Source organism: Octodon degus, unplaced genomic scaffold, assembly GCF_000260255.1.
Source record: "Octodon degus isolate 3935 unplaced genomic scaffold, OctDeg1.0 scaffold00135, whole genome shotgun sequence".
Lineage (NCBI taxonomy): Eukaryota > Metazoa > Chordata > Mammalia > Rodentia > Octodontidae > Octodon > Octodon degus.
In genome coordinates, this window is record NW_004524711.1 from 3,032,917 (window position 1) to 3,101,535 (window position 68,619).

At 38.2% G+C, this 68,619-nt stretch overlaps 1 protein-coding gene across 1 annotated transcript; it reads left to right on the forward strand.

The window, feature by feature from the left end:
• The first annotated feature begins 1,068 nt into the window (after nt 1-1,068).
• Tmem106b (transmembrane protein 106B) lies at nt 1,069-22,691 on the forward strand. The gene is made up of 7 exons (XM_004641330.2): nt 1,069-1,293; nt 4,900-4,963; nt 9,851-10,010; nt 19,799-19,939; nt 20,174-20,223; nt 20,740-20,793; nt 21,515-22,691. Exons 1-7 carry the CDS (start codon nt 1,074-1,076, stop codon nt 21,651-21,653), a joined length of 828 nt encoding a protein of 275 aa, XP_004641387.1. The 5' UTR covers nt 1,069-1,073; the 3' UTR covers nt 21,654-22,691.
• The last annotated feature ends 45,928 nt before the right edge of the window (nt 22,692-68,619 follow it).

A 68,619-nucleotide genomic window follows, 5' to 3' on the forward strand; every position in this document is an offset into this window, starting at 1 on the left:
CCGGCGCCGCGGAGCCCCCGGGGCCCGGGCTGCCTCGGGCCGGCCGAGAAGGGTGCCGTTTAGGAATCACCTGTTACCTGGTTTTGAGCTCGTGCTGACAGTATGTGGACGAATTTCTAAAACGGGACATTGTGAAAAAATGCTAATTCCTTTTTCTAAAGTTTTCAAGTTTGAACGTGAGCCTAGCTGTTCAGTCTTGCAGTTTGCACTGCGTTTGCGTGCATTTCCAGTATTTATTTTTTTCTCAGACTATTAGCAGGTTGGATACAGTGACTTTTAAGTTCTTTTCAATCTTGAAATTGCACCTACCTGCGGAGGTTTGGTTTTGTTTTTAAATAGAAAATAATACAAATTACTTATTCTTACTTGGCTTTTAAGTTTATGTTTAACTGCCTCAGTGTTTTATACTGTTTACCTAGCGTTGTGAAGTTAATGTTCTAAATTTACTCCTTTGCATTGGTAAATTGTATTTAATATTTGGCTTATAATTTTAACTGCCAACCGTTGAGCAAAAGACAAATCTCCAGGATTTGGCGTTTTTGAGGTTTTTGTTGCAAATGTTGAAATGTTTGAAGCAGGCCATCAGGAGATGGAAGTGATGAACTTTTTCCAACGAGTGTGCACTCATTTAAATGACTGGAGAATGCCAGTTTGAACTTACCTACTATTACATATATAGTTGTAATCCACCCAAAGCACATTTTCTTCTGGTGCCAACTGGTTGAAAGATATAATGTGTCTTTGTTCTGTTGCAACAAAAATGAAGCCTGTATGTTTCTTGGTAGGGAATCTGAAGTCAGAGTAGGCTTTTGTCAGTGTTAGCATATGAAGGCCTATCCTTACTAGTCTGCTTACATATTCTGTGTTACTTTGTTAGACATACACTTCTGGACTCTTAACACATTGCTTCTTCGTTGCAGTCAGTATGTGGTGGAATTTAATTTTAATCCCAAAAGTAGTTTGCATGTACTCCGGAAGTTTAGTCTAAATAAATTAGATTGATACAGATATCTCATAGGGCTTTTGAGTGTGCTTTTTTCTTGAAGTTTCCTGACTTTCCTTTTTCAGTAGACATGGGAAAGTCTCTCTCTCACTTGCCTTTGCATCCGAGTAAAGAAGACGCCTACGATGGAGGTACGTCCACTGAAAATATGCGGACTGGATTGGTGAATAATGAGGTCCAGCACGACGATGGGAGAAATGGAGACGTCTCGCAGTTCCCCTATGTGGAGTTTACAGGAAGAGATAGTGTCACTTGTCCCACTTGCCAAGGGACAGGAAGAATTCCTAGGGGTATGTGTTACACTTTGCTTTTTCGTTAGAGAATCACTCCACACATTTCTAAAATGCTGATAGTGTAAAACCTGTGGGTCTAAGCAACTGTTTTAAATGTTTTAAAATAAAAAAAAAAGGTCTCGTATTAATTACCTTCAGATAGATAAAAGAACACAAACATGTTAAGGTTCCCAAAGCAGTAGTGAAGACGACTTCCCTCCATCCAGTGTGTTTCTCCTTTCCTGCTTGCTATTGTAGGTAATGCACACTGTCATTGGGAAACTTGGTCCTGTGACTTGGAAACTTGGTCTTGTGACTTGGAAACTTGGTAGAGAGTATGTCACAGTTGCTTCTCCTGGTGGCTGTTAAAAGCAACTTAAGCAATTAGGTCATTTTAACATTAGTAAATCATTATTTAAAGAAGAAAATATAGTATTTAAAGCAGAATACCCCTGTACTATGATGAAGGATAAAGAGACATTCATTGGTAAATGGAGGAACATCCAGATTATAATGTTAAGAGAAGTCAGACACACAAGCTTAAATACCACATGGTTTCTCTTACATGAAAAACATAAAGTCAAGAGCAAAATAGAACATAATAGGAAGCAGGGAGATGTTTGGGAGAACAAGAGATTGAAAATGAAGGAGGGAAGAAGGATGGGAAAAAAGAGATGGAAAGGAACTTACAGGACATTAGACCTTTTGTAAGTGGACAGCGTGACCAAGAATTGGGAGGAGCAGGGGGAGATGAGAGGAATAGGGGACAAAAAAGAAAATTAAGTGGTAGTATGTACATGTGCCAACTTCCCACAATAAATGTGATCATTATGAGCTGCAGACATGAAGAAAAAAGAACAAGCTGTTCATGCCCTAACTGGTTATTTCTGAGAGGAACTCCATGGTGTATGAAGATGACCCAAACAGGAAGAGAAAATGAAGATGTGTTCAGCCACTAGGGACATGAGAAGGAAATAATCTCCTTTGTGGTGTCTGTGGGCTTCTGTAGAGGTCAGATGTGAGGTGCCTCATGCTGCTTGTATTCTCTACCTGGTAAAAGTTGTCTCGTGACTATGGAGAGCTCATGAAGGAAGGCCAGAAGGCAGTGCATCAGAACCTCTGAGAAATGTCTTGGGTTAGAGGTGCGAAAGGTTACGTTTCCATTGGCTGTTGAATGTGATGTTTTCTTCTTGGTAGAGAAAGTATGTGTTTGAGAATAAACTGTTTCTTATAGTTTAAGAAATCAATGCACGCAGCTGAGGGGGAAGGGAGGTCAATGGTAGCAGTATAATTACATTTTAGTGGTGTGAGCAGCAGACTTCCGGAGGCTGAAGATAGGCTGTGAAAAGTAGAAATAAAGGATGACTCAGTGGCTTTTTATCTGAGCAACTGAAAGAATGGAATAGCAGTATTTATTTTAAATTAAGATGTATGAGAATATCAAGCTCTCAGTGTAGATGGAGAAAAAAGAGCCTCTGGCACTAACCCTGGTGTACTATAGCATTTCAGGGTCAGTGGCATGAGAAAACATTCATGAAGAACACGCAAAAGAGCAGCTAGAGTAAGAGGAGGAAATCCCCGCATGTGTAGTGCCCTGGAAGATAAAGAAAGCATAACTAGGAGAAAAATTGGTTAACTTTTAATGCTACTGAGTGATCAGGTAATGTGAGAAGTGACCATCAGATTTGATGTCATGTAGGCCATTGCAGTTTTTGTAGTTTGCAAAAATGCATGTGTAGCACATACGTAATACATGGAGGGTAGGATCAAGGAGATGGAAATAAAAACTTTGTTGTGTTTGAGATATTTTGGAGTATAGAGAAAGAGAGTGGAGTGGTACAGGAGGGGATTATGCGATCTGAACCAGGATTTTTTTAATGGAATGATTAATGACTGTATATTGACAAAACTGATCTGTAGAGAAAATATTGGGAATGCAGGAGGTGGGAGAAGTATTGGAGAATTGTCCTGGAAAGATGAAAGGGGTAAGATTTAGTGGTCAAGTGTGGAAGGCTATTCTTATAGAAGAATATAGAAAGTTTCAGTAATAAAGGAAAAGGTAGAGTGGTTGGCCATGGAAGCAGTTAGGCAGATAGATAACATTAATCAAAATTTAGACGAGGTAGACAGTGGAATAAAGGGTTTACTGAGCTGTCACATTCTAACCAAAGATAAAAGGACCAAATTTCCAAAGCTACAAGTGGCATGGGCAAATAAGTGATTAAAAAAAAATGTTCACTGGGCTACAAGGGCCAAGATTTTTCATAATGAAATTTGGGGCAGAAGGCTTCAGTCATTTACATTAAACTTATGTTGGTTATAGATAAAGGGGTAAGACAGTGTAAAGGGACAACATCCTAGGATAGGAGATTAATCCATAAAGAGTAGTTTTTGCTACTTTTTGATTGGTTAGTTCAAAAGCAGAATGCAGTGTGGGCTTGATGAATAATCTTCAGATTACAAGAAAGGAATATGCAGGTTTTTCTTTTTCTTTGAAGATTTACCTTGATGTTCTGAAGGAAAATAAACTTCTTACCTCTTTTCTCCATTCTGACTTGCGATGTAGTCTAGGACATACCAGAGTCCTCTTACCATGTGGTAGGGGCTTTTGGAAGATCTCTTCTTTTTACTACCATGTGAACTAAGAATGAGTATCAAAGAGATAGTGAAGGTAGAATGGAAACCCCACTACTATTACAGACCACTAGACCACACTGGAATGTTATGCTGAAGTCACGCACCTATAATAAAATGACAGTGAAATACCTTTCTGACAAAACGGAACAGAAAAGGGGATACAAGTGAATGACCATTTGGTGTCTGTATATTCAAAATAGGATAGATATACAGCTACATTCTCTGAATTCAATAAATAGATTTGTTCTAGTAGTGTTTGTGGACAGAATGTCATATCTGCATCTTTTACATTGAATAACCACTAAGACAACAGTATGCAATGTATTAAGTATTGAAACTGTCCTGATTGGTTTTGAAACTGTCTCATTGCTATTTGTTTCTCAATAAAATTATAAAAAAGGTTAGAAGAGAGTTGAAGTTATCAAATATGGCTCTTATGCAGAGTTATATTGTGCATAAGAAATAGGAAAGTGTACTACAATTTTTAGCCACTTGAATTGGGATCTCAGATGAGGTCACTGAGCTCTTAAAGCTTGACATGTAGAAGATACTTGTTTTGGTTTTCAGAAGAAATAGTGTTAGAATTTCAGAAGTTTTGGGACGAAGAGGCAGCAATGTATTTCTTCTGTTGTCTGTCATTCAGACAACCAAATCGGTGACTTACTGGAAATAGAGGAGTTGAAGGAAGGTTTGGTAAATTCAGATTTTCTTATAATGGGGACTTGTTAGGTTTTTTAGTAGATTGAAGGGGAATGCAGCCTTCTCTATTATTTCTGATTAGCCAGACACCTAGGAATACAATGATGCAGTGTCTTCGGTAGAACTCAAGTTCTGCTAAGTTTGAAGAGCTAGAAGGAAGTTTACTAAGAGAATGAGATGAGATCTAGATGGATTTCTAGGCTTTCTAACGTATGATATAAGAGGGTGCCACTGTATTTTTATTTAATCATGTTAATAAGTATTTAAACCTACTGCTTTTACTTTTAGGACAAGAAAACCAACTGGTAGCATTGATTCCATATAGTGATCAGAGATTAAGGCCAAGAAGAACGTAAGTGATTTTAAGAAAATATGAGTTTCCTAGTTTGGTTTTTGTATCTTTTCATTTCCAATTATGTATCAATAATTATTCTAATTAGGATCATTAACAGGAAATTTTCTATAAGGTTGTTAAGCTATGACATATGCTTTGTGTCATTAAATGAAAAGGATTTTGGTTGGGGTGGTATTTTGAAAGCAGTATGATGTCTTTGTCCTCTCAAATTTTATTATAACAGATCCGGAGTAGCAGTGGGAAACATGCATGTACCATTTTCATTAAAAATGAGTGAAAAATTACTCCAGTTCCTCCCAGCATAGTAGTGGGCATTCAAACCACGATGGCAGCAGGGACCCAAATGTACCTAATGGTCTCACTGAGGTTGTCAAGGAAACGAAATGAAAGTATTTAAAGGGTTTAAGCATCACACTAAACAGAGCCAATATCTACTGGAAAAGAACCCTATTCAGAGGACTCCAAGCAAATAGTTTTGAGAATTGCTTGTTCCAGTGATTGGAGAAAGTACTACCAGCTACCATAGGCCTTGAGAGGAGCCAAAGGAACGGGACCATCCTAAGTTCTCAAATATTCTAAGTTATATCAACAAAAACTCTTTCAAAAAAAGAGACGTACATCCTGGCGGGGGTGGGGGGAGCTGTTGGGAGTGTAGGGTTTCATATACACAGGACAGGAACTAGGAATAAAACAGAGACAATTCCAGCTACTGGGGAGTCAGTCTCAGACCTGTAGAGATGAATACTCAGAGGCCATTTCTTTTAAGGAAGGATGGAGCCCAAAGGAAGCAGCCCAGGTCCATCCTCATCACCCAGAGTGAACCTTCATTTTGAAATACAAATATACTTCTTATTTAAACACTAGCAACAGGACTGGAACTCACTGAAATGCTAAAAATGAAAACAGTGTAGGAGAAAAGAGTGAAACTTTAATATGAAATGTACCAAGAATTAACTTATAGACAAAAACTATGACAGAACATTGTCAGAAGTTGAAACACTCAGGCATGAGATAACCAAATAACAGGAAGATGTGAACAGAGACTTTGCAGATCCCATAAGAGACTTAGAAAAGTATTTTTGCACAAAACTAGAAGAACAAAAGGGTAAATTCATACCCTAAAGAGCAGTAAAGGAAATAGAAGATAAACAGGAAGAAACAAGGAAAACACATACACGAAATTTATTAAAAATGTTGGAGAAAAAAATGATGCAAGCTATAAAGAAAAGTGAACATGTATTTAATTGGAGCCCCTGAAGAAAATCCAAAAAGTAGAACAGAACAAATACTAAACATTTAATTCAAGAATACAGCCCTAAAATAGAAAGGATGTGATGCTGCATATTAAAAATATATGCCACCATCGTGATAAAAGAACTAAAACAGAAAAACCAATTCTAGAGAGAGTCTTGCTCTTTGAAGGCTCAAAAAAAAAGCCTTGGAACATGCAAACAGAAGGGTCAAAATTTAATTTATAGAGGGTAGACTAACAGGTTGACACTCTACTTCTTGAGCACAGTGCTTCAAAGCGGTAAACTATCGGATAATATGTCTGGTAGTCACTGAGATAAAATGAACGAAAAGTTATGTAAATGTTCTGGCCCTTTATTGTATACTTTTTATGAAAACAACCTGAGCAGATGGTTATATAAAGGTACTGATCCTTTATTTTAAAATGTGTAGAAGAATACCAAGATGAAAAAACAGAGCTAATATTAAAACCATTTTAACCTCAGTGGGAAGATGTTTCTAACTATGATTTAGAAATTACCAATGAGGAAAGAAAAGTGCAATAAAAGTTAAATAGCATAAATAAACTTTTACAGGTTGAAAATAAAACGTTAAGACCATTATTATTTGCAAATCATTGCATCCAGTGGGCCAATATCCTTATTCTACAGTGCTTAAAAATGTAAGGAAAGAGAAACTTCCTAAAGGGGCATGGGGCCCAGAAGCCAGTGCGCACACGCGCGCGCACACACACACACACACCATTGAGCTTAAACACATGAGAAATATTCAGTGGTGTGTATTAAAGAAATACCAAAGAAAATTGCACTGAGATACCATTCCTATCCATGAGATTGGCAAAAACCCAAAATTTGTTAGCAGATTTAGTTGGCACAAAAAGTCCGGATGTGCATGCCTTGCTAGTGAATGGGAATTTGACATTATCTAACAAAATTATGTATGAAGTTACTCTTTGGTTCAGGAACTCTGAAAAATATATTCTAAGGATGGCTGTCTAGTTGAGTAGCATCTGTAGAAATTATTCGTGTGCCAATATTTGTAATAGCAAAAATCTAGACACAATTTAAATAACAAAATAATAGAGGGCTGGTAAGTAATATTATGTGTACCTGACAGTAAAATGGAATGAGAAGGGTTACCATAGTGTAATATTCAGAGCACATTTTTGTTTGAAAACACATCCTACATCTGCACATGTGTGCATAGCGACAAAAGGAATGAAATCATGAGTCATTAACTGATAAAATTAGTTTGCCTGAGAGTTTGAGAGGGGACTGGTAACCAAGTGAGATTGGGCTTTCTCTTTACATAACCTAAAAGATGAAATCAGATGTTAGAACAGTAGCTCCTAAATTTGGAACAGAAAGAAACTAATGTGCTAACCGCATACTGAGTTGATGAATAAATGCAGCGGAAAACGTTCCTGTGATTTAAAATCATTGTATTTTGATGGATTGTCAAATCTAGTGAGAGTTCTAAATGGCAAGTAGAACCATGACAAACTTTAAATTGTACTCAGGTGTTGTGTTGAATACTCAGTAGGAATATTCAGAGAGTAATTTTCCCATTTTTATACATAAAGCAAATAAGTAGGCGAATGTCATTAAGGAACACAATTTTCAGTATAGAAGCAGCAGTACAAGATCAGATACGGTTTCCACTTCAGATAAGGATACAAGTAACCTAAACTAATTAAGAAACTTGACAAATACATTAAGCAACATTTTCAGATAGCAGATCTTAGGCAGCAAAGGAAGACATCTCTGAAAACAAGAAAGAAAATGAGTTAAGCCATACTGTTGTTCCGCTTGCTGTCTGGAAACAGCTCGCAGTTTGTGTAGCACAGGGAACAGAATCTAGGCAGCGTTTAGCTGCCCCCCTGACGTGAAGGCGTGGGCCTGAGGGCCCAGGAGGCTGAAGAGCCTGCAGTTAGCAGGCACAAGGGAGCGAGCTCCAGAGGCTCCTTCGAGCCGGCATGGTATTTGCCAGCAGAGTGTAAGACTAGAGCCAGAGGCTGGGGTAAGACAGTCCACGAGGCTCACACAGGACGCAGACGCTTGTTTCTTAGTTTGTAGCGTCTTTATTTCTTTTAATGAGTTGGATGAGTTATGGTGAAGTATTTACAAAATTATATTTATTAATTGTGTCTTGTATTCTTTAGCTATGTCATTTAATACTAAAACCTATATAACTCTTAAGAGCTAAATTACCTTAAAGAGTGCAGATAGAAATGACGGCAGGGCAATTCTGACTTGACACTACTGCAGAAGCTTTGTGACTCGATCAGTACCATGTGGCTCCCAGGGTTTCTTGCTATCCCTGGGATCATAAAAAAGTCTGCAGTGTTCAGTTTTCCAAGAAAAATGCATGTACCTGGTCAGTGCACTAGCTTTTTTTTTTTTTTTTTCAGTTTGAAATGAAATTCAACATGGAATGTTATTGTCCTCCTGGGTACAATAATACTTGTGATAGCTGTGAATAATGTGGACTCATACATTCACAATTAGGACTGCTCTGTTTGAGCAGGTTAAGAAGTACGGAGAGTGAATGTTCACTCAGTACGATAGCATAAGCCTAACAGTAGCAATTAATGAAGTTTTTCCTTTTTTAATACATCATTTGCTCTTTTTTCTCTTCACTTAGGCAATTTAAAATACTCACAAAAAGTTATGAAACATCCTTGCAAGGTATTTAATCGCTGTTGTGAGGCATGCAATGATTAACTTCATAAAGGCATAGAAAATTGGTTTGGAGAAGCATATGGGAGAAAGAATAAAAAGAAAGATTTTTTTGTCTAAGTGTGCTATCAGGAAGATGACGTGATATATGACTTAGAATAAAAAGGCCTTTTAGCAGAGGGCTGTATGTTGGACAGATCAGGAAATTTTAAAAGCTCTAAGAATATTTTTAAGCAAAAAGAAAATTTTCCTTTATAGAGATTAGAAAGAAAATAGTGAAAATAGGGTAAATATTGCTGGGAAGTTATAAGTGTATCAAAGACATGTTGAGTTCTTTTTTCTTATAACTGGAAATATTATTTCTTTGATTGATTGAAAACTGTAACAATAATTTCAAGCCCAAGTTTATCAATGCAAATAATTTTCTTTTTTTTTATTTGGTAGTAAGGACCTAAGTGTTAGGGGCTGACAAAACTTAAAATTGAATTAATTCTAGTCATTGAGATTGATAAAGCACATGGTTATTCATTATTTTTTAAGACCTTCCAGGGTAATTCTGATGAGCAGTCAGTTTAGGAGAGCATGTCATGGTGAAACTCAGCTGTGAAAACTCTGCTTCAGTAGGTTCAGCAGGAATCTTTGGAATCTGTATCTGTATAGAGCTCCTGGGCTTGAACCTACTGTGAAATCTGGTGTAAGAATTACCTCAGGAAATGTTCATTGTAGGCCTGCACTCCCATTCTCCAAAAGAAGTGAATTCGTCTTCCAAGGAGAACATTTTAATGCTTAGCAGAGTCAAAACATTACCTAGTACTTCAAGAATATGAATGTCTGGTGACATTATGTGTCTTCTTGCTGGAATGATATATAGAAAAATATTCAGGGTAAAAAGATTTTCTCTAACTGTATCGCTGTACAGTTTTAGATACACTTACCTGCTTCCTTTCCTTTTCAGAAAGCTGTACGTGATGGCATCTGTGTTTTTCTGTCTGCTCCTTTCTGGATTGGCTGTGTTTTTCCTTTTCCCTCGATCAATTGATGTGAAATACATTGGTGTAAAATCAGCTTATGTCAGTTACGATGATCAAAAGAGAACGATATATTTAAATATTACAGTAAGTGCAAATTTATGTTGAAAACCTTTTATCTCATCCTTTATCCTATTAAGCAGCATCTTTATTGTGTTTGAGAGCATGTTTGTTAAATATAACACTCTGGTTTGCTATCTGTATGTCTTTGCTGTGTTGATCCTTCTGTACTGTTTCTGATTTTGCTTGAAAATGGCATATAATAAGTACTGGTAATTCACACACAGAATTATTTAACATCTGAAAATTCCTTTAGTAAAATAAAATCAACATTTTCTGGAAAACAAAAAGTATTACCATCAATTAACTCTACAACAATTGACACTAACCCCTAGCAAGGTTTGCTCATATGTGATTCAATAGAAGTTATTTATAAATGTAACATTTACTGCCTTGCATTTTGTGAAATACAATTTTTTTGCCATGTGTAACAAGCCAGTCCTTTATTCTGTTTAAATATGAAGTACAATGATGGCTTGATTTTTTTTCTTGCAAATTAATGGTTATGAAAATGTCCTCTATGTTTCCCAGGACAGCATTTTTAAAAAACATTGTGCAAAGACCAAACTCCTAAAAACAGTAAACAAAGACTCAAAGATCATTTTCTACTATTGTGTACACACATATGTATGTGTATAATGTATATATAGATTAAGTATGGCTTTTGTCCAGATGTTCTCCCAAAGTCTCATGCACTGATACATAGAGAGTTTGGGCTAGATTTAGGTGTGATACTGAGATTAAGGGCATAATGCTGGGATTGGATAAAAGAAGGCCCATGCTGGATGTGGTTGGCACCACCCAAAAGTCTATAGCCTGGATGGGATGAAAGAGAGAGACAGGCTTTCTGCTACTTGCTGCCTTCCACGTCATGGAGTCTTTCTCCTCTTCAGTGCCACTCTGCCGTCCTGCCCTGCTCAGGAACTAGCCAACTGTGGACTAAAACCTCTGAATTGTGAGCAGAAATAAACCTTTTCCTCCTTTAGCTTGTGGGTGTCAGATATTTTGTCTCAGTAATGAGAAATGGGTCATGCTAGGGTCATGCTAGGCATAGCCATGTGTGGCTTCAGGCACAGGGTCTCCTGTGGGACTGATCTGTTTGGAAGAACGTGGACTTAGTTGCTGTTCCTGGCATAGATGAATGCCAGAGTGGACATAGGGATTCCTGCAGTGGTGGTTGAGAACAGATGGTCCTGAGGGGATGGACAGTGAAGTGGAAGGCTAGGTCAGAGTGGGACCACTGCTTTATTACGGAGAAAAGAGTGTTCATAGATCCACTTATTCTCATTGTATGCCTCCAGAGCTGATAGCATAAGGACTTAACAAAAAAACTAGAAACATATCATTCCCAATAAAATTGTGAATGCAGCATGCCAATGTTAATTGTGAATAAAACAACATAATACTGTGCTAATTTTAAACGTTTTTATATAATCGTGGAATTATTCATATTTTCCCACTTTAACAGCTCCATAGGACAAGGAAGATAGTTTCTTTTGGCCTGCTATATATTTTTTTTTTGGTTTGCCATAGTGTCCAATAGAGTAAATATGCAATAATAACTCTTAAATGTGAAGTTTCCTCTGAAATCCAGTGTGTGTCGGTATGAATTTCAAAGCTTAGTTTAAACAATTTTGTAGGAATTCTCATGTCTTAGTCACCTTCTCATCCTTAGACACTTAATACCTAGCACATGCAAGTTAAGGGAGGAGAGATTTATGTTGCCTCACATTGACAGTCTCTGGTTGGCAGGCTCCCAGGCAGGACAGCAGGGCAAAGGAACACAGCAGAGTAGAGCTGCTTATGGCATGCTGGATGGGAAGCAGTGCCGGGAGGAGCCCCGAAGGGAGACAGAACCGTCCAGGGTCCCACACACACATAACCCGCTCTTCTAGTCAGTCTCTCCTCCACAGTGTCCCACTTAGCTATAAATTCATCTCTAGACTAATCCGCAGATGAGTACCACACCTGCTCCATTCGCCTCCCCAAGCCCCTACCTCTGAACATGTGAGGCTTTGAGGGGACATCTCAATGTAAAACCTAACTTTCTGTCCCTGCCTGCCTGCCCAAGGCTTGGGAGTATCCCTTTATGTAAAATTAATGTAGTTCATCTCTAATAGTTGCCGAATTCCTAACAGTCCCATGTCCAAAGTTTTCTTTGAGACTTAAGGCAGACTCTTAGCAAAATACATTTGCTTCATTTCTAGGGAGTCAACAAAGTTCTCACCGGTTTAGCATTGATACAAAGTACAGTCTTCTCTGAGACTTAAGGCAAGTTCTTAGCTGTGAGCCTCTGTAAAACTACAGAAAGTTAAACACTGCTGCCATACAGTGGCAAAAGGTGAACCCATTCTGAAAGGAGGAATCTGGGGATAGAAACCAGCAGAACCACAGTAATACCAAAGCACAGTGGGCACACATTAAATCCCACAGTCTCACATCTCACATGCAGGGCAAGCTGAGACAATGGGATATGAACTCTGACACGTAGCTTCACAACAGCATTGCCTGCGGTTGTAGCCCTTATGACTTCTCTTTTAGACTAGATTTGCTTTTTCTTTGTAGCTTTCCTAGGTTTCTGGGGTCTCCACTATACTTCTAGCTGTACTCTCACAGTGATGTGCACGGCCCGCTCAGGTACGCAGCCTGGCTTCCCAGGCGTTCTTCTGAAATCTGGGTAGAAGCCTCCATGACCTCATAAGCCTTACATTTTGCATGCACTTGAAGCTAGCGCCTAGTGAATGACTCCAAGGTCTGTTGACCTTCAGAGCAACCGCCAGCCCCTTTTGCATCATGCCAGTGGTTGGAGAGGCCTCCATGTGCCTAGATGGCAGAGCGAAATGAACTGAATCCTGGAAAGTCAATTTCCTAGGCCGCCTTTCTTCAACAGAGCACCCTCAGGCTTTCTTCTCAAAGCAAAGTGTTTTACTTTTGCAGGCAGAAGACTGGGGTCCTGCTCTTTGCAGATGCCCTCAAGCCATTTTCCCATTGCCTTGATCCAAAGTTTGTGGCTTTTATATTTATTTATTTGTTTCGTAATGTTAATCTTTCTAACCACCAGTTTATCCTGTGTTCTAGGTGTGTAGGCTCCAACTTTATTGGAGCTTTCTTTCTGGCCAAACTTGAAGCTTTTAAAATGACTCAGATGTGTCATTTGCCCTTGATGCTCAATGTAGATCTGTCTGAAAGTCCAGAACAAATCCAAGCCACGTCGCTAACATTAGGCTGCGTTGAAATTTCCTCAGTTTGTCGCTCTTTATCTCAAACTCCCGCAAAGTCTCAGAACATGGGCAAACTATAGACAGACACGGGTTCTGCTAAAGCACAACGTACGTAGTCTGGAGTTCAAGTGCCAGGGGGGTCTTTGTTCCCAGAGGAAGTCTCCGAGACCTGATCTTACCATCTGCGTTTCTGTTAGCATTTCTCGTCTTCTGAGCTCTGACCAGAATGTCCCATCAAGACTGACTTCACAGCATTCTCGCGTTTTCCTGGTCAGCATCTCCAGGCCTTCCCAGAGGCCTCCTGTGGACCAGTTCCAAAGCCTTCTGACGTCATAGCAATGATCCTGTGCTGGGTAACAGAGCTGGCTTTGGTCACTTTCTTGGCATTTTGACACAATACCTGACACTCGCCACTTAAGAAATGAGGTTTATCTTGGCTTAGTTTATAGAGATTTCCATCCGCAGTCAGCTGGCTGACTCCAGCGTGACTAGTACAGCGTGACACAGAGGCGTGGCAGAGAACCTGGTCATGATGCAGTGACTACACAGCAGAGACTCAAGGAGGGTGACAGGAAGGAAGAGACTTCTAGGTCCAGTGGCCTTTTGCTCCCAGCCTCCAGTTTGACAGCAAGTCAGCTGTGATGCCACTAGAGTCAGGGCACCTCCATAGGGCCACCTGTGATCCAGCAAGGCTTTAGGGGACATGTAGACAGAAACCATAATACTCGTATTTCCAGATAGTGCTTCATGATAATAACTAAACATTAAATAAGAAATGAGAATTGCTGTTTTGATGAACATTCGCGTTCTCTGGAGGGTGTTAAGAGACTAATAAGATCATAGATTAGATGTTGATAGTCTATTTTTCAACTATTGTTAAGAGAACCTAATGTTGCTCTTGTTTCCTAAAATGAGTAAATTGTAATAGAGAGGAAAAAAATTTCTCCAACTTCATGCAAATAGCACAGATGATTTCTGTGACTAATTAGATTTAATTAGTTTCCTAATGCAGCTCACAGAATTCAGGAAAACAATATGCTTAAATTTACTGACATTTTGTGCAAGATATTTTAAGAGATGTAGACGCCTGAGCATGGTGCCCTGTGCCTTATGGGCCAGCCAGATTGCTCAGGTGACGAAAGCGCCACTGGGGTTCAGTTCCCCGCCCCACATGGCATGCTGGCCCTGCCCCAGGGCGTGCCGAGACAGCACCTGAGACTGGGCGTGGCGGTGCGCGCCTGTAATCCTAGCGCTTGGGAGGCGGAAAACAGGAGGGTCACCACGAGTCCGATCTGTGTAGTGAGACTCAACCCTGTACTAAATACATTTAAAAAAAAAAAAAAAAAAGGCAAGAGAACTGTGAGTTCCAGGCTGATGTAGGCAACTTAGTAAAACCCTGTCTCAAAAACCAACCAACAAATAATAAAGAATATAAATAAGTTGCCAGATGGAGAGAGCCATAAGCTAAGGTCTGGGATGGTCCAGAGCACAGAAACTTCTGTCCCGGTACCGTTGGGGCCCCCCACCTCCTGGGACTTGTGTGACTTCCTGTTTTCCTTGCTGCCTGTGCAGAAACTGGAACTGTGTTCTGTCAGAATTTTATGTCGGCCTCGTTGCTAAAGCATGATGAAAGCGAATGAACGCAAAGGGGATGTTCTCACGTATGGGGGCGCAGGAAGGGCTTCCTGGGTAGACGCTTCTGGAGAACACATTTGTGAAAGTAGTTTCGTCTACTCAAGATCTTAGGCTAGTGCCTTTGACAATAAATCATTATTTTAAAGTTTGTAATTCTCACTTTTTATTTATAATTTAAATGGACTCACTGGTTTCTACAAGAAAAATTGGTCCTTTAGTAATAAATTTACATTTTTTCCTTTTTTTAGACTTTGTTAATATTTATCTTCATGTTTGTTTTTCCTCTCAATACATTTTTTCTAATTCTCCTTATTTTTGTCTCGCTACTTTGTATCAGTGCTCCTTTTAATATGCTAATGAAAATTATGTCAAAAAAACATAAGCCAATATTAATTTGTGTATATAGAGGATTCCAAGATTCTCCTAAACTGCATGACTTGGTCTGCACTGAAAGATCCATTTTTCTCAAATTATTAACCACTTTCCTATTGTCTCTAGAAATGAAATTAGGATGATTAACAACCTAGTAAGTAAAAGTATATTAAATAAAGAATACTGCTCTCCTTTTGCGCTCTTGCTCTTTGCTGCCGCCATGACAGGCTGCCCTCTGCCATGTGCTGCTCTGCCTTGGAGCCCGCTGAGTACGGACTGAAGCCACCAGGAACTGTATCTGCTTACTGCATACGGTGATGGGGTACCTGGCTTGGTGCAGTCAGTTGTCCAGTCTGTAGACAAACGGTGACTTTACTCTTAACGGTATTTGTTGATACCGGTCAATCTCAGGATGTTGTAAGATTGTATGAAGATGTTAATGATGATAACCGAAGATTCTCGGGGCAGCCCAGATCTATTAGGGAAAGAATCATGGCTCTACCCACTTTACTGAGACATGCTGTCAGGGAAATGTTTTCAGTTGGGGGTCTTTTCCGGATGTTTCGCATTAGGATAGTACTTTGTTTGATGGGAGCTTTTTTCTATCTTATATCACCTCTAGATTTTGTACCTGAAGCTTTGTTTGGAATTTTAGGCTTTTTAGATGATTTCTTTGTCATCTTTTTGTTGCTTATCTATATCTCTATTATGTATCGAGAAGTGATAACTCAAAGGCTAACGAGATGAATAAAGAAATGAGTTTAACCAGGGTATCTGAGCTGAGGCATAACACCAAGCAGAAGGACTCATGTCAGTATAAATCATCTGTTTTCTCCTAAGGTTAAAACCCTTATATGACAGATACCAGACTATCATTTGACAGATGCCTAATACATAGCTGGAATTTTTACATGAGAATTACAATAACCTACAGTTGTATCTCAATTCTATATCATCTATAAAGTCTCTGGAGAATATATGGAATTACTAAAAAGATAATTTGACATGTTCTTTTCCCCCAAATTACTTGGAGTAATTGGATATATAATATAGTATTGTTAAATGTAGTTTATCCAATTTGTCTTCCTTAGTGGCTACTTATATAGTAATATATAGCTATGAAACTCATCTAAATATTTTACTATAATAAAATATTGTATTATATTGGAAAAAAATAAAGAATACTTCTGCCATGGCATAGAATTTTTAAGCCTATTTTTTAAAATGTGTTTAGTACAAGATCTCACTACACAGATGGACTCATAGTGATCCGTCTGTGCTCAGCCTCCTAAGCGCTGGCATTACAGGGGTGCACCACCCCCCCAGTCTCAATCGCCTCTCAGTGCGCCCTGGGGGCAGGGCTGGCACAGCACACCAGGGATCGAACCCTGGTCCCTGCATCTGCCTAAGCAGGCGCTTTAATCCACTGAGCTAGCTGGCCAGCCAAGAATTTACTTTATTTTTTTTTATAACATTTATTTGTGTGTGTGTGTGTGTGTGTGTGTGTGTGTGGCCAGCTCAGCCCACCAGGGGGCGGGCTGGCTGGCATGTGGTGCTGGGGGACTGAACTGTGGCCCCCGTGCTTTGTTTAGCTTAGCTTGTTCTAAGTAGGTGCTTTAGACCACTGAGCCATCTCACCAGCCCCCAAGAATGTATTTTAAAAAATCTTTAGAAATGAATGTGCACATGTAATCAAGATTGCTGCGCTCTAGTCCGTTCTCTTTTACTAAAATTGTTTTCCCTCTACTCACCCCATGCGAAATCTTGTGTATCTTTCTTTATATTCTTATTTAATAGGGATATATTTACATGTTAAATGTTAAAAGCTGAAAAAAATGTAGTTCCTTTCTTTTTCTTTCTTTTTTATTGCTACATGTTTACCAGTGTAGAAGGATTACATTTATTTGGGGATTTGGTACATGAACAGAAGTTACCTTAATCTTGCTGTTGTCCGTGCACTCTCCCATCCCTTCCTGCTCCTGTCATATCATTGTATACTTCCCATTTGTAAAAGCTCCATTTTTATTTTTTCTTTCATTTTATTTGTCTTTTCCCTGCCCTCTTCCCCACTCCATTTTTTGTTCCCCTTCCCATTCAAAAAATGTCTCTTTCTGTTACTAACTTATGATTTTGCTCTACATTTATATTTTTGGTGACTCATATAAGAGAAACCATACAATAATTAAGCTTTCTTATCTGATTTATATCACATAATATGATCTAAAGTACATGCATTTACTTGTTAATGCCTCAAGTTTAGCCTTCTTTATGACAGAGTAATATTCTATTACGTATAAATGCCACGTCTTTTATCCATTCATCTGTTAATAGGCATATTGGACATTTCAATATTCAGCTTTTAAAAGTTGTGCTGCTCTAAACATGCGTGTGCATCTATCACTGTGATGTGATGACTTTAACTCTTTCAAGAAGATACCTAGAAGGGGAATAGCTCGATCAAACAGAATTTCTAGTTGCACTTTTTTGAGGAAACTCCATATGATTTCCACTGTGGTATACTGCTTAGCATTCCTACCAGCAGTGCAGAAAGGTTCCTTTTCCCCAACAGCCTTGCCAGCATGTGCTGTCATTTGATTTCTTGATGATAATCATTGTTTCTGGTTTTAGGTGGAATCTCAGTATTGTTTTAATTTGTACTTCTTTATTGGCCAGGATAGTGAACATTTTTTCATGCATTTTTTGCACTACTTTTTCTGAGAAGTGTCTTCCTTTTACTTGCCTATTTTTCACTGGGTCTTATTTTGCTGGGGAGCTAGTTTTGAGAGTTCTTTATATGTTATAGATAGTAGTTGTATGAGGAATAGCTTTCTATTCACTCTGTATTGCTTTTGAAGTTGATATGAATCCATTTCTTGATTCTTAGTACTATTTCTGTGCTATTGGGGTTTTGTTCCAAAAACCCTGTCTATATCTATGTCTTTAAGAATTTTAGCCATTTTATACTCTAGCGATTAAATGTGTCTTACTTAACGCTCAGAACTTTCACCTATTCTGACGTGATTGTAGAACACAGTGGGTTGTATGGGTCTACACTTGATCTTCTGTCCGTGTGCATCCAGTTTTCTCAGCTCCGTTTGTTAAAGCGACTTTCTTCTCTCCAGTGTATGTGTTTGGCTCCTTGGTCAGCGATAGATGCCTAGATGTGCCTGGGGTTGCCCTGCACCCTCTGGTCTCCTCCGTATCTGTTTTTATGCCGGTCCCATGCTATGTTTATCACCGGAGCTTTGCACTATAACTTCATTTCTGGTGTTGTGATGCCTCCTGCTTTGCTTTCACTATCAAGGATTGATTTTGCTACTCTTGGGATACTTCCTATCCCATAGGAATTTGAGGATTGTTTTTCCTAATGGTCTGTGTAATGCTAATAGTATTTTGATTTAGTATATTAAGTCTGTATATCAGTATTGGAGGTACAATAGATGAATGTGTTGATCTTGCCATGCAAGGTATGAGATGATCTGACGGCCTCTTCAGTGCCCTTCTGTAATAGAGATCCTTCACTGTCTTGGTTTGGTTAGTTCTCAAGTCTTTAAGTTTTCTTGATGCTATGGTGAATGATATTTTCCTAATGTTTTCTTTTCTCAATGAGCCCATTATTAATATAGAAGAGGAATGCTGTTGATTTTTTGGTGGGGGTGGGCTCAGCTTGCGCTGAAGGTGGGCTGGCCAGCATGTGGTGCTGGGATCAAACTGGGGTCCCATGCGTCTGCCTAAGCAGGCGCTTTAGACAGCTGAACTATCTTGCCAGCCCCATTACTGATTTTTTTATGTTGATTTATCCTCTACACTACTGAATTCAATTTTAAATGTCAATTTTATATACTGCTGCAATAATTAATTTGGTTAATTCTTGAAGTCTTTTGGTGGAAGGTTTTAGGTCTTGTGTAAAGAAGGGTATGTTGTCTGCAAGTAATGCCCCTTTGACTTCTTCCTTTCCTGCAAATACCCTTTGTCTGTCTTTGTCTTGCCTGATTGCACTGGCTGATGTCTAGAACATGCTGAACAGGAGTGGTGATAGTGGACATCCTTATCTTGTTCCTGAATTTAGGGGAAATGTTCTCAGTTTTTCCTCCCATTTGATATGATGTTGGCCATTGCTTTGTCATAAATGGCTTTTTATCAAATTGAGAGAAGGTCCTTCTCTACTTATTTTCTTCAGAGTTTTTGTCACAGATGAATGTTGGATTTTGTCAAAAGCTTTCTCTGTATCAAGAGGATCATGTTACTAAAATTACCTAAGTTCTTTATAGTATCTGCATTGAAATTTTATTGACTAAAGCCATAAATATATATTCTAATATTATTTTATTCCTATACTATATATTTTCTGAGTCTTTTAATTTTGAATTGTATGTTTCTTATAAACAAAGTACTAATACATAAAGACTGGATTATTAGTTTGTTATTAGTTTGCTTAATGTTCTTTGACATTTGTGGTAATATTTTTCTTCCTCTTAATAAATGAAAAATATAGCCATATCTGAAGTTATTCTATTAATATTGAATATACAGTGTATTTGTGTGCTTATTCACAGAAAATTTGCACATTTTCTCTTTTTCTTGCAGAATACACTAAATATAACAAATAATAACTATTATTCTGTTGAAGTCGAAAACATCACAGCTCAAGTTCAGTTTTCAAAAACAGTTATTGGAAAGGCACGCTTAAACAATATAACTAATATTGGTCCACTTGATATGAAACAGGTAGGTTGTCATGAAATATACTGGATGAGTTAAACAAGTTTCAGCCTTATATATTATATAACTTGAAGGAGGGGGATTTTCCAATTTGATTTTGAAATATATCCATACATGTGTAAGATTTCATCTTAGAATCAAGATTCGAAAAGGAAAGATTTCTAACTCTCTGAAATTTTGGTTTATACCTGAAGTATTTGATGTTTCAATCCTATAACTTTTTTTTTTTGCACATTTCAGATTGATTATACAGTACCTACTGTAATAGCAGAGGAAATGAGTTATATGTTGTAAGTTCTAATTTTATTAACCTTGCCATTAATAATAATGAAAATGTTCTTCCCTTTTTAAATTTTTGTAGTCTTACTGGTTAAAAAGACCACAGTGTCAGATTCATTCTGGCTTCTGATTTTCCTTCCCTTTCTTAATATTTGTACCATTTAGATAGGTGTACTTAAAATTTCATTAGTTTTCAGAATAGGATTGTGTATACCATGTCACATTTTATTTTTAGTTACTATATTAAAGGAAGCATATATTTTTATAGTTTTGATTTTCTAGTGTAAGAGGGATAAAAATGTTAATAATGTATAATATTTTATTATTGGCTTGAAGTTTTGAAGCTTCCCTATAATTCCAGTGATATGGATGTATAAATATTTTTAGAATAAGAAGTCATGGATACTTCCATCATTACTTGAAGTATATCTTAGCCAATAAATGCTTCTTTACAGCATCTCTATAAGCTTTAACATGGAATTTTAAGTGTATAATAATTTGTACTTATTCACATTTTCATTTAACAGTGATTTTTGTACACTGATATCCATCAAAGTACACAACATAGTACTCATGATGCAGTAAGTATTAATTTTTTTGAAAAGTATTTCCTGTTAAAATTACAGACTTATAATACTGTCTTATATAATATACACAGCATTTTATGAATGCCACTTTAATGGACTTTAAGCCTTACAAGAATGCTGAACTGCGTAAATACCACCCCACTTAACAAATTAGAAAATGCTTGCTCAGAGTAGGTCAGGATTATATGGCTCTGAGTAGGGACCGTAAACACTATAAGAGCCTGAGTATAATGGCAAGTGTTGGGACAGAGCAAGCCAAGCCCACGTCCCGTGCCTCGCTGTCGTGGCAAACAGTCTAACAGGAATAAGAAGGAAGGATATTGGCTTACACAGTGTGTGTCAGCTAAGCCAATAAAGGGTTGTTAATACAAGTTTCGTGATTTATGGGTTTTATATCTGATTGACCCTTCTCATGATGGAGGGAAGTATATTTATTTAGGCATATTTATTTTAAGTGTGTATAGGCTAAATTTTTTAACTAAAGATAACTTTTTAAATTATGTTTATTGTTTTTAATTATATAGCTTGGCCATACTGAACTAGCATTTTTCTGTGTGGTGAAGAAGTATCCCCTAAGAGACCTGTGTCCCCAGTATTAAGTTATCATTTATTAAAATCTCGTCATGGAGAGAATTTTTATGTGTAAAAGTTTTCTCAGTATAGAAAACTTCTCAAGCAGCTGTGCAATATTTCTTTCCGTTTGTTTCACTTTTAGAGTCACTGTGACAACCACGTACTTTGGCCACTCTGAGCAGATATCCCAGGAGAGGTACCAGTATGTGGACTGTGGAAGAAACACGACTTACCAGCTGGGGCAGTCTGAGTATCTAAATGTCCTTCAGCCACAACAGTAGAAGTTGAAGGAACTGCGACCAGAGAAGGTGAAATCCCTATAAACAGTGTTGGGCTCTCAAGGAGGTACTTCCTAGTAGGAGATCTTAAATCGAACAAACTTAAAAGTTTACACTTCTAATTTAAGAGTTGGGGTAAAAGTAGGTGGACCTGACATTATTGTAACTTTCTGCTCCATGTTAATAATGTATTTGTACCAGGATCTTTTACTTCAATATACGTTTACCAATTGGTTTTCTTCTCTCCTTCATATCCCTAGAAGGAAAGACTGAGACTTCCCCAACAGTATAATAAGCATTTATTTGAAAGATACAGCTTCAATGGATAGGTCAACTGACAACATAACTGTAGTAACAAACATAGTGTGATTAACTTAGTGTATGAATGTTTTTTTAGAACATTATTGAAAGCCAGCTCATGGGACACTTGAAAAATAACCTTTTTTGTGTTTTATAAATGCCCACAGTTAGTTACATGGTAGTAGTATATTTCAACTATTTAGTATTTTAGCTTTTAGCCAAGTATTTTTACCTTTTAATTCGTTGAAATTCTGATTTGCATGTTTTTATTTCAAGCTATTAATTACATAATATCAACCACCTGAAAATTTTTAAATAATGTGTTTTGTGTGCATTTCCATAATACTTGTAATTTTGTGAAATTCTTGTGTGATCTTCAAACATAATCCTCTAATGTACAGTATTGTAAATAAACTGCATGGCTTTTATATAGCTTTGATAAATGTCAAAGTGGAACAGATTCAAAATTAAAGCAAGTAGCTCGTAAAAATAAATAAAAAAGGAAAATGAAATTCAGAAACTGATTGTGAATAGGTATCATTTTATGCTGGACCTGGCATAAAATAGACTGGAAATAAAATATTTTTATGCTTCACTTTTTTCATGTTGCTTTCATATTAAAAATTGGCTTAGATATTTTTAACATCTGCTAGGTACTTGATCATCAATTTTATGAATGTTTTAGAGAAAAAGTTATTTCTTTGATAGAAATTATTTAAAAAATCCCACCATTAAGTAATCAAGAGTATATTTTTAAAAACCTGTGCTATGCTTTTAAAATTTAATCATGTTGCATATCAGGTGACTGTGAGGCTTGTAGCAGTTAAGTTTTTAAAGCTTTCTGCCTCTTTATGTAGAATTGTTTTCAAGTGGAAGTTATCGACTTACTCATTTTGCTCATTTTCAACATTGTTTTCCACTTGATCTTTTTGCCTTTTCACTTACTAGAGTCTAAGAACCTTTTAAATACGTACTACTAAGCTTAGGAACTGAGTGTGATACTAAAAAGAAAAAAGAAAAGGAGAGTTGAGGTTAATTTCTTTCTGTTCCCTGATGACAGAATCAGGTCTCCTTTCTTCGCCCCTAAGTGCCTAACTTAGGTCAAAACATAGCCTGTTCTGTCATTGTAAAACATGAATTGTAGTGCTTTCCTTCTGATCCTAAACACTCAGGTATGCGATTAGTTTTCCTTTCATTTTTTTCCAGTCTTTTCCTGAGTGAAAATTATGGGTAGAATGTGTTTTTTTAAAAATTGTGTCATCTTTCCTGAATTCATGGCTAGTGTAGCGAGCCTAGCGCGGATCCGCCTCTCCACCTAAGCTCGTCGCGGCGCGCTCACCCTCATTTGCTGGCCTTTCTCACGCCTCTTGCCACCGCCTGCTTCTTAGTGTAGTGCTTACGTTTGTGTTCTTCAGAGAGTTCTCATTTCACTTTCCTCCCCTCGCTCCATGTGACTTCTGTGTGTGTGAATGATTTACTTCCCCTTTTACCCAAAATTTCTAATCCTGTCACTTTTAAACACTTTTTTAAAAAAATTAGTACCTATTTCCAGTGCATAGTGATTACCTTCATCATAGGAAGTTGTAATGTGCACAACACATCTTAACTTTTTTACTTTCTCTTACTCTCGTCTCCATGCTTCTTTTAGTCTTCTGTACATTTGCAAAAGATGTCTCCCTTTTCCTATTGTCTTTTATTTAACTCTTTAAATTCTTTGTACTTAGGGTTCCTGCGACTTTAAAGATCACCATTGTCTACAACAGCATCCAAATCTATTTCTCCTCACCTCACCTTCCAGCTATGTAGTTGCACTTTTTCTAAATGTATTCAGTACAGGATCTGAAGGGCCTCACTACACAGATCAGACTCATAATGAGCCTTTTGTTTTCAGCCGCCCAAGCGCGGGCTGCCGCACCCAGTCTCAATTGCCATCCCACCGGGCCCTGGGGCAGGGCCGGCAGGGCAGGTGGGGATCGAACTCCAGCCTCTGCATCTGCCTGAGCAGGCGCTTTAATCCGCTGCGCTGTCTAGCGAGTCCTGGTGGTTGCACGTTTACCTAGGGAGCTGGAGTTGTAGTATTTCAGTGACTCTAGATGAAAAGCCTCTGTCTTCGTGTCCCATTAACATCAGAATAGCCATTTATTTTATAAAACCATCCTTTAGATAAGTCTCATATGATAACCAGTACTTTCTGTCGTATGTTGTATATTTTAAACTTGGAAGGTCACAGTGTAAATTAAAAAGATTTCTCTGATGGACTGTGGCCCTCTTTGTCCTTTTAAGAGTACTCCCATCCTGAAGAAACAGGAAACATTTGTTTTTTATAATTCAAATTTGAGTGTCTATCCTCTTTGAATTGCAGCTCTGTGTTTAATCTACTTTCAACAGACTTTGATTCAGGAAAAATGAGAATTTAGAACAAGTAAAAGATCAGCAAAGAGAGATTACATATTCAGAAAGAAAGATCTACCAGAATAAAACTAGAACAAAAAAGGCTGTAATTAATAAAACTATGAAAATACATTCTGAAGAAGCAAATGTACAGCCATAAAAAAATCTAGAAAAAATAAATGAAGTCTTAAAGTTTTCTTAGTACAACTTCCTGCTTGGGCATAGGGTTGGTACGAATTTTTATGACAACTATGAGACCTTAACCAGGAACATGACACAAGAATATTGCAACATTTGCTCGTGTTTTCAAGACTAACTGGCTTTCCATCTTAAGAGCCTGGTCATCCTAACAAGATCCAACCCAAAAGCAAGCCCCCTGGTGTTGGAATTATTTACGTAGCAAATGTAGTTCTCTTTCACATGTTTTTCTTACATAATTTCCCAAAGACAGGCTCCTAGGACCCTCATCTTGCAGGCGCAGGAGGAGAAGCATGCAGATGCTGAGGGCCTAGCCTCCAGATCGTGTGTCTAGCACGTAGTCTTCCTGGGCCCAGACCACGTTCCTCTCGAGTTCAGATTTGTTCTCTCACTTCCAAGTAGTCATTGGAAAATCCTGCTGACTCACTTTAGGGTGATTAAGACTTAAAGGAAAAATCCGCGCAGTGACAGTGACAATCAAAACCACTGGCTGAGGAATTCAGATTTTGATAGTTTTGAGTTAACTATGTGAAATATTTCAAATGAGAAACATACATTTGTAGAATAATTTTAATTTCTCATTAAGATTTAATACACTGATAATTTCAGTAGAAAATAATGTCAGTAAATATAGGCAACAGAGATTTAATATTTGAAATGAGAGCAATATGAAAATATTAAATGTTAGATTATTTGCTTCAAATTGGCAAATGACCATCTATCAATATTTAGCGTGGTATTCAGCATTCAGATGATTCGCTTCGTTAGTGTGCAGTTTTTCTGCGCCTTTTTTTGTTTGCTTAGGCTAATGAGGTAATACGTCCTCAAAAAATTCACTAGACAAAAATATGACTTCAGGTCTTCTGCTTTGTAGTTTGGAAGTGACAGTGTGGTCCAAAAAAAGTAAGAGATGCCTTTCAAAACAGATTATAAATAAAGTATTAGGAGATTTGAAACTTTAGCCTGAACTCTTTGTGTTTCTTAGTCTTACTATTTTGGACAGCACATCACTGACGTTTCCCCCATTTTTCTTTTTGTTTGTTATTAATGTGCTTCAAATCTTTATATAATTATTCCTTATTCAAGGAGTTCTTTCAGTTAAATGTTTATTGAAAGCTGCTTTTAAGTTCTTGAAAATGTGTCAGTCTTGTATCAGTCTTCTTTCATTTGCAGTATGAATTGAATTTCAAGTTATTTATAAGCAGAAGTTTATTTACCATATTGCCACAAATAATGATTTTTAGCTTACAATATCTAGAAGCAGCTACTACTAAGAGTAATTCATTTTATTTCTGTTTTTTTCTTTTTGTAGAATCAGATTTTAAATGAGAAGTTTATATTAAATTATTTTATTTTAAGGAAAATATGTGTTTGAGATGGTGGGGGTCTAAAGACTTAAACATTATTCTTTAAAATTCTTATTTTTACATTAGAGCGAAATATATTTGTGATTCCCTTGTATCAGAAATTTAACTTCTACATACCAGATCTAATAGGAAAGTAAAAATTTTCACTTCATCAGCTGAAATTTGTGATTAGAATTGCCATTTGTATGTATTTTTTTGTTTGCTTCGCAAACAAATCTGGATTTTTAAAACTCTTGATAAAGTCAAGTGATGCAAAGTTACTATAGGGATAAAATGGTACTTTCCATTTTTTTAAACTACTGATTGTCTTTGTAGTTCTTTTTAAAACACATTTAGCACAGAATCTAAATTATATAACATACTAGAGTCTAATACTTGACCTAAACTCTCATACATTAATTTACCAAATCTGCGGCAAGTTTTTCATAGCTAAATCTGTCTCTTCTTAGAAGGACCATGCTGCCTTCTGTTTAATTACATTAATTGAAATGTGTTTAAGAGATGTTTTCAGCATATTTTGTATACTAAAAAAGGATTAGTATTGGGCCAGTGGCCCAAAAGATAATATTGCTACCGTGTAGACTGTTACAGTTCAAATTGCCCCTCCTCCCTCCATGATTTTTGAAACTAGAAATCTGGGAGATGCTGTATCAACTGTAGTTGGGTCAATCTAAGTGCTCTAAGTATTGTTCGTCTTTTAATTATTGTACGATGTGGAACAAACGCCATATTGCAGAAGATACAGAACCTCATTATGTATTAGTTGGTTGTAGGCATAACAGCAAACCATATAGGTGTATTTTGTCTTATGTTTTCTTTTAGCAAACTAAAACAAGATTTTGGAAAATTATTTCAAGCCAGGTATGCTGGCACATTCCTGTAATCCCAGCATTTGGGAGGTTGAGGCAGGAAAATCATGATTTTGAGGCCAGCCTGGACTACATAAAGAGTTCAGAGTCATCCTGGAGTACATAGCAAGACCCGGTCCAAAAAAGATTTGGAGTGCTTGCTAGTTGACATGACCATTTGGTCAGATATTTGAGTAATTGTACTGTTACACTCTCATCCTGAATTCTAACTGTGGAATGTAGGATGTGAAGATATATTTGGTACTTATTTTTGCTTGTATTTATGTAGTGGCCTCCATCATGGCACGTGTATTGAATTCACTAATTGAGCAACTCTGTAACTGTAACTGTACTGCTGTTTGTGTTTAAAAACAAAAAAACATGCTTATGAAAATAGAAAATAAGTAGAAGTACCCCCAAGTGCTACTTTTTTTAATTCAGTTGTAACTGTCATTCTTGTAACTGTGTATGACAAAATCAAATTTGTAAAATTTTAGCATGAAAAATAAAATTTGTATCTGTCAAGTGTCTTGGTTATGCTTTTGAAATTCCGCAGATGTATGAGTTTAGATACTATAAATCCTTGAGCTATAAGCTCGTAAGTCCTTATAGCTTTTACCTCAGCTGTGTAGTCTCATCTTTGACTTTTCTCATCCACTTAGCTTGTGGTCATTAAATTTCATGTGTTCTACCTTTGAATATCTCTAGACTCTCACACTGGAAATCTCTTGCTGGAACTCCCTTGGTTTTTTGTTTTTTAAAAAGATACCTAAGTTCTTATTTTCATACTGAAATCTTTATATTACATAGCCACAACCTAAATTCACCATTTTGTCTCACAGTGTCCCAGTCAAATCAACATATTTGCCATTCCTTAGAAACAAGTCTTTATCCGTTGTTCTCATTCTGTAGTCTTTGAATATGTTCCTGCCTTCTTGAACCACAGCTATCCCATTGGGGAGCTTGTGTACCACTGGTGGTAAAACTGTATCTGATCACTTTCAGGAGGCTCTCTACTAATAAAATTAATGAAACACTGCCTGAAGGAAGAATCATGCAGATACCACCAGTGGTTCAGGAAGGAAAGAGAAGAAAGAAGGAGAGAGAGAGAGAGAGAGAGAGAGAGAGAGAGAGAGAGAGAGAGAGAGAGAGAGAGAGCATTTTTAAAAGAGCTAGGGATGTAGTTCAGTAGAAAGGCCCTTCGTTCAGTATTCAGTACTGCCAAGAGGAAAAAATAGCTGTAATCTAGCTGAAATTGCAATCAAATTCTCCCTTGGTTCATATTTGCAAAAGAAACTTGTGTCATTTTTGATAAATGCTTATGCTACAAAAAAAAATTTAACCCCAGCCAGTCGTAAATCAACTAACATGATTGTGTAACTAGGAACTTTCTAAGAATTAAGCAAGATCTTCATTTTGCTTCTACATTTTCCTAGAATATTCTGACCTTTTTCACCAGAATATTCTTTCAGGTTGCTGTTTCCCAATTGATGAATTATTTCTTATTCAAACTGTGTAAAAGTCTTAATGTCCTTCAGAGTTTTACTTAATTAAGTCTCAATTTCCATAAAAGTTTGGTGGCAAAAAATGAAGTGCCACCACTTTTATCCTTTGCAAACTAGTACTGTGGTGGAGAGCTGACTTGAAGTACAGCGCTAGCATTTTAATTGGCTGTGAGAATGGAATGTAAGATAGAGAACATGTGGGATCCAGGGTAAGAGCTTTCCAAGCTCTATACTTTAAAGAGATGAACAAAATATTCCTGTTAATCCTGTGAACTTTGTGGGAAGTATGTAGTGTCTACCCCTGCTTTTATTATAATAGACTGTAGTTATTTACTTTTTGTGTAAGTCAACTCTGGTCTAGATCCTCTGGTGAGCTAAGCCAAAGAACTTGAGGGTCTCGTGAGAAATGATTAAGGCTCCATTCTCAGACTAATGGACTTTGAGCTCTCACTGCTCTTTTTTGGTTACTTTTCTCTCATTGCTGGGACAAAATTAAGGAAGGAAAGATTTGTTTAGCTCACAGTTTATGGAGGATTCAGTTCATACTCAGCTGGTTCCAAGACAGGCACAGGGCAGAGTGCAGCAGCTCATGGCAGAAAAGAACAAAAGGGAGTGGCAGCTGCACTGGGTAGCAAGCCTCTCACATTGTATGCAGATTATCCACCCCAGGCTGGGTGTAGCACTCACCACCCATAAATTCATCAAACTCTAGAAGCCACTCCAGTGACTGCATGAGACTTTAGGGGAAAACTAGACACAAACCCTAACATTTTGTCCCCTAGCCCCCAAAGACTCATGCACATCCCTTTATGTGAAAGGCATTTTAATCTATTTCTAACAGTTGCCAGTGGCCTAACAGTTTCAGCATTGCTGAAAAGTCCAAGTCCCAGGTCTCCAAGATCCAAGACAAACTCCTAGTGGTAAGCACCTGTCCAGATAAAGTTAAAACACTTCCAACATTCAATGGCACAGAAAAAATTACCCTTCCAAAAGGTACAAACAGGGATACAAAGCACTGAGAACAAGCAAGTCCAAAGTCCAGAAGTGCAAACATTGAGACCTGTAGTTCCATGTGTAATATCCAAAGCAATCTGTGATGAGGTGTGAGTGTCAAAGCCCTTATGTGGCCCCACCCCTGTGACATTGGTGGTAGCTCCTATGAGTTCTCGCTCAGGCCTGCTTTGTTCCCTTCTTGCACTTTTCTTAAATGATCCACGTTAATGGATTTTCCAAACTTCTGGGGTTTCCACTGCATGTTAGGCTTCTTACTCTGCTCCACACACTGCCCTCTCAGAGACACATTACTGCCTGGCCTCCCAGGCCACCTGAAATAGAGGTGGAAGCCTTCTTAGCCTCAAAACTCCTGCATTCTGCAAGCACCTAAAACCGATGCCATGTGGGTGATACCAAGTTCTGATGCCAGTTGGAGCAGTAGCCAGGCTTTCTTCTCTCAGCTGTAGGAGTTGAGTGCCCGGATGGCTGATCACTCTGACCTTGATTCTGAGGAACAAATTCTCTATGCCACTGCCACTCTGGAACTTGGTGTGGCCCCCACTGCCATGCTAGAACAAGGTTCTCTGCAGCTTTTGCCTCAGGAAAGTCTCAGTTTTGCAGTTTTGAGGCTGCAAAAGGTGGAGACTTGCTGCTGCTTGTGATGCCCTTCAGCCATTTTTTCTCTTCTGTTCCCTCTCAGCAATGGAGATCTCAATTCTGTCTTTGCAGTCCACAGCTTTATTGGAGCTTCTTTTCTGGCCAAATTCACATTTTAAAGCCTCCTGCTGGGATCTTTGCTCTTGATTCTCTACATAAATAATACTAAAGGCCCCCAACAGTAGCCATGCCACTGCCTCAACATTTGATTATCTTGAAATTTCTTTTGCAAAATTAATCAGTCTGCTGTGCTTAATCTCGGTTTCAGGCAAAATCTCTGGACATGAACAAAATGTAGACAAACTTTCTACCACACTAAAACACAAATCATCTGGAGTCCAACAACCAATGCAGCCGTTCTTCCCAACTGAAACCTCCCCAGTCTGGTCTTTACGGGCATGATTTCTATCAGCATTCTGGTCTTCTGAGCTCTGACCAGAAGATTCCATACAGAACTGCTAAACGTGTTCTAGCATGTCTCTCTCTTTTTTTTAACAAGGTTTTAGATATTTTTTTTTGCCATAGTTTTATTGATAAATAGCAATGAGACAGTCTCAAATCGGTAGGACAGTTTCAATAATTAACACACTGCATACATTCTTCTTAGTGGTTAATTGCTGTACGGGATGTGGACTTGATATCCTATTTACAAACACCATTAGAACAAATCATTCTATTCATTAACAGAATGTAGCTATATATCTATCCCAACCACTTTGAATACACAGATACAAAATGGACATTCATCTGTATACCCTTTTTTTGTTAAGTTCCGTTATTTGAATATTATAGGTGTGTAAACTCAGCAAAATGTTCTAAAAGAGTCCAGGAGCCCATAATAGCATTGGGTCTTCCGCTTAACTGGCAATGTCAGAAATTGTTGACCTGAGTCCCCCACAGCTCAGCATAACAGCATGGCTTTATTTCTTATATTTCGTTTTTATACTTTTCTTCTGGATGGTTAAGAGCAAGGTAAAGCAGGACCTATGCAACAAGGGTTGTAGCTTTTGGGTCTGATAAGGTCAGTGAAATCCCCTCAGGATTTTAGCATGTCTCTTTTGGGCAGCATCTCCGAACTCTTCCTATCTCTTCTCGTAAGCCTTTCCCAAAGGCTTGTAATCCACACCGTCATGTATAGTTGCAACAATGACCCCAGTTCTCAGTACCAAATTCTGTCTCTGTTACTTTAGTCTTGTTGCTGGGACAGAATACCTGACTCCCAAAACTAAGAAAGGTTTGTTTAGCTCACAGTTTGTGGGGGTTTCAGTCCATTCTAGGCTGTCTCCAAGGCAGACTGGAGGAAAAGGGCAGCTGTTCATGGTGGTGGAAAACTGCAAAGAGCAAAAAGGTGGAGTGGCAGCTACACTGGCTAGCAAGCCTCTCTCCCTTCCTCACATTGTATGCAGATTACGCACCCCAGGGTGGGTGTAGCACTCAGATCCATAATCCCAGCATTGCATCATGAGTTAATCACAAACCCTGGAAGCCACCGCAATGACTGCATGAGACTTTGGGGGAACAACTAGACACAAAATATAATAGACATTCATCCATGTGGTGGACTTGGCCAGACACTGACAGCTTGCAAAGCACAGTGCTGAAGAAGCAGGACCTCGATCTATGGCAATGAGAAGTTTAAGGTGGGCAGCATGTGGTCCTAAGGGCAGGGCATACAGAGAAGAGATGCAGATTGAATTTTGCAGGAAGAACAGGTAGGAAAAAAATCTGAAAAAAAAAAAAATTCAAATTTTCCTACAGCAGGAAAAAGTCCTCAAATTGAAAGTGCCCAATAAAATCAGTCCTTTAAAGTTGTTGCCAAAAAAGTTATAAGAAAAACATATCCATTAGTGTAGATAAAGCTTTGATAAGTTCTTTATCCAGGATTCCCAAGTTTTCCTCTCTTCAGCTCTTCTTCCCACCACGAGATACACACAGTGATTTTTGTTTTGAAACTTCTAAAGGAAGGATGACAACCAGAGAGACACCACTAGTAAAATCAATTAATTATGCATGTATGATGTATTCATGTTTCCTGCATTTCAAGGACTTGGCATTCATGATCATGAGGCTTGGCTCAAGGAGTATGTGGGAGAAATAGACAAGAAAGGAAGGTCATCAGAAGATTTAAAATCCAAGAGAGAAAGGGAGGTCCATGGTTGAATTTACTATGACTGGTACAGTTTGTTCTGGGAAAATTTCTGCCCGGAATTTCAGCCCTTCCAACAGATTCAAACAAGTGCAGTCAGATAATCCAGCCCCACATTTTATGTAACAACCAACTGATTTGGAGCTTAGTGCTATCGTCCAAGTGCTGCAAATAATACCTCAATATTTGGCTGAATAAGTAGGGGGCGAGCTGTAGCCTAGTCAAGTTGATCTAGGAACAAAACACTCACAGTCCACTTTTGTCATCTTGGCAAAAGATAATGTAGAAGTGCCACCCGACCTCAGTTTCACCAGCACCACACACACTGCCTCACACTACACTTGCTGTCTAAACACAGACAATAAAATTATGCTTGCACTTAATGTATGAACAGCTGTCTCCACTACACCTGAAAGCATGCTAGCCCTTTCCCCGAAAAGCACACAAAGTGCTTGTGTGATGTTTGCTTCTCTATTGCAGTTCTACAGCTGACATGCAAACAGATGAGAATAATCATAATTGAAGAAAAACATTAGTGATAAATGTAATAAGGCTATATGCTTAATAATGTTTAAAAATTGAGAAATAGCACTTTTTTCAGGTTTACTTATTAGTACAGTACATATTTGTACAACATAATGATCACATTTGCTGTGGGGAGCTGGCACCTGTACATAACAAACCAAAACTTGTTTTTCACCTCCTTTCTTTCTTTTCTTTTTCTTTCTTTCTTTCTTTTTTTTTTTTTTTTTTTTTTTTTGCAGTACCAGGGATTGAACTCAGACCTTCGCGCTCACCAGGGCAGCGCTTGTTGTACTGAGCCATCTCCCTGGCCCTTGTTTTTCACCCCCTTTCACTTGCCTCCCGCTATCCCTGCTGTCCATCTCTTGATCCTCTTGCTGGTCTGAGAAAGTTCTCTGTACTTCCAGTTATCTACCTTCTATTTTGCTTTTTGTTTCTATCTTGGGCTTTTCATGTAAGAGAAACCATGCAATCTATAAGGTTGTGTGCCTCATTTATTTCACTTAAGAGTTTGACTGCAAGTTACATCCATTGACGTAGAAGTTACTCATTTACCTTTCCTTATGGTAGAGTATACTCCATTGTTTAGAAATACTACACTTTCTTTGTCCAGTCATCTGTTGTTGATTGTATAGACCATTTCCAAGATTTAGCTGTTATAAATGGTAATGTTGTAGATATGAGAATGCATGTATCATGAATATATCTGTTAACCTTTTCAGGAAGATACCTAAGAGGAGAATAGCTGGGTCAGGCAGAATTTCTAGTTTTACTCATTTAAGGAAACTCCTTACTGGTTTCTGTGGTGATTATACTAGTTTACATTCTCACGAATAATGTAGGAGTGCCGCCCGACCCCAGTTTCACCAGCATTTATTATTTGATTTTTTTCCTGATAGCCATGTTTGATCCCAGTGTTGTTTTCATTTGCATTTCTCTGTGGCCGGAATGCTTTTATTTTTTAAGTCATATTTTCAGGAGTAAGGACATTTAAGTCAAAATTTACCTCATTCTGATTTCAAAGTTTCTCCCCAGTCCCAGTTCAGACCTTTTCTCTTGCTCAGAAATAAGCAGAAGGAAGCAAGAAGCTCTGATGTTCCCAGTCTTGATCTAATTCCCTTTTGGCTTTCACTATTAGAGAGCGTGAAATTAGGGATAAGTATTTAGAAGACAAGGGCCAAAGGTAATTTTATATAGGGGTAGGGGTTTTAATTTCCTTTGAACTGATAAAGGATTTATTTGGTGCAGTGCAGTGTGAGGGTCTTCATTGACTTTGTCATGCAGGCTTAGACACTGCCCTGCTTCCTGGAGTTCCAGACCAGAGCCTTTCTCCTGAAGTCCCCTTGCCTGAGTAAATGATCTCTTATTTAGTTCATAGTCCAGCAGTGACCACAAACATGTGACCTGGGGGCAGTGTAGGGGAATAGCAGGGCCACTGTGAGCTAAGTGATTATACCAAAGTTCAGAAAGGAAGCATTTAGAAACAGTACGTCAGCTAATACAATCATTAATGATTTTAATGTTACTTTAATATTATTTATAGTTTCTATGTTTATACTAACTGGTATATATCATTCAGATAATACATTAACCCAGTATAAATCAGAGTAATTGCTGACAGATTTTTGAAGGCGCTTACAGCTAGTAGTATTGATTAGCTATAGACCACTTGGCTAGCGTCTGTGAGACCTTGAGTTTGATCCTTTTCACCATAAAAAACTATACATATAATATACATTTAGCCATATGCATCATTCAGTTTCAGTATGAGCAACATAGTCACTAAAACCTAAATAACTTTATAATTCCTCATAATTATACTGATAATCCAATGCTGCATAGGTGGGCTGCATTTATTTTACAAAAATATTTAAATAAATCACTTAAACGTGGGTTCTACAGGATTTTCTTATTCAAATCAATATAGCACATAAAACATTTCTTTTATAAGACGTATTTTCTAGATGAAGACAGTTTAATGTTTTTACCTCCATATTAGTAAGTGATTTTCATAGAGCAAGAATGTTACATTTATTGGCAAGACAAATGAAGATTGTGGAAAAGCAATTTGATATTGCCCTGTTAGTGTGTATGTGAAGTAAGCTTCTTGAAATGACTATGTCATGTATGAATTATATACAAACAATGCAATGTAGGTGAAGTGTGCTGACACTGTAAAGGTGATTATAGTGTTTGAATTTATGTGAGCTCAAAGAACAAAGCAGCTGAAGGACTAATAAATCAGCTTCCCTTTCAATGAATGGCTTCTTCATGAATTACTCATATGTTTATTGGGACTCTTCTGATACTAATTCTAAAGTTCTTCACAAAGATAGTATCACGTCTTCCTGTGATGAGATTTCTAACCACCAACAAAGCATAGATCAGGGAGAAGAGTTGAGAGTTTGAAACAAAGTCCTTTAAGGCACCCTTTATCAAAACTGCTTACGAATCCCTTGGGATTTGGATAAAAGTGGAATTTTCAGTAGGTCTTCCGTACGATTTCAGACTCTAAATTTTTTTTTTTTTTTGCATTTATGTATTTGGTACATGATCTCACTATGCAGCTTGGACTCTTAGGGATCCTCCTGTTTTCTGCCTCCCCAGCACTGGGATTACAGATGTGTACCACCGCACCCAGACTCAGTCCCCAGCTCATCGTGCCCTGGGGGCAGGGCTGGTACAGCATGCGGGACCAGGAATCTAACCCAAGTCCTTGTGCTTGCCAAAGCAGGCACTTAGTCTGCTGAGCTATTTCACTGGCCCTAGAGTCCAAATTTTTCACAATGGCTAGTTAATACCAATACTATTTTCCCAAAGTTCTAGGGTATATGAGAATGTCAAATGAGTCAGGAAACAACTGTTTGAATGTCTAACTCTATGAGTCACCGACTTCAGTTATCATCATTAACTAAAAATGAAACTGACCAACATATTTGTGTCCTTTTTCCCAGCCACTTTTTGCCTGATACATTCAAGGTCAGAGTACTTGGAGAATTGTTGTAAGCATGAATTTGGTTTTGTAAAGTGCAAATGCTTAAGAAAGAGAGATACAAAACTAAGGATGAGTAGGGTGTGCATTTAGGACAGAGAAAGCCTGAATTTTGAAACTGCACTGCCCACTGTGAGGGTATTTGGAGGTGAGACTGCTGGGAAAACAAGACCAGGCAGAGTTATATGGGTGGCGCTCTCATGATCAGATTCCTGAGCTTTTGCAGGAGAGAGGGATGTCCCTGCTTTCGTTCTCACCAAGGAAAGTTCATGTGGGGACAGGACAAGAAGTGAGCTGTTTACACGCCAGGAAGCTGCACCAAAACCAAAAGCAGCTCACACTTGATTTTGGACATTCCAGCCAACAGAACTTGGTGAGAATGGATTTCTATTCTTTAAACTACTCAAATCTGGGATTTTTTTAAAATATGGAACTTGAACTTACTAATGGAAAGGAACAGAACTAGGTGACAGTGAGTGATAAGCTTCATGGATTTTGTTAGAACTGGTATTGAAGAGACCAGATATTGATATAATTTGGCAGAGAAGGGAGCCGTATATTGATAACTTGCAAATGTGGTATGTGAGCTTGGGAAGGAGTAGATGAATTAATCTTGAAAATGTTTTGAGAACAAACAAGAAACTGAGGCCTGTGTTCTATAAGGGCTGTATTTTTTCATCAGACTAGAAGTAGAGAAACAAGCTAAAAAATTACAATAATTGATATAATTAATGATCCCATCTAAGCTACAAGTTTTAGAATGAAGAGGTAGTATCAATCATGGTTAAAAAAGAAAGCAACAATAGTCACTGCCTTTTATTCAGTGTCTTCTAAGACGAGTTAATTATTCAACATAGATGGTACTTATTTTCACCGTAGCATGGAAGGACAAATATTATCATCGCTCTATACAAATTGTGATGGTTTATAGCTAGGTGCCTTCCCGAAGCCTCACCACTCATAGGTGGAACCTTGGCAAAGTAATTCAATCATGGGGGCTTCTATGTAGCTGACTTACCCAGTAGATGGGGCCTGCTCTAAAGGGTCGGGTCTCTGTGGGCAGGACCCAGAAGGGCACAGCTCTCTTTGCAGCTCCTCCTGTGACTCCCTGTTTCCTTGATACCATGATGTGCACAGCTGCTCTGCTGTGTCCCTCTGCCATGCCTTCCTGTCATGGATCCAGCTGACCTTGGACTATGAACACGAATCAAACCTTTCCTCCCAAAATTGTAAATGGTGGGTAGTATGTCTCCTCAAAGAAAAACATGATTAATACACAAGTTAACATTTCAAACAGGGCATAGTAATGCATTGCCTATTATCCCAGCCATCTGGAAGGAAGGGGCAGGGAGATGGCAAGTTTGAGCTCAGCCAAGGGAACTTAGTGACTTAGACCCTGTCTCAAAATAAGAAACATAAAAGGATTGAACTGCAGCTCAATGTGAGGGCGCTGGTTTGAATTGCCCACATAACATGAGATACATCCACACGCAGACTCCAGCAAGGTATAGTTCTTAGATCTGTCGTCCCATTTATTTCTCACATGGAAGCAAGAGGTTCTTGAGCTTGAGAATTTTTTAATGTATAGTCAAATACATAATTACTAAGTTAAAATTATGTACAGAAAAAAAATTCTGTGGTATTAGTAAAAAGTGATTCTCCTTTTGAAAAATTTGAAGATTGATGTTAAAGAATTAAGCTGGAAGTTAAAAGACCAGAGTTCTAGGACTGATTGTGACCCTTAAAGAGCTAGGCTTTCACAAGTATGTAACTTTTCAAAGCCTTAGTGCTCTTGACTCTGGAATGCGTTTAGCACAATTCAGGCACATAGTATGTGTGTGTGTGTGTGTGTGTGTGTGTGTGTGTGTGTGTGTGTGTTCTCTTTTTCCCTCTTGGTAACAGAGAGCAGACCCAGAGCCTGGGTTCTAGATAGTCACTCTTTCACTAGACCTGTGTCTTTTCTTTCATCCCCCATCACTAGCAATGTCTACATGACATACTATTGTGCCTTAGATTAAAAATATTTTCAAAGTCTCACATATTTTTATTGTATTTTCCAAAATGCACATCAGGATTGGGATATTGTCTTGAATTTCCACTAAAATAGCTAAAAAGAGAATGTATTCATCCAGTAGCAATACTTCTGGCTTACAGTATATTTTCTGATGATATGTAACATATCAATACTTTTCATTTCATCCATGAGTACTTTGCATTCCTTATGTATTTTGCTTCTTCTCTGTATTTCTGGAAGGAAATGAAATGGCCATTTGGCCAGAGATTTTCTAAAAACAAGGTAAGCACTATTTTTTGGTACGTTACCTGAAGTGGATAAAACCTGGTAACTCACAAGAGAGAACCCTAGGAAAAATGAGTTAATTTTATAAACCTAAATTGTGACTCTCAGACGCAGGATATTAAAAATCCAGCACTTTCTGCAAGAGCCTTTCAAGGCTCCAGGGGAAACTTGATCTGTCTGAATAATAATAAACTATAATGATGATAGCCAAGTGCACCTCACAGGGGTACTAAGCTTTAATGGCTCAATATTTGTGAAACCCTTTGAGCACCTCCAAAGCTATGTAAGCATAAATGAATAAGTAGGGACATCATATACCATTGTTATTTCTGCATTAAATCTCTCCTGATAATTTTTTATAATATTTTATGAGGTAGGCACTGTGTGAAACTAATATATGAACAAAGTTATGGGAGAAATAAAATATGAAATAACATAGAGCAGTCTTTCAAATTAAATAATTATGCTCTCTTATTAATGAACGACAATGAGGTCATTAATTGCCCCTCTAAAAAGTCATTTCTAGGTTGTAAAAAAGGAAATGAGAATCTGAAATAGATGCGAGACATAAAGGTACATGAAGAATGTGAAGAAGTCATTAGCATTTTATTTTTCTTTATGGAGGAAACAGCAAGATTTTTTTGTTGCTCTTCTTCACATTGATCAAATCTTAATGATATAGTCACTGTTTATCACTTGATATAAATTAAATACGTTGTTTCACTATATCTCCCATCCGCCTTTCTATCATCAATGTTGTCATCTTATATTCTATAAGTACTTTTACGTCCTAGGTTGAAAAGTTCTCCCAGTGCTCTATATTTTATTGTGTTTTCCAAAGTGCACATCAGTTGTGATATTGTTTTAAATTTCCACAGATATAGCTAAAAATAGAATACAGTGACCAAAACAGCCTCAACAAGCTGCCCTGTGACACCTCGGTGAAAGATTCATTTCTGTCAGTAAGTCCTGTCCTTTAACATGACAAAACTCTCAAGGGGATTTTGTAGTGAAGACTGCTTCTCTGCCCTTTTGATTTCCCCTTGTATCTCAATGACATAATCTTTCCCTAAGACAAAAATAGTTGCTAAGACAAAAAGGAGAGGAAAAATAATCAAGTTACCCTTTACAAGTGGAGCAATTCTGGGTGGGATAAGAGTGTGTGGGGAACCTTGGCTGCAGGGGTGGTTGGAAGGTTTGCTAAAAGGGAACGATCGCCTAGGGCAGTGGCTTCGTCTTCCTGGAATACGTGAGTAGAGATCAAAGTAGCCTTGTGGGGGCAATAGTCAAGCAGGATCCAGCACATATCATCCTTATATATGGTTGCATCAGCCACTGCTCTCTGCCTCCTTGACAGCTTACTTAGCACGAGTCATGAGCAGACCACTCTGTCCTTACCTTATCCCCATATGAATTCCTGGACAAATACCCTTCTTTAGGCCTTTGTCCTTGCTTCCTGGTTCTTTCAATAAAAAGCCATAGAAGTTTACATTCAGCCCTGTTTTCCTGGAACTCTCTTGCTGCAGGGTCTGAGTAAGTCAGCCACTTTGGGCCTCCTTGGAGTTTAAACTGGACATGGACTCCCAGTAATCTCCCATCCTTTGCCTTACCACAGCCACGGTGTACAATAGCTGTGATCAAGTTCTGAGCAGATTCCACTTCTTACGAGCAAACAAGGACTTCAGGAGGTAGGAGGGCATAGATACCGAGTCTGGACATGTTGCCTACTTCCTAGCAGCAGAGATGCTTCCCAGTAAGTGGTAGAGTTTTGAGCCCTCAGAATCCAGATCATATTTTCCATTCACTGATTCTTTTCCTCAATAATGTTTTAGTTCCAGCACTGCATAACTTCTGCATGATTAATAGTATTTTATGTGTCAAGTACCCTAAGTTTTGTCACTCCCTGAGGGCATTCTGTTCAGTAGTAAACATACGCTGTTAGATCTGGACGAAGAGGTCTCTGCTCCAGCAGGTTGTAGAGCCACTCAGTTCCACATCCTTCCCATAGGCCATGTAGCCACAGGCCCTCGGCCCCAGCTGCCTGACACTGCACATGTCTGTTTCACAAGCCCTGAATCCAACTAGAGCCCGCTGTGACTTTTCCCTAGAGCTCCTCTGTGGGTTGCAGGCAGGGGGTTCCCACAGCAATGGCCAAAAAAAAAAAATCCAGCTGCTAAAAGAGCTGTCCATAGATCTTGGTTGTGAGGGTGCTCAAGCAAAGGGCCAGCTCAAGCCCAGCATGATACTGAGGTGAGGAGGAGGGAGGAGTGCAGTAAGTGACGGAGTGTGGAGATTTAGAAGAAGGGCTCCATCCTCTACCATCACTATAGTCAGTTCTAGAACTCTACAAAAAGAGTCTGAAAGTTCTAAATTGGAACCTGTCATTCCAGCCTCAGCATCCTCCCGGAATGTTGTGGGGCCTGAAGACGCTGGCAGAAAGACAACAGGAACTCTGGTGGGGCCCAAGAGGTGGGGCCTGAAGACGCTGGCAGACAGACACCTCACAGCCTCCAGGAGTGGCTGGGGTGTGCTAAAGACAAATTTCAAGGCAAGAAACCATTTCTCTTTCCTATCCATGCTGTCTTGCCAACATTTTTAAAATTTTTTTTGCAAAAGAATGAAATTAGCTTTGGAATTATATCATTCATGTTATGTTTCTTTTTCAATATTAATTTTATTGAGAAAGAAGTAGCAATGGGACAGTTTCAAAACAGGTTATGAGGACAGTTACAATAATTAATATACATTGCATATTGTTGTCTTCATAGTAGTTATTCATAGTACAAGATGCAGATATGATATCTTGTCTAAACAATATCAGTACAAATCTTTCTTCTCATCAAACTAAGATAAAGTAGTTGTATATCTATCCCATTATGTATATACAGATATATATATATATATTTCACTACAAAATGGTCCTTCATTTATATCCCCCATTTTTGTTTAGTTGGGTCAGAGATGGGTGTTCCATTGCCATTCTCACCCCAGAAAGATTGGCTACCATAAAGAAATAAACCAACAACAAATGTTGGAGAGACTGGGGAAAAAGGAACCCTTCTCCATTGCTGGTGGGAATGTAGACTGGTACAACTGTTATGGAAATCAGTGTGGACACTCCTTAAAAACTAGGACTGGAAAAAAAAAAAACTAGGACTGGAAATCCCATTCAAGCCAGCTATCCCCCTACTGGGAATTTTCCTAGAAGAACTGAAAACGTCACATCATAGTGATATATGTGCACCTATGTTTATAGCAGCACAATTCATGATAGCCAAATCTTGGAAGCAACCAAGATGCCTGTTACCTAAGGATTGGTTGAAAAAGATGTGGTATTTTTATACAATGGAGTATGACTCAGCTATAAAGAAGATAAACTTGAAGCATTTATATTTAAGTGGATGCCACTTGAAGACATACTCATAAGTGAAATAAACCAGACCAGATAGGTGTAAATATCATATAGTCTCCCTAGTATAAGAACTCAAAAGAAGAAATAAAAATAGAAAGGTATAACACAATTGAAAGGAAAGTGAAAACTTGGGGATTGGACAATGAGGAGAGGACAAGGAAAAAAGCTGGGAAACAGGAGAGGGACAAAGCCATACATTTATACGCACAGGATGGGCAAGGCAATGATCCTGAGAAACATCAGCAGGTTTCTGAAACTAGCAGTGAATTGGTAGGATTCTCACCCTGACTAACTATACATGCTGATTCCTGTGAACTAAGCAACTGCACTGAGGATAGTAATGTGCAATACTAGGGCCATGCTTGGAATGCCTGTCATTCTGGTCTTCTAAAAGCGTACTGCTTCTAATGGCATATCAATTACTGCTATACTCTTTCTCTCAAGTAAATGTTTGTTTAAAAAAAGAAGAGAAAAAAAGGTAATAAATGAAAACAAGAGACAAGAAGAAAATGTCATAGGACTGTCCTGGTACAATGTTGTATATGTTGTAAATTTCTGTGTAAAAATGTGCAATTGTTTGCATTTCTTTACAAATTTAAAATGTTTAGTCTTTTAAAACTAGACATGTTCTCATAATAACAGAAAGTATTTTGTTTAAGAGCTTCTTAGTGTGTGTATTACATTCCTTTTTAGTTTAGCCTACCTCTGGTTATGTAACAGGCACACATTGTTTTCCTGGATAGCAGAGTTGTATGCGATGAAAGGAAATTACTGACTCAAGCATTTTGGTGATAGGTTAACATTTCTATGTGAATAAAGAAGGAGAGATAGAAGAATATTACGTATACTGCGAAGTTTTCTTGAGGTAATACTTTAAGAAGCATATATCCAAGTGGCTCTCCTTTTCCATTGTGAATAAAGTACTGATCTTTACATAAAATGGGAAAATGATTAAATTCCTAATAAGAAGTCTGCCTAGATAAGTGCCTATTATGTAAAAACTGGTACTACAGTATATTAAAAAATTATTGTGGAACTTTATCTTAGGCAGTAGAACACAAGAACTTCAGAAATAACTCTTCATATTTTATGTATAAGAAAGCTGAGACACAGAGCTTCAACAAAAGCCCCATAATCACATACATTTCAAATTTAAGAGACTTTTGGGTATAATGTCTCACAACTGTCTGATATCTAATTAAGGTAAACACCCTAAAAGCTACCTAGTATTATCACCTATCACTCTCCAACAAAATCTCTATTTCTGTTAAACTGTTGTAAACATTTTCCTGTTGAAAATCTCTAGATCTCTGGTCTTTTCCTAATAATTGCTAGTTATTAACTGGTAGTTAGTGGTCCTTAGCTTGTAATTTAGGACTCTCCACATAGATAATGAAGGGATCACTGAATAAAGCATTTTCATTTTAAGACAATATGTAGAAGAAGCCTTTCATTGACCTTAAAAAGTAGTATTGCTTTATATCTTTGATCAATATTACTATGTCTGTTCTCAATTTATGACTAAAACATTGCTGTGACATTGACTAAAACATGGCCTTGTATAAACTACAAGTATCTCATTCAGTTTTTAAAAACATAGCTGGGGAGACAGCTCAGTGGTCAAAGTTTCCATCTGGCAAGCACAAGGACCTGGATTTGATCCCTGGTACCATGTGTTGTGCTGGCTCTGGAACCAGGCATGCAGTGTCTGCCACTGAAACGGGGTGTGGTGGCTTATGCCTGTAATCCCACAGCTGGTAACCTGAGACAGGAGGATCACTATGAGTCCGAGCTGTGTACCAGTACCCTGCAGGACCCTGTACCAAATAAATAAACAAACAAACATGAACAGGGTTGGTGCTGTAGCTCAATAGGTGTGGAAGGACCTATGTTCAGTTCCCAGCACTATGATGTGAGGTTTCACTCTGGGCTTTATCTGCTGTTTTTGTTTGCAAGATACTTCAGCAAGAAAGGCAGTGGATACTGATGTTCATCACTTTTCTCAAGAAACTCAGCTCTGTGTGTGATGTCTTTTCAATCCTTGCAAATGGTTGCTTTTTAAACGTGGTATTTTTTCCCAACTTTTGTAACATTAATGATGGGAGCTCAAACTTCATTTTATTTGGCTGACTACTTTCAATAAAATAGATGTTTTGGGTATTTTTGGCAATTCTGTGTTTTACTCATATCATTCACTCCCTACCAACATAAATACTGTGAGACACAGTGGAATCAAGAGCAAGCTCCATTTTTATCAGTGATCGTTCAGAGTATCTGTTTTCCCTCATATGTAAGATAATTACAGCAAAAGCTAACATTTGGTATCAGACTTTAACCATATATATTGAATGTTGGATTCCAAAACACCAAAGTAGTAGAGAAGATATGTGAGCTACTCAGGAGCCAACACAGAAAACAAAAAATAAGAACCTGATATTTTCAAATATGGTACTTTGTGAAGGGTTTCAAAAGAAGTCTTTTTTTAAAAGTACATTGCATATTTTTATATTCTTAGTGGTTATTCATAGTACAAGATGCAGACATGATATCCTGTCCAAATAATATTAGTACAAATCTTGCCATTGAATTAAGTGAAAATAGCTGTATATCTATTCTATTTTGTATATACAGATACAAAATGGTCCTTCTTTTGTATCCCATTTTTTTGTTTAGTTTTGTCAGAGAAGGGTATTTCATTGCCATTTATATATTGTAGGCATGTGAATTCAGCAAAATAATCCAATATAGTCCAGTAGTCCATAAAAGTAGTGGGTTATCTGCAGGACTGGAAATGTCAGAAGTTGTTGACATGAGCCTTTCACAGCTCAGCATATTAATATGGCTTTACTTTTTATACTTCGTTTTTATACTTTTCTGCTGGATGGTTAAGACCAAGATAAATCAAGACCTATATAAGAAGAAATGCATCTTTTTTATCTGATAAGGTCAGTCAAGTCCTCTCAGAATTTATCCTGTTATCCTGTACCGCTGTTTGCAGATCCTTTGTCAGTGTCAGCCATGTAGATGAGTGACCGTCATTGCTTGACCAATTTCCTTTCTGTGAAAGTCACGGTCATTGCTTGACCAGTTTCCTCTCTGTGAATAGCCATTCTTTGTGGGGTGAGATGTTAAGACTTTACACATATATGGACATGATATAGAGCAGCTATATGGAGCAGTATGAAGAGATGCTTTCTCTCCCTGTGACTCTCCTTAGGCACACTCTATGTCATCAATCACATTGCTCTGTGGTCCCATAATCTCCTTGATCAGAAAATTTGGGACACAACTGAGTTACATGATGTTACAGTATACGTTATCCTATATCCTAAGTCCTCACTGACCTTAAAAGGCCAGGACCAAAATGTTGGCTGTCTTTGGAGCCCTTCTATTTCTCTAAGTTTTGGTCTGCAAACTTAAGTTGTTAACCCTCCAGAAGAGAAGCTTATTATTGCCCTACAACATATGCAGTTGTGTTTAACATCACTAGCTCTCAGAATATCAAACCTCTTAGGTATAACATGGAACAGGTATTTTCCATCTAGTATTGATGTTAAACTAAATCTCTACAGAATATGGAGAAAAAATTTTTTTAAATATTTTAAAAATATTAATAAACAATTGCATAATTTTTACACAGAAATTTAGAAATCTCACCATATATAGCATTGTGGCAGGACAGTCCTGTGACATTTTTTTTCTCTTGTCTCTTTTTTTCATTTATTACCCTTTATTTTTTAAACAAACATTTACTTGAGAGACAGTATGGCAATAATTGGTGTCATTACAAGCAGTATGTATTTAGAAGACCAGAATGACAGGCATTCCAAGCATGACCCTACTATTACACATTGCTATCTTCAGTGCAGTTGCTTAGTTCACAGGTATCAGCATGTATAGTTAGGCAGGGTGGGAATCCTACCAATTAACTGCTACTTTCAAAAACCTGCTGATGTTTCTCAGGATCATGGCCTTGCCCATCCTGTGCCTATAAATGCATGGCTTTGCCTCTGTCATTTTTCCTAGCTTTTCTCCTTGCCCTCTCCTCGTTATCCAATTCTCAAGTTTTCACTTTCCTTTTAATTGTATTATACCTTTGTATTTTTATTTCTTCTTTTGAGTTCTTATACTAGGGAGACTATATGATATTTATACATGTGGGTCTGGTTTATTTCACTTATGAGTATATCTTCAAGTGGCATCCACTTAAATATAAATGCTTCAAGCTTATCTTCTTTACAGCTGAGTCATACTCCGTTGTATAAAAATACCACATCTTTTCCACCATTCCTCAGGTAACAGGCATCTTTGTTGTTTCCAAGATTTGGCTATCATGAATTGTGCTGCTGTAAACATAGGTGCACATATATCACTATGATGTGATGTTTTCAGTTCTTCTAGGAAAGTTCCCAGTAGGGGGATAGCTGGCTTGAATGGGCTTTCCAGTCGTAGTTTTTTAAGGAGTCTCCACACTGATTTCCATAATGGTTGTGCCAGTCTACATTCCCATCAACAGTGGAGAAGGGTTTCTTTTTCCCCACAGTCTCTCCAGCATTTGTTGTTGGTTGATTTCTTTATAATAGCCATTCTTTTGTGGGGTGAGATGGCAAGACTTTACACATATATGGACATGACATAGAACAGCTACAGGAGCAAGTACTATTCCCTTAGAACAGCACTACTTTTAGGAAAATATAAAGAGCTACCTCGGATTGATTTATGGACAAAGCTGAAATCTTTACTCAATGGTTACTCTCAAGTCTGGTCAGCTCACAAGAAGGAAACCAAAGAGGAAAACCCTGTCCTTGTGTATGTATACATCAGTTTATCTCTCAGTCTATTATTTGTTATATTTGTTACCCCACTGTGAAGTAATTTCCTAAAACAAAGTTTAAGAAAATATTAATTGCCTGTTAAGCTGTAAAATTTTATAGTCTGGAAATGGAAATTATTTTTTCTTTTGTTGAATTTGCTAGATAATTCAAAGACAAATAGTAACAGTGAGTTAAACCATTTTTGTCCTTATTTTTGATGTCTTTTTCTTTTTCTTTTCTTTACTTTTTTTGTTGTTATTGTTTTGTTTTGTTTTAATTAAACCACCAGAAGTTTAAGCCTCACTGCAGAGGGATTTTCCTCCATACTCTACCTAATCTCAGTATCTTAAGGAACACTTGCTCTCCTAGGGTGAGGTCATTTAAAATATGGTGATTTCTATAATACTTCAATCCGTATGGAATATTTTCCTATTTATGAGAATTTAATAGGACAACAAATCCTTAAAGTCATAGTGACAATTTTAATGTAGACCCACTACTTAAAAACTATAATCAGTATCCCTTTTGTTTTTCTGAAAGGAAACGTCCAAGTTTGTAGTGCACTTCAACATATTTTTAACAATTTAAAATTTGTCCTTATATCAGCATTTTACAAGCTCAGAATCATCAAAGTCATAGCCATGGCCAACTGGCCTCTATTAATTAATTAAGTTTGCTTTCTTTCCTTGTGTCAATTTTTATATTTACTCTTTATTAAGAACAGGTGCTACTTGGGTGACATGTACTTAAGTGATATCATTCTTATATAAATTTAGGCAAAATGGATGCCTTAAAAGTTAAAGAAAGGCATTAAGTGAATTCTGATCATACAGATAGTGCATTTATAAAGCAAAACATGACTAAGATTTCAGGAAAATGGGCAAGTTCTTTGCTTTTGTTATCTGTCGAATTCTCAAGTCTTTGAACAATGGAATCCAATAGATGAGCAATAAATATTAGTGTGGTTGACTAATCGGAATTTGAAACAGAATGTGAGAGTAACTTTGAAAGAGATCCTCAATCATTATAAAGACCAATTAATCTTTTTGTTCACCGAGACTGATCTTAATCCTCACTTTTAATTATTTTTCTTTCTTTCTTTTTTTTCTTTCTTTAAGTTTATTTGGTACAAGCTGCCACTACACAGCTTGAACTCGGAGCGATCCTCCTGTTTTTAGCCTCGCTGGTGCTGACATTACAGGCGTGCACCACAATACCCCATCTTGCTGGCCAGCTGAGCATGCCTGGGGGTGGGACCAGGATGGTATGTGGGGCCGGGGATGGAACCCGTGCCCCTGTGCTGGCCTAAGCAGGAGCTTAGTCTGCTGAGCTGTCTCTCGGGCCCTCTTCATTCTGTATTTGCTATGACTTTCGTGTTTGTGCTCTGCTGACACTTAATGCTCAGTGCAACAGTGTTAAGAGGTGGGACCTTTGGGATGTCATTACTACCCTGGTGCTTGGATTAGTGACATTTATTTATTTATTTATTTATTTGCATTTTAGTAATGGTCTTCAGGGTCTACAGAGTCTCCCTACCTAGGTCGGACTTCTAGTGATCCACCTGTATTCAGGCTCCCAAGCGCTGGGATGATAGGCACGCGCCACCACGCCCAGTCTCAATCGCCATTTCAGCGCTCCCTGGGGGCGGGACCGGCATGGCACGCGGGGGATCGAACCCGACTGCTGCGTCTGCCTAAGGAGGTGCTTTAAGGATTAGTGGCCATGAGAGATGTTTATTTTTGTTTAGACAACGAAACATGTTTCAACTAGAGAAAAAACGTCTTTACAAGTAATTAAAGAGCAATGAATTTTTGAGACATAAATTTAGTAAGGTAATTAAAATTTTTTTTAGAAAAACATGATAAAGTATAGCCAATACTGTAACAATACTTACACCAATTGTATGAGTCAGGTCAGAGGCATATATACACTCAAACTTGGCCACAAAAGAGAGTTTAGTAAAATGATTGTGTTCCCCACCGTGAGAGCGTGATTTACAAGGAGGGTTAAGGGGAAGTGAACCTCTACCTTGAAAATAATAACAGACTATAGTGTAGCCCGAGAGCTCAGTGACCAGGGGACATAGTAAGAGTAATTATCAGATCCAGGGGAAAAATACCTGTGTATAGAAGTCACCTGACACTGGAGGGACACACAGAGGTATTCAGCATAAGAATGGGAGCAAAATATAAGTAAATACCGCAAAAATTATCCTTTCATAGAAGCAAACTGATCAAAAAATACATTGGAGATAATATAAAATAATGGCTAAAATGAAGTTTCAACTTGGAATTTAATTTCCTTTATTACACTGAATGTGATGCGTCCCACAACATTTTAAATAAGCTAGTGGAAAGATTTAATCAGAAATAGAAAATTACTTTAGGAAAAAAAAATCAATCGTCTTAATGACTGTGTAGTAAGCCAGCAGGCTGAAGGGTTGCTGCATGGTAACCGCTTTGGCATGATTGTCCAAGCTGCGGAATTCAATATGAGTGCTCTGAAGCGGAAGGAAGGGCACGGCCAGAGAGGGCTTTTCGAAAGATTTTAATCATCTTGGAAACTAGAAATAGATGTTCGCTGACGAATAGCTTGAACTCAATCTCTAAGCGAAGCCTTACTGCACTGTAGTTTTGCAATCGCGTGAACTGGGTGTGGTGGTGCTAAAGAAAAGTAGATTCTGAACGTGGAAATTTATCTCTTGTTAATTGCACATTACCCATAGCCCATTCTCTAATGTTAACAAGCATATTCCAGAATGCCAGTGGATAATGAGAAACAGTGAAGAGTATTAACAAGCTTCTTTGCATTTCCACAGCATTTAGAAACTTATGCACGGTATCTTAAAATTCCTTACACCTGCCTATCACTACAGTGCTATTTTTGGCTTCATCAAAGTGATAACTGTCAGTTTATTAGAACAATTATTTATTTATTTATTTATTTATTTATTGGTGGAACTGGGGATTGAACTCAGGCCCTTCTGCTTGCCAGGGAAGTGCTTATTCCACTGAGCCATCTCCCCGGCCCCAGTTTATTAGAACAAATGAAGTAGGTGCCTACACAGCAGAAAATGATACAGATTATATATTTAATTATCATTTATCATACTAGTTTTATATTACGTAATTATATGGATATAATCATGTTGCTAATTCTTTTCATAGCTCACTATTCTTGCAAAGTAGAGTTTCTGGTACATAAACGATTGTCAGTTTGTGCTAAAATGTGTCTATGCATGCAAAAATGTTTCCAAAAATAAATAGTTCCTTACTCATTACCCATTCTTGGTTTTTTAGTTAGAAAATCTCAAATTTCTTTGCTTTTCTCCATTCTCTTCTAGTCAAAAGATTTACCTTATAAAACTTGTATGGCTGGGGAGATAACTGAGTGGTTTAAGTGCATGCCTGGAAGGCGCCAGGACCAGAGTTTAATCCTCAGTACTGCTTGTTGTGCTGGCCCCGGAAATTGTACCAGCCACTGAAACCAGACACAGTGGTGCATGCCTGTAATCCCAGCAGTGCAGAGGCTGAGACAGGAGGATCACTATGATCCGAGCTACATAGTGAGACCCTGTACCAAATACATAAATAAAAGATTTTTAAAATGGGAAAACAACTTGTAAACACTTTCTGTACTTTCTGAAATGTGCAAGAATCTTTAGAAACTAAGAAGGGCTTTTGTGCTATTGTGACCTAAGAACATCTTTCTCAAGAGCATGGGTGAGAGCTTCATGAAGCGCAGACATGCAGGGAAGTGGAACTCTCACGGCCTTCGAAGCAGTAGGAACCAAACGCTTGTGCTGCACTCCAGGCTTCAATTTATTTGCACAACTAGATCATCATCAAGGTAGATGTTAGTTGGTTCACTGGATAAAGCCAATTAATTTCCCAGCATAGTCACACCATTATCAAGTAAAGTTAGGATCAACTAGGCTTGATAGATGGTGCTGTCAATTCCTATTCCTCGAAGACTACTTGAAAATATGTCTGTAATTAGTTGTACTTTATTGAATCCTATAAAGGGAGAGATTTCCCCTCTGTCTGCAACTCTTAGTAAGTTTCCTCTAATGAGCACTGCATTGTAGTGGAATGCTGATGAGTGGCTTCTGGTTGTATTTTTGTAGCAGTGGATTCCTGGATGTGGCTAAGATTTTTTGGGTTGAGAGAAACTGATTTAAATTATGTTTCTTCCACTTATGTGGTCTTTTAGACGAGAATGGCACATGCCAAGGGGACGTGGTATGGTGCCAATATTCCTGCTACTGTTCGCTTGGGTCTGCCCCACATAAAACATAATTTTGTTTCTGATTCTTTAAGTTGATCAATGGCTTACCATGAGCACAAATTACAACAGAGTATTCATGAGAAAATCAACATTCATTATTTTCCCAAGGAAAATAACAAATAAAGGTTTTAAATATATATTGCATTTTAAAGGATATGCTTAGGAAAAAACAAGAAAACTCTCTGCCTTTCTAAAGAAGGCTTAAACTTTTAAAATAAATGCTATGTTACCCCCACGAGAACAAAAATTAAATTCTTAGGACAGCTTAAAAAGCTTTTCTTCTGGAGATGATACTAGAAGATCTATAAGTTTAACTGTCATTTTTATTTGCCATTTATTGGTCTTTCCATGCACACTCTTCCAAATCATTTTCTCATTTATCTGCTTACTTTCCTAAAACTTCCCTTGCTGTTCTTTGTTCAAGATGTTTCATATTGATTCTGAGTATCTCTCATGTATCGTGAAATATGTGTTAATAGGCCTTTGTTTGTTTTACTCTTACAGCTCTAGCTTCTGTCATAGGAATTCATTTCTACGAATGCTCTATGAAGGAGTGTTATTGCCTATATCTAGTTGTTTCCCCAAAGCCTCATGTGCAGAAACGCATTGCTTTTCCAGAGGAATTTTTCTACCTGTTCTACTCTGTCTATACAGGCTAAAATGCCAGAGAACTAGTGTTTGTCTTCTAGTCCTCCAAAACATCCCTCAAACAAGAACTAGTGAGGATCTGGCAACTAATGCCACTGTGCTCTGATTTAGGTGTATGTCTTAGTTACTTTTCTCTCATTGCTGGGACAAAATTCCTAACACCCCAAATTAAGGAGCAAAAGGTTTGTCTAGAGCAGTTTATGGAGGTTTCAGTCCATAATCAGTTGGCTCCAAGGCAGGGTGGCACTTGGCAGAAGATCATCAGTTCAGGGTGGCATAAGACAGCAAGAGCAACAAGAGAAAAGGGAAGGTACAAGCCTCTTTTCTTCCTTTGTATTGTAAACAGCCTATCCCCAACACACACACACACACACACACACACACACACACACACACACACCATGAGTGTAGAACTCACATCATCTTGGTGCCCTTCTCTTGCACAGGTTCAGGTTGTTTACAAAATGAGGTCCCTAACATCCTACCGATTCACTGAGCTAAACTTCTACACTTCAAAAGTTCACACACAGTGTATCAACTACTACAGTGTGGATCGAGACCTTGTTTTATCTAAAGCTCCAATTGATAAGATGAGTAAAGTTTGCATTTGACTTTCTTTCTATGATTCACTTTTCTACTGCTCTAAGAGTACTGTCCGGGACCACCTTCCAATAAACTCTTGCATTCAAGTTCTTGTTTTAGTGTCTATTTGAATAAGAAAAAGTAAAATGAAGATGATCAGTACCAACAGTAAAAGCCAGATGTGGTGGGAAGTGCATGTAGTCCTGGGTATATGGGAAAATGAGAAAGGAAGACCGTTGTACACTGAATTTTCAGGGAAGTCTGCACAACGTAACAAGGTTCTATGTTTTAGAGGAAGAATAAGAACATGATGCTTTGAAAGGTCATTGGATTACAGGAACTTATGTTTGACTTGCTGTGCAGAGATGGGGTCTTGTCAGAAGCTGAAGGTCACTATGGATGTGACCAGCGAGAGTGCATCTCCCTTCCTGGTGCTCCCTTGATCTCACTCTCCTTCCTGGTTGTCGCAAAGTGAGCAGCTTCCCTCTACCCAGGGCCTTCTCCCTTCCAATTTTGCCTTGGGACTAACTGACTAAGGGCTGAAATTTCAACAAACAGTGAGGCAAAATAGATCTCTTCTTCTTTGAGACATGGCTGTCTGATATTTTTCTTTCAGAGATGAGGAAAGGAAGACAGATTTTGGTAGTACAAGAGTAGTAGTAGAAAAGTGTGTGACTATATTTGATGACCATGTTGTTTGGAAGCTTTGGAAACAGTTCACTGGAATTGTGTGAAAATGCTTAGAGATAACACCAGGAGAACCCCAAGGTGTCTATAGTCGAGTTTGATGGGAAATTCTGGTTGGAGCTCTGAAGATCAAAATCCTCAGAAAAAGGCAAGATTAGGCTTAGGAGATTTCAGCTTGGAAGGAGACTCCATTGGCAGTTGGACTGCAGGCAGTGTTTGGTACAGTCTGGCAGAAAATTTATCTACATTTCGCTCTTGTCCTCAGATTTTGCTGGAGACTAAGAGTAGTGGATTAATGAATCTAGTGGAAGAAATATTGAGGTAGTAGGAATTTTGGGGGGGCTTTTATCAAGTTTACACTGAGAATCAAGAGCACACAGCACAACTTACTGAATTTAATAGTTTTGAGTTTTCCAGAGGAGAAGTCTGTCCCTGTAAATTTGATGTTGGGGCCTATAAATGTGGAACAGAAGACAGCTTTGTTGCTGAAGTGTAGGGAGCAGTTGGAGCTGGAAATTGATCGTGTGTGTGGAGCAAAGACAAAAGAGGCCCTGAGAATATGGAGAGCTCGAGTCGAACCACTCAAAGAAGCCATTCCAGCTCACAATAGAAAGTTGCTAGGAAGAGTGACTGAAATTGACAGCAACCTCCTCAATATAAATACATATGCTACAATATTTGAGCAATTCTTTTCTTCCCAGCTAGAGAGAGGGCTTTATCTGACCTCAGCTTTCTGTCTCTTATCTTTATTTCATCTTCTCTCCATCCTTCTCCCCAGGAACTGTGAGAGCTGCATGGAACACAGCATATGGTGCTTGAACATAAACAAGAGTGAGAAGAAATCATAGGTGGGGAGATAGTTCTCATTGTGTGTTCAAAAGGGGGAAGAAGTGCATTGGTAGCATCACTATTCATCAAAGAGTTCATCAGTATTGGCATTTTACGAGGTATAAAACTCGGAACACAGAGGTTCACTAGGGCCAGAAACAGGTTCACTAGGGCAGGGAAATAAACAAGCTCACCAAAAAGGAAAACAATAAACAGGCTCAGGATAATCCAAAAAGAAAGAAGTGCATTGATTTGACCACTTGTTAAACATGGAGTAAACAAGTTTTCCAATTTCTGTGCATGTAGCTGTGTATAGACATGTTTGTTCTGTCCTTGATTCCTTCCTTTACCTTTTTGCTGTGAACCTGGATCAGGGAGCAGCTCGGTGATTGTACATCTAAGACTGCATAGCTTGCTACGTACCTTGAGCTTGTTTGTTTGTTGTAGAAGAAGGAACTGTAAACTTATGTACTTGGGAGGAAATGGAACATCATCTTAGAGCAAGGTTAGGTGAAATCAAGCCAGCACAAATCTACCTGGACCTCTGCAGACTTTTAAAGAGTTATTCAATGGAGAGAAACTGATGCTTTCTACTCTTCTCTCCACTTCTCACAGGCCCCTAGACAGGGGAAGAAACCAAAGTGCTCCACTGAGCCTGGAGCTTGTCCCACACAAGGCAGATGGGCAGAACAAAATTGCATGTTTCAGCTGCAAGCATGTAATGTTATGGCTCTAATGTAATATCATGTTGATAGACTTAATACTGGCCTTAAGGATTGTTAAATCTGTGTTGTGATGCTCAAGTTGTGAAATGATGAAAATAAGAATGTCTTTGTATCTGGAAACTGAGTTTTAAAAAAAAAAGTGTCTGGTTGCCAAGTTGCTAAGGGGTGGATTGGAAAGGTTGATACACTGTGTTAACTTGAAAAGTTTGGAAGAAGATTGGCTGAGCGACTCAAGGGGGACCAGGACCCTTAGTTTGCAAACATCCTCATCCAGTGCAAGAGAAGGGCACAGAGATGATGTGCTTGCTGCACTCACCCTAGGGCATCGCCTGCTTACAGTGTAGGGGAAGAAAGGAGGATAGGGTTTATTTTTTTCTTAACTACACTTAAGACCGACAATGGCCCAACATATACCAGTGCATTTTCCAAAAGTTTTGTAAACTTTTTCATATTTCCCCTCTCACAGGGACTCCTTATAATCCTCAAGGTCCAAAAGATTCTTAAACATGTTCACCACATGATCAAATTTAATAACAAAACAAAAAGAGGAATTAATCCTTCCTTCAAAATTTATACTTCATAATAGCCTTGACAGTATATACTATTAAAATTTCAAATTTTACTGTAGACAAAACCTCAATAATTAAAAAAAATTCAATCAGGTAAAACAAAAAAGTCAAGTAAAACAAAAAAAGATATTTTTATTGAACAATAAAAGCACCCCGCCCAGTGGTAGTTTGCGGTCAAGAGTATGCTTATGTTTTTCCAGAGAAAGTTGATTCTATCTTTCAAGACAATGACAGTTAAACCTTGGAGACTGCTGTTCAACTGACAGACAAGGATGGGACTCAACACAAACTAAAGCCTAAAAAAAATTGATTCAGAATGCCCAGAAAATAATAACTAAAAATGGAAATCAAGGGTCAGCAAGATAGGTCAGCAGACTAAGCTCTTGCTTAGGCAAATGTAGGGACCAGGGATCGATCCCCAGCACTACATGCTGCACCAGCCTCCACCGCAGGGCGTGCTGAGCTGGCCTCCCAGTCCAGGCATGGTATTGTTCACCTCTAATCCCAGGGCTGGGGAGACTGCAAACAGGAGAATCACTACAATCCAACCTGCATAGTGAGACTCTGTACCAAATACATAAAAATAAACAAATTAAAAAAATGGAAAGTTGCCAATATTCTTAAGATAAAATAAAATGTAAAAAAATTGATTATAGATGAAAGATTTTTTCTTCCGAGCTTTCTTATAAGAGTTCTCTGATAATTGACCTACAACAAAATCTGACCAGTATATTTATAGTGAAAGACTAACTATAGCTCAATGTGGTCAAATATATATTTGAATGTACTCTGATATTGTAAGATGTTCATCAGTTTGTCTAATCAGTGCACTTGTTTCCTTGTTTATCATATCTGTGAACAGATGTTGTTATTTAATTTGATTTCAAGAACTTTTAGGGGCCAGCCAGATAGCTCAGTGGATTAAAGCACCTGCTTAGGCAGATGCACAGACAGGGATTTGATCCCCAGCATACTGTGATGGGCTCGCCCCCTGGGTGAGCTGAGATGGCAAATGAGACTGGGCGTGGTGGCATTTGCCTGTAATCCCAGCACTTGGGAGGCTGAAAACAGGAAGATCACTATAAGTCCGATCTGTGTAGTGAGACCCTGTAGACACTGTACTAAATACCAAAATAAATAAAAAAAATAATTTTTCTCTTTTCCTTTTTTCTTCTGTATTTTTGGATTATTGTTTCATAATACAATTTCATTTATAGACTTAAAAGCATTCTTTCACCTGGTAATCCAGCTAGTCACTATGATATTAAATTTAGTTATCTCATAGATCATTAAAATTGCTAAGATAATTCAATAAAAATCCTTCAGGGTCAGGAGAGATTATTGGAGAGGACTCCAATTGATAAACAGGGGTGTGGCCAGCCTTTATTAATTAATAAGGAGCCTCCAGTGATCTTCATGTTCTTGTGGGAGACACCACAAACAATTTGTTCATGATCAATTTCTAGATTAAAGACAATGATGTCCTCTCACAAAAGATGCTCTTGGTACAAATCTAAATTTGGAGAAATAAAGGTTTTCTCATGTATGTGACAATTCACTATTGTTAATCTCGTGTTTAAAAGTATTCATGACTCCAAATGTAAAACAAGGATTGCTTATGGTAATAAGACTTTTTCTTTTGGATTCGTATCTCTGCCTTTAGCAAAAAAATTATATGGTCTACATTCCATTTAAAGTCAATTGGTTAGGTAAAGGTTTCTTATGTATTAGGTAGAGATGATTGATTAAAAGTGTTATGCTATATAAAAATGAAAATTTAAGTGTATTACAAAATGTCATCGTAGTTGTCATCCTGTAATGTTATGTATGATTTTGATTTCTAATTTTCTGTGTAAAATATCTAAATGTTAACAGTCTCAGGATTTAAATACTAAGATATCCATGGTTGGTAGAAAATAATGATTCCATTTTGTGTTCTAAGGTGTTTGATATTCAGATAAGATACTAATATTAAGCTTACTGCTTCTTTATAGTGTAACATCATTAATCTTCTATTCTGGATGTTTAGTATCTGAGGTTTGGAAACTAAAAATTAGATAGACAGACCAAGATGATATGCTATATTTTGGTCCTAGCCCTCTGAGGTCAGTGAGGACCCAGAACATAAGAGAACATGTCTCAGTTACTTTTCTCTCATTGTTGGGACAAAATACCTGACATGCAAAATTAAGGAAGGAAAGATTTATTTGGCTTACAGTTTGCGGAGATTTCAGACCATTCTTAGCTGGCTCCAAGACAGAGAGGCACATGGCAGAGGGCAGCATTTCATGGTGCCAGATGACAGCAAAGAGCAAAAGGAGGAGCAGCAGCTGTGGCAGCTAGCAGGCCCCTGTCCCTGCCTGACATTGCATACTGATTACCCACCCCAGGGCAGGCATGGTGCTCATACCCATATTCCTCCCATATTGGATTATGAATTAATTATAGACTCTAGAAGTCTGCCTCAATATGACAATCTCCTGAGGTGCTGTAACATTATTAAGGCATTACCAATGGAAGAATTGGGATAACAGGCAGGTAGTACATGATATGTAGGTACATATAATATTACTGAATTTTAAGAGAGATGTAGTAGCAAAGATCTATAATCTTAGCACTGAAGATCTTCAGGCAGGGGGATTTCTGTGAGCTTGAGGTCAGCTTAAGCTACACAGTGAGTTCAATAGTGAGAACATGTCTCAAAAAAATAAGGTTAAATTACCATAATCCTGGTATTAATATTATTTGTACAAGTTTTGTGCCAGCCTATGTGTTAAATAGAACTAAGATGGTGTATTTACTCCTTAATACAAGGCATGATGATTGTTGGTGAACTTAAAATATAGTACGACAGCAGAGATAGATGCGAAATATGTAGAAGGTCCTCAGAATGTAGTTAGGTAGGTATGCTACCTAGAAGAGTCAAAAAGTCACTCTGAAAAAATGATACTTCAAATACAGCAATGGGAATTAATACGCCTTTTCCCACTAAGCTTTCAACATGGCAGGTGGTTCAGTGTGGAGGGATCGAGAGGACAGGCACTCAGTAATGAGAGGAAAGTAACACTGGTTGCCAGAACATGATCTGAGGAAACAACCTAGAGCAGGGTGTAATGGGATACTGGATATTCTTCATGATTCTCTTGTTCTTGCTGAAGTGCATTTATACTCCTTCCTTCCATGACAGGTGTTATGGTTTACATCTAGAATGTCCCCCGAGTGTCTCATATCTTCAGAGGGGCCTTTTGGAAGGAAATGAATTTTGAGGCACCATACTCAATAGTGAGTTAATCCAGTGATGAATTCATAGCTGACCATCAGGCAGGAAGTGGGGCCTTATCGGTCAAGGTAGGTCACTGGGGGCCATGACCTGATCTCCTGTTCTCTGCTTTGGGGAAGTCATGGTGTTATAGTTTAGATCTGTAGTGGATTCCTAATTCTCATGTATTTGGAGGCTAATTGGATCATGAAAGCATTGTAGTTGACTTGGTGTTGGCAGGTGGGGTTTTACTGAAAAAGACAAGTCAATGTTGGTGTTAGCCGAAAAGATAAAGTTCTCATCCTGGCTCCTCCCTCACTGCTTCCTGTTTGCCATGACATTTGCAGGTTTCATTTGATGAGTCCTTTGATTGTGCTACTTCCCATTCAAGTATTGAAGAAGAGTGGGTCAAAATAACCTCTTCTAGTTTAAGTTCCAATAGCAATAAGCAAAATGATAGTGAGAAGACTTTCTAACAGAAAGACAGGGTCACTGTTGTGATGCTACGAACCAAGCGCCGTAGAAGCCTTTGGAACTGGTTTCCAAGGGGAAGTTTAAAAGGTTTTGAGATACCTGCTAGAAAAGTAGTCCTAGACAGGCGTGAGCCAAGCTGGATGTGTCGTAATGTTCAGAGCTCAGAAGGCCACAGTTCTGATAAAAATGCTGACGATGAAGACCAATTCATGAGATTTCAGTTAGGAATAAAGATCCTATTAGAAGGTGGGTTGGAGATACTGTGTGCAGGTCACTGTAGGACTGACCCAAGAAAGCATATCGCCCTTTCAGACTCCTTCTTTGGCTGTCCCATTCCCCCCTGGCTGCCACAACATAGGCATTTTTCCTCCACCACGTGCCCTTTCATCCATGCCAATGACCATGCAATGACTGAAACTTCTCACGCATGAACCAAAATAAACCTCTCCTACTTTAAGATGTAGGTATCAGTATTTTTTCCTGCCAATGAGGAACATGACTATGACATGGGGATTGAGAAACTTTTCCTCTACTACACCCCTCCACCATGCTATTACTATCTTGAAGCCGGGCAAATAAGGACTGAAACAATGATCTAAAATAAACCTGTTCTCCTTTAAGTTTAATAGGGATTAATCAACTGATGGTAATGTGCGTAAGACATACATCTGTATCAAAGAAGTAGGGGAATTTCTGTAACTAAACCGTCCGTGTGGGTCAGAAGCCTAGCAAACTGATTCACAATAGTTTGGAAACATTCAGCAATGGCAGCTAGAGAAACCATTGAAAGCTGTAAGGTAAGCTTGGTAGGAGATTCTGTTCAATGCTTTGAAGACCAGAATACTGAGAGAAACCCAAAGAGTAAAGGACGGGCTCAGGAAGGTTCAGCTGCAAACAAGGAATCCATTGGAAGTTGGCCTAGAGACCGTGTGTGTTACATTGCAGCAGAGAATTTGTGTTTTCCCCATTAGCTGAGACGTTAGGGAGGCTGGTATGACACCAGCAGACTAATCTGCTGTAGAAATTACAAGGGATCTCAGTGTTCAGGCTGTGACACAGATACTGCTGACTGCTTTTAGCAGATTTATAGTGAATATCAAAAACAGCAGAACTGAATGATTTTGAAAAGTTTCATTTTCTCCATAAAGGAAGTACTAGCAAAACCGAGGCAAAGGAAAGCATGGTTTCTGAAAAGATTAGCATTAAGAAGACAAGTGCTTTACGTTAGAAAGGTAGAACAGATGGTTGAAGCGATCTCAAGAATTAGGAGAGACCCACCCCTCATCAGCTCGCAGGAGCAAACATGCAAATTTCTCATTTGAGGAGGGAGTCGATGGATACTCTGATGGACGAGAAACGCCTAGGAAGTCAGTTCCCAGGGATCTGTCTCACAGTGCTCAGCCATGCATGTACTCAGAAACCTTTACAACCATGATGCAAAGAGGCCTGGTCATTCCTGTAACTGGCAGCAGACCTTGGCTTCATCCCCATGGGGATACAGGTAAGCAGAATGCAGAGTTATGGGGAGGAGAAAGCTTTCAACCAGACTTGAGAGAAGGCCTGGAAGGTTTGATGGCATAACCCCAAGGGTGCATGAAGCTGTGAAGGTGAGGCCAAGAGTGCAGGGGACACCCCAGTAAGTTAAAGATGCCAACATCATGAACCATTTGCTGAGGAATGCTGCAGGCAGTAAGAAGATCCACTTGAACAGAGCAGTCCTGTAGGCTACCCTGGCAAGGCCTCAAGAGCAGAGTGACTAACGCCTCCCAGAGCACACATCTCACCACAGCTTTCCCCAGGTGCTACAGATGAAATGTCAGGATGTAATGTTGGTCCACTGGGGTTTTGGTCTCAATCTCATTTCTCTCTATAGCCCTATTTTCTCCTTTTGGAATAGGAATGCTTACCTCTTCTCACTGTATGTTGGGAATATTTAACTTTCCTTTTGAATTTTTTTAATAGAAGTTAAGAGATATTTGCCTTGAATCTTGGGAATGTTGGATCTGGAATTTTGAGCACTATAGGAGTTAAGACTTTGGTAACTTTTAGGCATGGAATAAATGCATTTTGTATAAGATATGAATGTGAATCTTGTATGGAGTAGAGGTACAAAGTCATGGTTAAGTCTAGAATGTCCTCTTAGAGTCTCAGTATGGTTAGAAGTGGAGCTTTGAATGTCACTAAAACATGAAGGTATGATACTCATTGGTGGAATAACCCACTGATGAATTCATAGCTGACTGTGCTATGAGTAGGCAGGTTGGAAGAGGTGGGTCACTTGAGTGGCTTGCAAGGGCATAGCTCCCTCTCCCCTCACTTTCACCTTCCTGCCATCAATGGAAGATCTTTTCCTCTGCTGTGCCCTTGTACCCTATCATTTCTACTTTGGAGCTAGCTAATATGGACTGAAACTGTCAATCAAAAATAAGCTTCTTGGGCCAGCCAGATAGCTCAGCAGATTAAAGACCCTGCTTAGGCAGACGTGAGGACAGGGGTTTGACCTCTGGTGACAGTGCCAGCCTTGTCCCTGGGACACGCCGAGACAGTGACTGAGACTGGGTGTGGTGACATGTGCCTGTAATCCTAGTGCTTGGGAGGCAGAAAATAGGAGGATCACTGAGTCCGATCTGTGTAGTGAGACCCTGTAGACCCCCCACTAAATGCAGTAAATAAAAAAGCCTCTTTCCTTAACTTTGGAGGGTTGGATATTGTGTTCCTATTATGGAAATGTGATCAAGATACCGGGAGTCTGAAAATCAAAATTCCATGAGTTTCTAGGCCTTTTTATAAGATGTTTTTCTGTGTTTAAATATATAGATTGGGGTGAAATGAATTCTACAAATTCCTGACTTTGATTCCGTTGACATTTTTGCCATGGTTCATATAAAAATGCCTTTCTAATGCCCTCTGACTTGCAGATCCTTTTAGGTAAAACCCAACCTCTTCTACTCATGCAGTGATATTACCAACATCATTTCTTTCAAATGAAAAAGTAGGTTTCTGAGTAGATTCCTTGTCATATCATCATTACATCTCAGTAGGAAAACACTTAACTTGGCAAATGAATCTTTGTTGGGAAAGAATATCCACAGTATTAGTTTGAGTTTTTAGAGAAACAGAATTTGTAGAAAATATATGCATAATACTCAAGGAGACTTACTAGATAGGCTCGCGGAATGAGAGACATGAGGGCCACAATGGCCTCTGCACACGGAGAGCCAGGAATCTAGCAGATGCCTCCTTGCGAGAAGATGCATGCTACAGAAGAGAGATGAGGAATGCAGCCCCAGCCCCAGGTGCAAGGCCTAAAAGCTCACTGGGGTCATCGGTGTGGTATGCATGAGAAGGCTGTGGAAAGTGGAGGTGTAGTGGCTCCTACTCAAAGACAAGGGTCACAAGGAATATACCTCCTCAAGAATTCTGAGCCTTCACAAGGGTCACAAGGAATATACCTCCTCAAGAATTCTGAGCCCTCAAAGCAGTCTTTCTCTTTTTTATTCCATCGAGGCTACAGGCCTGTTGCTGGTTGCTACCCACATTTTGGGTGAGTCCTCCCCTCAGTTTTCTGGTGTGCACGTCATCTACCCATACGCGTGCCCAGAACCGTAGGCAGCTCTTCCTTCAGGTCAACATATTGTGCTAAACTATCAAAACTACTGTTAAGAAAAAAAAAAAATCATGTGATGCTATTTGGAGTGATAAACAGTATTCCACAAATGTTATGGCCATATAAGAGAAACCTCTCGTCTCCTTTTTTTTTTTTTTTTTTTTGTACCAGAGATGGAACTCAGGACATTGGGCTTGCCAGTCAGGTGCTATGTCTCTGAGCTGTCTCCCCAGCCAGCCACCTCTCTTTTGCATAGGACAGAAAAGCAAGACAAAAATGAAAAACAGCTTTTCTTCTTCTAATTTTGGAAATGGAGAAAAAGAACAAAAGACCACAGGAAGAACAAGACAGAAAGCAGTAACAAGGTTGGAAGGCTAAATTCTACAGAGGGTGAAACGATGACTTAGAAGCTCTTATTGCTACTTATGATGGTGGAAATGTGCAAGAAAAAATATGACCAACTGAAGTTGCCTCTTGACTGTGTGCAATGTAATTGACTTGCAAAACTTCTTTTCCTTTAAAATCTTACATTATTGGGCCAGCAAGATAGGTCAGTGGATGAAGCATCTGCTTTGGCAAGCTCAGGAGCCGGGGTTAGATCCCCAGTTCTAAATGCTGCACTGGCCCCACCTTCGGCACACTGTGCTAGCAAATGAGTCCAGTCATGGTGGTGCACGCCTGTAATCCTAGCGGTGGGGAGGCTGAAAACAGGAGGATCACTGTGAGTCCGGGCTATGGTGTGAGACCCGGAACCAAATACACAAATGAAACAAAACATTATTATTATTGTTTAGAGGAGAGACAAAAATATGCAATGCTTGAATTAATGTCATGTGCATCTGAAGGAATGATTAGAAAACAAAGTACTTTCACAGACGGTATGAAATATTGCTGTGAGTGGATTCGGAGTACATGCCAAGAGAGTTAGGGACGTTAATAGGCATAAATGTTTGTGCATACTAATAATGAACATTTTGCAAATCAATTTTTTATGTGTTCCCTAGCTTAAAAAATGTTTCATGCTGTTCCTCGTGGAATACTGAATATTCCATATTTAATATGGAATATTTAATATTTCCTTTGATACAATAAATGAAATCAACTTTTTTTTTTTTTTGGCAGTAGCGGGCATTGAACTCAGGACCCTGCCCTTGCCAGGTAAGCGCTTATTCTACTGAGCTATCTCATTTAAATGTTTAGAAAACAACAATAACAAAATAAATGATATGCTTAGTGTTTCTCAGGTTCCTGCTGATAAGTAATGTTTTGACTTCCATTAGTGCATATTTTGACATTTAGACACTCATGAGTTCAAGTGCTAGATATAGTACTTGTTTTGTACCCTGAAACACGGTGAACTTTATTTTTCAGTGTTTTCAGAAAATTTTCTTGCTCTGTACAGAGATACTTACATTTTTGGTCTTTTTAATATTTTTATTAGTACATATGTCTAGTGCATGTTTATAATCCTTGTGGTAGCTGTTCATCATAAATATCTCTTTTTAATCACTTTCCCTTCTCCTCCTTCCCTCCTTCTCTTGCTGCCCTTCCCATCTGAGAAATATCCCCTTATCTCCTATTATATACATTTCTTGCTCCATATTAATAGTTTGGGTTTGCATATAAGAGAAACCTTAAGATTGTTAAGCTCGTGTGTGTGATTTCTTTCACTTAACATTACGTTCCTCAGGTACCTTCATTTTCATGAAGATGACTCCAGTTTGTCCTTCCTTACAGCAGAGCAGAACTCCGCTGTGTGAAACACCACATTTTCTTTATTCATCTGTCTGTTGATGAGCGTGCAGCTGCTTCCACGATTTAGCTATCATGAGTTATGCTGCTCTAAACATGGTCTGCATGTAACCCCGAAATGTAAGGTCTTCAACTCTTTTGGAAAGACACCGAGAAAGTTAGGAACTGTTGGGTGGAATTTCTGATTTTGGTTTCTGCACAATATACACGCTGCCTTCCATAGTGGTTGTACTAATTTACGTTCCAACCAAAAATTAAGAAGGGCCCCTTTTCGTGCAGCCTCAGGAACATTTGATATTATTTCTTTTCTTTTTTTTTCTTAAGGGGAGGTTTTCTATGTAGAGCAACATATTATCAGAAAATAATAGCACTTTGATTTCTTGCTTTCTTGTGCACATCTCTTTTATTTCTTTTCCTTCCTGATTGCTCTTGCTAATTTCCCAAGCACTGTATTCAGTAGGAGTGGTGGTAGGGAACACCCTTTCTTGTTTCTAATTTTAGAGGAAAAGCTTTAACTTTTCCCAAACCAAATTTATCATAAATGGATTTTAAAATGATTATACATGAATGTATAAATATGTAATATAAATAATATTATATACAATGTTATTTTGGTGATTTTGCTATGGGTTATGGAAAATATATTGTGGTAAAAATAATATTATATTATGAATATTTCATAATCATTTATGTGCTAGTACTCAACTCACACCACCAATTTGATGGACCAAATATCTCATTCTTTATCTGCGACTACAAATGCTACTGGGCTCTACTAGTAAGCACTTAAATTAAGACAACTTTTAAATAATTTCAAGTATGAGTATAGCCCTCAAAACTGAGCTTCTATCATATTAAATATGCATCATATATAAAATGAGTTACTCAATTTATTTTATTCATTTTTTTCTAATTCTTATCTGTATTATAATATGTGACAAAAATAAATTTATTATGCTTAATATTAATATATTATACTTGCCTTTGTTAGAATGTGGCTTTGTCAGTCTGTTGGGTTGGTGTCTAGATGCCCCCACTAAACCTCCCCTGTCATGGGCACTGTGGCTCAGAGGTGGCTGGACCTAGAGTTTATGACGCTGGGATTAAGGACGTGTTATCAACTCAGCGATTGGTTTGCCCCCACCCTAATCCGTGCAGCCTGGATAGAATATAAAAGGGACAGAAAGAAGCTGTCAAGTCTGACTTGCTGCTTTTCTACCTTCCGCTCCCTTTGTTGCTCTCCACTGCCGCGGGCACGCTGGTGCTCTCTGCCGCGGGCACGCAGCCCGTTACGCGCCCGAACGTCTGCAGACTGTGAGCTAAATAAGCTTCTCCTGCCCTCACTGTGGGCATTGGGTAGTTTCTGCATCAGCAACAAGAGAAAAGTGACTAAGACAGAGTCTTTTAGCTCACTGAAAATTTAGCAAACTTATTTAAATTCTGTATATGTGTTTTGCACGTGTGTGTGTGTGTGTGTGTGTGTGTGCGCGCAGTACCAGGAATCGAGTCCAAGGATTCACCCTTGCTAGGGAAGCCTGCTAGCACTGAGCTACAGCCCAGCCACTTTTTTCCAGGTTTGTTTCTAACTAGCAATTCTCCTGCCTCAGCCTCGCAAGTAGCTGGGATTGCAGGTATGTGGAATTGTATCTGCCAAAAGCCCAGTTTGGTATATTATGGAATATATAATAGTGCTGGAACACAAAAACACACCTTCAAGCACTCTACAGAGACATAGATAGATAGATAGAGATAGAGATAAGTGATAGGCAGAGACAGAGACAAAAAGAGAAAAAGTTCCACTGATTTTTTTAAAACTTAAAATTATAATTTAATAAGATTATATTAAAATTGGTCAAATAATGGTGTCGAGAGATCAGAGGTTATTTTTCACCTCACTTTTTACGCATTTTATGAATATTTCCTAACTCATAAAAATTCGTAGCATTTGATTTTTATATTTATCAGTTAAATATAAGAATACATAAATGTGAATATTAAAACTTCTATAGCAATCATTAATAGGAATGGAAAAGAAAAATAGAGGTATTAAAAACATATTTCAAAGTTGGATGTTCCCATTATAGTTTTTAATATAAGGATGCTGCTTTTCAATATAAAATTTAACTGCTTTTACGCAGGAGAATTTTCAAGTTTTATAAAGTGAAAAAAAATCAAACTGCTGTTCTTATGTTCTATTCCTATTAGGAAGCAGAATAAAGATTTTATTCTGTCATAAGTTTCTGAAAAATTTAGTATTTCTTTGAAAGCTAATACCACCGATAGAGCTGATACATACAAAACTTTGTATATGAAATTGAAATTTATCCTGTAAATGGAGGAAACAGCTGGGCGGATCCAGATGAAAACAGAATGCCACAATCAGCTTACAATACAAGCCAATTCAAATGGAAAGAAGTAATTCTCAAAAAAGAAAACCCATTTTGAGAATAAAAGAATGTATTCAAACTTACTCTTCATGACATTTCAGTTTTCATTTGCCGTATAGCAGCCTTCTGCCCAGGAGCAAAGATTAACAGGCTACTCCTTATTCCCTTGATTTTAGCTGTTCCCTTAACTAGGACTCTGGGGCTGAAACTCATAAACAAGACAATAAACAGAAAGTACAAAATTACAAAAGAAAGATGAAGAAAAGTATGCTGAAGACTCCCTTTACACACATCCTTAAGAATTGATAAAGGATATCTAGTTTGCTGAGACCAGTTATATATTTTTTAAGATACAAACATTTGTTCCTGGCTTTCCCTGTCTTTACATAGAGTGATACCTCTCATTTTCTATTAATGTTGTGTTCTGGACAATTTATACAAGATAAAAATAAATAGAGATTGATCTTGGAAGTATTCTTACGTGCCAGGCTCTGTGCCATGTGAAAGCAATGTATGACTTTATTGACTGAGGAACCTTTATGTAAACAGCATCTTTTGAAAGAAATACACTTGCATTACCCAAAAATATGCTGAATTTAGAGTTGCTCCTTACATAAAGCTAAAGGCAAGCATAATTTGTCACCTTCAGAACATGAATGTCAGGCTTTTAAGTTTTTCTGATTATTATCGACCATATCTCACTCAATTTTTTCTTCTAGTGTCAAAAAAGAAAATTACAACAAATTTAGCTAACTCCCCAAACAATGCTGTTTTGATAGGCATGATAAAGAGGTCTCCTCTACTCTGATTTTTACAGGAAACTAATTTTGAAATGACCACTCTGCTGCTTGCTCCTTGTGTATGATTTCCCTAACCCTTTTCCTGTCTAAAGCCAACCTCCTCTGCCTCACTCACTGGAACACTCACTCTATTTTCTACAATCACAAAAGCCAAGTGAGATCTTTAAGCTAAATTTGTGGGAGTTTTGTCTTTTGATAAAACTTTGGGGAAACTATGACAGGTTGGGATTAAGGGATCTTTAGACCAACCTGGGGAGCTGGTTAAATGTTCTTGCTACTAATCAAACGCATAAATGTTGAGAGTTTTTAAAAAGTAGCTCCAAAAAAATAAATAAATAAATAATAAAATAAAAAGCAGCTCCAAAAAATGATGTATATTTACTTTCATTCTATTGAACTCGGCAGAGAAACTGCAATAAGTCAAGCTAATTTATTGTCTGTTCACACCTCAATTAATATAATCAGGGAAGATCTGTAAAATGCAAGCATGATAAGGATGTTCTGTGACAACGCAGCAGTTTTCTTTCAGTGTGTAATTAGTTTCTTCAATTTCTGTTTTTAATTGTTTTTCTTTCATGAGTTCAGAAGTTAAAAAATAATTTTCCAACCTGAAATTGTCCTTATGTAAACGTTAGTAATTGCATATAAGTAGATTAAAAACTGCACAGGAAAGTCCCAATGTATTTTTAGGATTGTCATCCATATTTTGCGTGAGTAAGGGAAAAACACGTTTGTTCCAAAATTTACTTTTCAACTGTCTATATTATTTCCTTTGCTGAAAGCTTTTGATCATGTTATGCCAATCGCTAAACATTTTTCTTTTATTTTTTGTAATCAGTTTCTTCATCTTCATTCAACAATGTGCATTCTGTTGCCAGATGTGCCACATCCAAAGAGAATTGCTCTGCCTCGCGTTGAGAGTGAAAAGGATTTATTTATCTTTAATATTTGTGAAGCAATTTCACATAAAATACGGAGTGATGATGGGTATGGTAATATTCAGGTGAAGCAAAAATCATTTTTGTTTCTTCATTGATGTGGGAATTGGTCATGATTCTGCAGAATTCAGTTCCCTTTTCTTTGAGGGAAAATACTCTGAATTTTTCATATGCCAGTGAATTTAACCTCTGCTTGACAGGGAAGTAAAATGTTAAGTCTCTCAGAAGTGTGACATCTCCCTCTTCTTCACAAGAGATCCCATGCTGTTGATTACTGTTGTTCCAGCCCCACCAGAAAGTTCAGATAAAGCTCTCTATAACAACAGGCGTTCAGGGCGCAGTCAGGCAGAGCGTAGACTACAGATTTAGGTCACCAGCCACCCATCACCACAGTCAGAGGGTTAAACAGCAGAATAAGCATAATTTAAAAGGTAATTAGTGACTTGAAGAGAAATCTAAAGAAAGCATCCAGTAGTACAGAAAGATAGGATTTACTAAACAGGCAACATTAGTCAATTCATGTGAAGATTGAAATAAGCAAGTGACTCATATTTCTTTTCCTAGAGATGCAATATGGAAGTAGAAATAATATTAAAATAGATGGCAATTATTATTCAAGAACAATAGTAAACACTGCTTTCAGATTGTACTCTAAACCTTTACATCTGTTTATAAAATATCAAAGCTTTTCTATACCATTTTAACTTATGACTGTAAAATAGGCAGTCAGCCATATCAGGTTGAAAAATTAGTCATTTGTTCATTCCAATCAAAAATCCATTGCATTTCCTGTATGTCAGATACTTTTTATGCTACTTAGTTTTTTAAACTAATTTAACTTCAAATAATCCTATGAGTAAACATATCAGGAATCCACAGATTCAAGAATCACAATAAGTATCACAAAGCTTAAGCACAAAACACACATCTAGCCATGCTAGAGTGATGATCTGGAGAGATGCAAAGGGCTGTTCTGCCAGGA

Bases quoted from the DNA above. Each gene is read 5' to 3' on its own strand.
- Tmem106b (XM_004641330.2), top strand. From the start codon at position 1,074: ATGGGAAAGTCTCTCTCTCACTTGCCTTTGCATCCGAGTAAAGAAGAC. The intron at 4,964-9,850 runs GTAAGTGATTTT...TTTCCTTTTCAG, and splicing joins AGATTAAGGCCAAGAAGAAC to AAAGCTGTACGTGATGGCAT. The intron at 19,940-20,173 runs GTAGGTTGTCAT...TGCACATTTCAG, and splicing joins GTCCACTTGATATGAAACAG to ATTGATTATACAGTACCTAC.